Source organism: Poecile atricapillus, chromosome 1 (assembly GCF_030490865.1).
Source record: "Poecile atricapillus isolate bPoeAtr1 chromosome 1, bPoeAtr1.hap1, whole genome shotgun sequence".
Classification (NCBI taxonomy): domain Eukaryota; kingdom Metazoa; phylum Chordata; class Aves; order Passeriformes; family Paridae; genus Poecile; species Poecile atricapillus.
The window spans coordinates 68,601,780-68,673,868 of record NC_081249.1 but is presented as its reverse complement, the minus strand read 5'-3'; the positions used below and the strand labels follow the sequence as shown (position 1 = coordinate 68,673,868).

Sequence of the window (72,089 nt, the reverse complement as noted above, 5' to 3'; positions counted from 1 at the left end):
CAAAACTCAGTTTATAGTCACAGCAATCCCTCCACACACCTTGAGGTGGATAGATACAGCATCACTCACAGCATCCTTGAGAAATCCCTTGGGAAGGCCTAGCAGGGAAAAAAGACAGATAGAGCTGGGACTTTTTCCTTCAGCTTCTTGGCCATAGGGAGTAAACAAACCCAGATTCTGGAGCACCCAAGTAACGTGTGGGCTTTCAGGACCAGCTCTGCCAACTCAGCCAGCTGCCTTCAGTGCCGACCACAGGAGACAATAGCATTGTCACCTGCGTGGTCACACCCAGGCTGGATGCTCTGCTGCCTGCCTGCAGCTGATGCAGTTCTGCAGCACTGAGTCTCCAGACCCCAAAACGCCAACAGTGATGTGGGGGAAGTGCGAAGGAATTCATCACCTCTGCTTTCTCTGGTGCTCACCAGCAATAAAACACTGACCACACCAGCATGACATCCCCAATTCTCCTCTGGGACAAAGGATGAGATTTGCTTTCAAAACTAGGATTTAAATATGCTCTTTAGATTCTGTTTCAGGGACTGTCGGCTTAGATCCGACTAAGCCAGACCCCCTCTGCCGGGAGCAGAAATGGCTGGGGATGACATTGACATAAAAGAAAACCCAGAAGCGTAAGGAGCATCCAGGGACACCGAAGCGTCGGAAAACCAGCACTAAGCACCTCCGTTCTCTCACCCTCTCTGTGCAGTGCAGGCTCTCCAGCACCTATGGCCACAGTTTACCTTTCCCCGCACTACGAGCCGAGCCTGGGGAAAGCCAGGCAGAAACACCAAGCCCGCACACTTCCAGGGTCAAGACGCAGGGGAAGGAGCCCGGCTGGCTCCCGGGAGCTGTGCGGCGGGAGGCCGGCAGAGGGCAGCTGCACCCTGCCCAACGCCGGGAACGCCGCTCCGGGAATGCCGCTCCGGGAATGCCGCCGCTCTCCCGCTGGGCTCGGGGCTGGCGGCTCCGGCTGGCCCCCGCTGCCCACCCTCAGCACCTCTGGGCCGGCCTCTCTGCCCTCAGCCTCGGGGTCTGAGCGGCAGAAATGCTGCAGCCCATCGCATCTGAGCTGCGGCTGCCTGGAGAGGGCTCGGTGTGCTCCTGAGGCGCCCCCGCTGATGCTGCTGCCTTTCTGCAGGGAAGGATGGGCTGGGCAGCTGTCAGCGCCTGTGGGAGCTCCCAGACCTCGGGGTGAGTGACAGGGCGGCAGGGGTGCCGTCCTCATCCTGGCCCCGATGGGTTTCCTGGAAAATGTCCATGCAGCCCATGCCAGAAATGGAGTGAATGCCTTCCAAGGGTGGCGGGCTCACCCTCCGGGCAGGGGAGGCTGCCCCGCTGCTCCCATTTCCAAGCACTCCCTGCCACACGTAAATGAGGGGGTGAGCTGGCGCAGGAACACACCGTGCATCGCAGAGACATAAGGAAGGGCACAGCCTTGTTAGAGATGCATTTTCTGCAAATCATTCCTCAGTAAATAGATCTGAGGAGCCCCAGCTCTTACATAAACGTAATCGAAGAGGGTGAGTGGAAGAAATTTTATCCCAGAAATAATTTATGGCCATTCTTTCCCCAGTAGCTATGGCCCGGGCAATTAGGTGATCCACATCCGTGTGTGGCAAACAAACTTGGACTGGAAATGATTGCTGGCTTCAGCAGTAATTTTGTTATCTTCCCAAAGTGAAGGTGTACTGCTGGGGCCCATCTTCAGTCTCAAGCATTTTCTTTCTCCTCTTTCCTCAAGTCCACTCTGGGATTTATATCCTGGCTTTTGCCACACTTTATCTGCATGCGGGATAAAAACAATCCTACTGCAAACAGCAATCACAGCCACAATGTTTCCATCTGCAACATACGGCACTGCTGAAGGCTGGTGGAGACAGCCCGTATTTCCAAACTGAAAAGTCAGCAGAGAAGAGGAGAGAAAAATAATTAACTATGATAATTAATTAGGAAATCACTGTGGCAATTTTATACCCCCAGGATAGAAAACACACCAGCAGCTCATCTCATTGGTACTTCACCATGTTCCTATGAAAATATGTGGGAAGGACACACCGCTGGTCCCAAAGGTGCTGTGCACAGCAGTGGGACCAGAGATAAGTCACACACATGTTCCTGACCCGAGCTGTGCCAGAGCAGCATGGCCACAAGCAACTCCAGGTGCATCACAGCATGAGGAGCCTGGTGCACTCCTCTCTTCAGCCATGGAGACAGAGACTTTCTAATTTGTACAAGGACACCAACACTGAGTTAAGCAATCAAAAATGACACCATCTCTTGGCACCAACCTACTGGTGTAGTGGCTCTGCCTGAGCTGGCAGCTGCCTGGTGGTGGCCCATGACACCATGGAACGAATGTCTCCTGTGTGCCAGGGAGATGTGGGTCTGACAGCCTGGGCTGGCCAGGTGAGCCAAGGTGGCTGCTTCCTTTGCTTGTCGATATTATCTTGCATTTTGAAGCCACAGGCAGGGATGGGCATGGGCCATGGTGCATTCCTGTGCTCGGCCAGACAGACTGCCTTCTACATGCCTTCTACATTCACTGCCTTCTACATGGACATGGACAGCAAGTTCTGGCATCAAGAGTCTGACAGAGCCCTGGGCAGGGTGGTTGCCCTGTTGTTTGTTCTCCTGCCTTTTACAGCCACAGGCACAGACAGGGACAGGACCAGACCATGATACACACCCATCCCCTCCCTCCACAGCCACTCAGCCAGACATTTCTGCAGCTTTCAACAAAGCCTAAGGGCAGAAAGGTACACAGAGCCCCAGTCTGCGCTGCACCATATTTCCACCAGCAGCTGGAGGCTCCCCACAGCCATAGACAAGGGGAACCAGCCTTTGCAGTGTTCAAAACACGTGTGTCTGTGGCACCTGGGGAAACAGCTTTGTGGTGAAGATGGTAGTGCTGGGTTAATGGGCTCCATGATCTTAGAGGACTTTTCCAACCTTAACAATTCTATGAAGCCATGATTCCAGTCCTCATTTACATGACACTGCTCATTGACTGTGACACAAATTCATATTCAGCTCAGGTTCTCTGAATGATTTTCAACTAATAAACTACGAATAAAATGCAACCTATTGTATATACAATGAATTTTCCTGGCATATACACATGGTTTGTAGTTTTCTCTTCAGCATGCATTTCCTCAAATGAAAACTTGGAATTATGTATAAAAGAATCCAAAATTTTACAATACAAATCACTACTGTTACTGTAAATATTTTCCACCATCATAGTAATGTTGTTAAAACATGAAGCTTTCAGAACAAAGCGATGCCCAACTTAGACTACAGGATGGTCTGGGGCACTTTTAGCAAGGAAAGTATAACAAGTCACTTTCTGATTTCTTTTTCCACTTCAGCTTGTTCTCATTTTCTGTTATAGTATTTAAAACTGTTTAACTTTTTGTGGTTTAAAATGAAATGCAGATATTGTAACATAATATTTTGTAACCTTGCATATTCTGGACTAACTTGAGAAATCAAGGCTCTTCTCCTGTGTAGAGGACTGTAACTAAATCAACTATTTACAAACTAATTCTTATCAGAAATGCAGGTTCTGCAGCTCTCAGCACAACCAATGACAGTGCTTTGTCACCCCCGTAGTGCAAAAGTGTTTCCTGATGTTCACACAGAGCCTCCTGTTTCTGTTTGTGCCGCTTGCCTCAAGTTCTGGGGCAAGGATTCTGGGGATGGTGGCATGGGTTGACTTCTGCCAAGCAATGCTGCCAGGATCTCTCATCCATGGTATCTCACACATGGTAGTTACTCATAAAGTAAACCAGGAAGGGGAGCAGGAGTCTTGCCTGGCAGAACAAGCCCTGGAGGGTGAAATCCCATCCCTGAGGCAAGGGGAGCTCTGCATCCTCTTGAAGACTTGTTGCACATCCTCAGAGCAAAGCCAAGGTAGCCAGTGATGGAACCTTGGCCCTGGCACACCCACTGAGCTCCTTGCCTGAGCACCCGCAGTGCTGGCACCCAGCACACATTTCTGTTTCACTGTCCTTGAGCTTTTCTCTGCATGCACTTGCCACGGGGCCCCAAATCAAAAACCTTTGCGGTTTAAGAGGGATTCTACTCCACAAGAACCAAGCTGCTTCTGCATGGACATCACAGCCCACAGACTGAGCAAAGAGTGAATCTCCATGAGTCATTGAGCTCTTCTCCCACAGAGAAGCAGCTCGCTCTTGGTTACATGCCGGAGGTGCCTGTGTCTTCAGCAGGAGGTGGGAAAAGGAAGTTTTTAGCTCTCAAGTGTAAAACAAATGTTCAATAAATAGAATCACTTTTCAGCCATGAAAAAGCAGTGTTCGAGTCACTTCTGCCCCGGAGCTATTTACTTGGCTACAAAACTGGTGGGTGTAGAACAAAGCAGCTCCTGAGTTTTGTTATGCACACTGCAGGATTTTGTTTGAGCACCTTGGGTGTCTGTCTGGATCGCTTTGAAATAAGTCTGAGGTGAGGTGCAGGCGATGCTGTGGGGACACTGTGACTGGGGCAGCTCAAACTCAGCCCTTCCCAGGCACTCAGAGAAAAAGATCTGCTTGTGGGGTAGGGCAGACAAGTGGGTAAAGTTTGTTGATGGTCACTTGTCCAGTGCTATCTCCCCCATTTCCCTAAATAATTTGCCACAAATTAATTAATACACTTGAAGCCTCAGCCCCTTCCAGTGCCCATCCCCTGCCACCCTCTGGACCAGAGTGCTGCTGAGAAGGCAGGAGTCAGTAGTGGTTTCTGAGATAAAAATTGCAGGTCGAATCATAAGATGACTAGCACTTATTGTGACTTTCACAGGAACAAGTCAAAATGCACCTACACTGGACAGAAATTTGGAATATTCCTTCACATATCCTGTCAGCTGGATACTCTCCAGCTACATCCCTGTTACCATTGTGAGCATGGTAGGCAGCTTTCTGTGGAACTAGACCTCAGTATCCCACCATGCCTCATCCATGCTGAGCATGATTAATCCAAATCCTTCCAGGGGACACCCCAGAGCTTCCTCTGGATGGGGTGGTGCTAGATCCTTGCCCAGAGATGCAGAGATGTGTGTTTGGGTAGTGTTTGCCCACAGGTCACCTCCCATTCCCTCCCAGGGAATTCCCCACTTGCCTTTGGGTCCCTGTAGGGCCTCTGCCCTAAGGCAGCAGAGCATCCACAACCTTTCCCACATCATCATCCCAGCGCAGGAGTTTTGGGAAAAATGCCATGGCTGGGCCCTGGCAGGGACAACTTGGACTTATTCTGGATATAATTCTGGTGCATTTGAGTGGCTGTTTGGCATGCATCTCTCTTCACAGCTGAGCACAGCCAACAGGATACACCTTCTTCCCCCCACCACTCCACTCTGTGCGGGCCTGTCTAGTCTGAAACATCACTAGCTTAATTTAAGAAGTTATTTTGTGAGAAAGACTGACCCATGCCAAAACTAACACAGGAAAAGAACCATCATCTGTTTCCTCTTTAGAATGCTATTGCTATGCCAAAACCATGCCCAAACCCCTAATGTTTGATCCAAGACACCATCCAACAAAAATAAAACCACTTATGGTTGCACTCCTAGCCTAGTCCAGCCAGGAGGTAGGGAGCACCTAGTGCTTGGGAGGCATTTGCTTAGGAGACGCAACTTTGGGACACCCCATGTTTGTGAATAATTTGTTGTGCAAAATCCAAATGTTCCAGAGGAGACCTTTTTGTGGTGCCAGCATCATTATTCAGTAAATTGCACGTGCATCCAGTATCTTCATGGAAAACCAGGCTGAAATAACCACCTCTGAAGAAACCAGTACAGAGCAGTTGGCTGATTAAGTAAAGCAAAAATGGTTTTAGTCCTAAACTTACTTATTCAGAATTAAATCCTTTTGTTTCAGAAGAGAGGTCCATGTGGGAATTGCTTGGGTATATGTATCACCAGCTCCCAGTGGGAGGGTGCCAACAATTTCAACATGAAATTAAAACACAAAATAAACATAAAAACACTAGCACAAAATTAAAAAATTTGGGAAAGCAAAAAAAAGAAAACCAGTGGAAAAAAAATCCCAAAGAACAAATCCTGGAGCAGGTCCAGGAGCTGTGATATTGAACCAGGGTATCACAGCTGAGTCCCAGCACCTAGTGCAGGATGTTGCCCAGTTTGGAGTGAGAAGCCAGGGAAGAGATGGGGCACAAACAGAGGCTACATGGCCTAGGTGCTCGTGGGGTTTGCTGCTTCTGACCGTGCCCTTGCAAGCAGGCAGGGTGGTACCTGCGAGGGAGAAAGATGACACCTACAGTAAATTGTGACTCTGCTAAAGGCAGCCTGTGTCTGTGAACAATTCTGACCTGCCTGAGCTGTGCCACCCAAAACAGCCCCACTCTGGTTTGTGGTCTCTGGCAAAGAGAAGGGATTGGCACACTGTGTTTCCTCTGCCTTGGCAGGAGGAACCCAGCTGAGCAGGTGGGGCAGCTTCTTCAGCCAAACAAATGATATTGCTTCATCAGGAAACAGCCTCTGGATCCAGCCCATGCCTGCCTGGCTGGGATCACTCAGGGCATAGCAGGGCAAACCCAGCAGGGACAAACAGGAGAACTACACGGGCCTAATGAGGATGGCCAGAGTCTCCAGGCTGCTCTGCAGGTTGTCATCAGCATGCTGAGCTGCAGCAGTGCTCAGGGATGCTGCCAGACAGACAGGTTATCCATCCCAGACTCCAAAGGACCACATGTGGCTGAGCCCTGAGCAGTGCCTGCTGCAAAGAGTCATAGTGGAGTAAGAAGAGGCAAAAGGGAAGTGGGCTCTAGTGTCAGCAGGGCACAGTGAGAAGGTTTACTCCTGAAGGCTTTGCTGTAGGCACCAGAGAGTCTTCCCTGGTTATGAGAAAGATGTACTGGGAGCAAAGAGATCAACTCTGAGCAGACTGTGCCACAGGGTTGCAAAAAACATTACTGGAAAGATGTCAAGGCTCATGGCTGATATCTGGATTTTTTAACTTCACGAATAAATACAGAGTTCCTCTAATTTACTACTACATTAAACACATAAACCAACAACTTATTGTTTCATAATCTCTCGGGGGAGGTTCGGCTGTTGCGGGGTGAATGTTGGAAGTTAGTCCAGCAGTTTCACTGTGAGAGCTCTTTGTGAGATGGGACTTCAGCAACAATTGCTGCTCCCCAGGAAATGTAGCTTCACACTGCCATGGCTATCTGAAGAAGAAATGGGGTGCTGGATGTAAAATGCTGTCCAGGAGCAACATAGCCATGAAGCCTGCAGCTCTCCTGGTCCTGCAGTTTGCGGGGTCCCAGCAAAGCTTGGAGCCACTCTTCTGGGTTTCTTCCACATCCATAGTGAACTCCTCTTGGCCAACAATCTCTCCTTGGCCTCTCTGTTCCCTTGATTCCCATTTCAGAGAAACGCCTGTATTTCTCAAAAACTCTCCCTTTGCCCAGCAGCTTTCAAAGTGCCTTTGGAACATTTTTCTTCACTTTTGTTTTTCCATTCAATCCCATTTCTTCAGCAATTGTGTGATACTTAATGCAAATATCTTCATAGGTCAAGTCACTTCAGGTGTTGAGTTGTTGAATGAGATGAGAGAAGTAACAAGTTGAATCTGTTCAGTTTCTATGGCAGCAAGAAGAGAGGAGATTTTATTAGGCTTTGCTTTCAAGACACAGCTTCCAGAGCAGTTCCCAGGTTCTGGTAATCAGCAGTCCCTGTGTGACCTGTGGCTTCAGGACCTGCCAGACCCACAGACATGCTGCTGATGAAGCTGGCTGGCAGCTCCCGCCTCTCAGGAGATCAGTATGGAGCAGAAACCCCAGGGCTGAAGTGCTGCTGAGCAGCAGTTCAGGGGGAAAATAAGAAAACTTGGTGAGGACAGTCTAGTGGCTGAACTAAATTAACTAAAATCTGTCCTCCCTCAAACAACCTCATGGGCAGAGGACACTGCTCCATCCCTAGGATCTAAAGCCAGAAAACTGACTTTTTACACAAATGTGAGATGCTGAACAACAGGTGAAACACTGTAATTCTTCATGACATTACACAGGGCTGAAAGTGCATAATCGTATGTTTAAAATCCGGGAAGAGCTTTGCAATAGTGGAACAATTTCTGTAAGTAACATTTTGTTTAATGTAGCTGTGGAGCAAGCTCAGATCTGCTTTTCCATCAGTGCTGTTTACAATGAATGAAAGTGTGTTGGGTGTCAGGATCACCAGCATTGCTGCTTTGCTAGGAGTCCTGGGGGACACAGAGCCTTCCCTATGAGCTGCCTGCTCCTGCAAAGTGGTTTGTCTGCATACTTGTAGGTATCCTCCAAAATGTTCTTTCAGGATTTCTACAGACACAAAACATACCTTTCACATTTGTAATGAGAAAGCACAACATTTTTAGATGTAATTCAGCATTCTTGGTTTTATTCTCCATCTTACTGCACTGATAGGCCAGATTAGGTTTTTCCTTGACCAAAAAACAGGGTGCTTTTAAGAATCAAATAGCAATGTGCCCTTCTGCCTTTGAATAGCAGGGAAAGCTTTTCTGAAGTCTTGTGAGAGTCTCTGCAGCACATAATGTGGTAGCTGGACCTGCAGGGGGAGGAGGTACTGCTAGCACAAGAGGAAGAGTCAGCAAACAAAATGATGGATACCACTTAGGTGAAATGTGAAGGGCTTTGGGGAGGTGTCTGGAATCAGAGAATGGAAGAAAGAATGGGGAGAGAATGACACACATGGATGCCTTTGGTAGCCCGGCCAGGACAAATCAAGCTGAGGTCTTGCTTTTCCACCAAAGGTGAACACTTTTTTTTTCCACAGGAAGCATAAATCTTCAGCTCCCCAGTATGAAAAAATTGACTCTGAAAGAGCAGAATTTCAGAATAGTGGCACGTGGCATCAGGAATTGGACTTCCCTCTCTAGCTTTAGACATATAAAACTGATTCCTGATCCCATGAAGGCAGTATATAGCCTTGGAGCTAAGCTTGGCACTCACAGGGACTTGGTCCCTTCCCAGATATGTTGAGCCATGTGGAGTCTTAAAGTACACTTGTAATGAAACCCCAAAATGGGTTGTTTCCACTGGCTAAGTCTAAGGTGGTTGTCCCTCTAATCTCCAGATTGGACTCCCACTCTGTAGCCAATAAAGAAAGACAGTAAACTCCAAATACCATCATCAACACTATCAACTCAGCAGTCTTAGACACACACCTCAGGATGAGATCAGTCCTCCAAGGGGAGCACAGCACCTTCCACAGATGAAGGGGACAGCCCAGGAGCCAGCTGGGCTCCAGCCCTGCCTCCAAGACCTGAAGTGAGGTGACATGACTCCCACCTGACACAATCTCTCACATCACCCCCATCTGGCCAAATGATGCTCATCAATCTTCTCTTTTATCACTGCCAACAATCTGAGCATTAATTAGGATCACAGGCCAAGAGGTCACAACTACGGAATTCCCAGGTCTGTCCAGTTCTGTCTCCAGGGTCTTGGTGCAGCTGCTGCCTCTATGAGAGTTCCCAGTAGTGCTTGTAGGGCACCTCTGGTCCAAGAGCCATTACTAGCACAGCTCTCCTTCAACCCTTTTGTGCATTGCCCCGTCCAAAGTGAAATGCTGCTCCATGGACTAGGATTACACTGCTTTCTTTAATAAAAGTTGTGCTGCATGAAGATGAAATTTTATCCTACTCCTATGCCAACAAGCCATCTGCATAGGCTCCATTTCAAGTGATCGTGGCTGTTGTCTCCCTGCTGTCATTGCCCTGCAGGTTACTTCAAGTGTGTCAGAGAATGACAGAATAACTCAGGTTAGAAGGGACCTCTGGAAGTCATCAGGTACCAGCCCAGCTCTAAGTAGGTCCAGTTATAGCAAGCTGATCAGGACCATGACAAATTTTAACACTGTCAAGGACAGAGACACTACCACCTCTCTGGGCAGCCTGTGCCAGTGTCTGACCACTCTCACAGTGCCATACTGATGCCATATATCTACACAGAATTTCCTGTGCTGTCTCTCACACATGTGAGTGCTCTAAGGATCCATATTTTGTATTACCTCCCATAGGGCAGTTGCAGGCATTAACTGGATCTTTCCTTTGCCTTCTCTTCATATGGCTGGATAAGCTCAGCTCTCTCACCATCTCCTGGTACTTAAATGTGCACCAGACATCTTGGCGACCTCCACCAGGCTTTCTCCGGACCATCAATCCCCCAAAAACTGTATCTGTACACCAGTGCTCCTCTCCCTGGCTTTGCTTTGTCCCCTGGGGAAAGGACACCCTCCCACTTGTGTCTAACAAGAAGCACATGCAGCAATCACAGGACCGACAGTGCCTCCCGTGTCCAGGTTCCTGGAGCACCCAAGCACCAGGGGTCAAGACCCCAAACCAGCAGGTGAGCAAGGGAGAAGGATACACCTTGTCACTCTCATTCTGAGGACAGAAAGAGCACAACAGGGTTTGCAGCAGCACAAAAAAAAAAAAACTTAGGATGGGATGTGAGCATCTTATCAGCCCCCAGGATTAAATCTATTTTACAGATATAGAGTTAAATCTATTTCACAGATATAGAAATGATGAAGAAGGAGACTAAGGAACTATACCACAGAAAGCCTTCAAAGACCAGGATGCCTGACCACTGGCACAGGGCATGTTACCCTTGAGATGCTTCAGGGAATCTCTCTAAGATTTTAGACCAGCTAGGGTCAGGTCACTGTCTTTAATACAGGAAGGTGAAACTTATGCTGAGGACGTGTACTCAAAATGTATTTGCAAATGACACAGTGACTCTGCATTCAGCAAGTGTCACCAGCCGTGGGAAATAAGGAAAACCCCTCCTGCCTGTGAAAGATTTTGAATGCAGACGACAGAGAGTACAAAGGGTTGTGGGTGCCTTCCTGTGTGCAGAGCCCTGATGGAATCTCAGTTTGCAGGGCTGCTCTATCCACAGCAAATTGTGGGCTGAGCCTAGAAAAGATTAGAGCTAGCCTCACATCTCAGAGCCTGAGGGCACAATTTAGCAAGCACAGCCCTGTGATCCCAGAGTCACTCACCCTCCCCGGGGCTGCCCTGGCACTTTGTGGCACCCAGAGCACAGCCTGCCCACCACACAGGAGCCTTCACAGCAGCACAGCCTTGCAATTGGCTCTGAAGTGGAAGAAACTGTTTTCTCAGCATTTTATTTCAACTAATGTGTCCAGGCCAGTATCACAGTGTGCTATTAATCCTGCCCTGGTTTGTAATTCTGCTTTCATGTTGGCTCCATTTATCTCTTTTTAATACTGCTATCTGGCCTTCTGGTTCTCAAATATGGGGTCTATTTTTTTTTGTCTGCTGCAGCAGAATGAGCTAATTTGGTCCTTCAGTGCATAAGCAACAGGACTGTGAAGTGGAATAGAAGGTGATTTTATCTCTGTGTACGTCCTTGGTCAGGTTGACACTATAGCACTGCATCCTGCTGAGGTGCCATATTTAAAAGAGTACATCAAAAAATTGTAGCGGGTACAGAAAAGAGACATAAAAAATGCTTTGAGAGCTGGAGAAAACCACTTCCAGGGAGAGACTTCTAGAGGTCAGCCTCTGTAACTTGTCAGAAAGAAAACTGAGAAGTGATCTTATGATGTCTATAAGTACATGTGTGGAGAGAAAATATGGGATGCTAAGAAGGCACAAAAAATTTAAGTCTGAGAAAGGCCCACAGATAGACAATGATGGGCACTGGAGAACATGCCAAGCTGAATTAGAAATCAGGCGCACTTTTTAGCCATAAGGACATTAACCTTCTGGAGAAAATTGCACAGCAAGTGACAGATAGTGCACTTCTTGACGTGTTTGAGACAAGATTGGATGCTAATTCTACATGTCAGGATAGAGGCAGGATTACCTAGTGGATGGAAATTGAGGTGAGTTTGCCCGAATGCAGTGTGGGAGGCAACAGAATCTACCTTCACAAAAACTAGAATCCCACATTTTGTTTTACACGCCTTTTCTTCCTGTTCTCCATCATGCTCTTGGACAAAATCCTTGTGGTGGGGAAGCAGCTCAGTCCCTAAAGCATTAATAAACAGGCCAAGTAGTCACTTTAAAGGCTGGGGGTGATGTAGGGAGGGAGAAGTGGATGTGAGGATGCGTGCTGTGAGGCTGCTGCCGTGCGAACACCTTTAGGACTGTGGAGCACTGGGATGAATGTCAGCATCCCAGCTACCCCAGTATTTCCACACTGGCCAGCATGGAAATACCCATCCAGCTTGGTGTGAAAAAGTGTCATCAGATCCCTGAAACTGAACTTCTCCTTCTGCCTCTGCTGGTGGGTGCCAGAGCATGAAGCAGTGCTCTAAACTCATGTCTTTGGTGTACAGGAGAAGTGGGGGGAAAAGGCTGTAAAGCCCAAATTGTTGCAGAACTCATCAGAACTAGGTCCAGATGATTGCTTAGTCCACTGCCCTGCTCACAGGCAGGATGGCTCCTCCAGTGCTGTTTGTGGGGAACAATTTTTAGTCCAGATACATCTTGCTGGAATCGTGTCTCCACAACACTTTCAATTTTTGCTGTAGGGATGTTTGCTTTTTTTCCCTCGATGTTTAACACAAATATCCCATATGTTAACTTGAGCCTGTTTCCTTCTGCCTTCCCCAGTGTGGACACCAAGAATGGTATATCCTCTCCCTCTTCAAAATTTTTTAGATTTTAAAAGATTTTTTGAAACTTGATTTAAAAACAGACTTTTTTGAAAAATGCCAAGTTAACTTCCCTGGAAGTTTTCTTTTTAAAAATGTAGCAACCCTCATTCTGAGCACCTTCCTCCACTGTGGAGGAAGTCAAACAGACTGTGTTTCTTTCTCTTCTATTCCTTACTGCCTTTCTGTGGAGGCACTCAGTTCCCCCATGTTCTCCTAACCACAGTCCCAGCACTAGGAGCAGAGGCCCATGGGATAAGGACAGGAAACCCTTTCTTCCACCCAGAGGACAGGATGCTGGTCCCTCGTACCCGGCTGGTGATGCCCTGAGACACCCAGACCCTTCCCTGCACTGCTGTGGCTGCTCAGGTGATTTCCCTATCCTGCACATATACAGTTCATAAATATATCCCCAATCATGCAACTCCTCTTTAGTAAACATGGACCTTTTAAAAGACTCCTACACGTCTGCATCAGAAAAACAACACGTCAGAAAGCCGCAAAGAGAAACTTCCAATTAAGCACACTTTGTAAATCATCTGCGGTTTCTAAACAAGCCTGGTGCATCACATTCCTCTTGGTTTTCCTCGTGATGGATGTTTGCAGTCAGCACTTTGTACACAAACCTTTGCAGTGGCTTTAAAGCTGAAGCTGCTCTGAGCAAGAGGCGCGTGCCTGAGCCCAGCCCCAAGGCCAGGAGCTGCATCCAGCCCCCAGCTATGACTGATAGATGCACAAACAGAAAGCTGCTGGGTGTGTAAAGCAACTGCTGAGCTGTTCCAGCCCTTAAAACTTCCTCAAGGGGCTTATGAATCTTGAAAACAGTTTGAACCCTTTCTTTCCCTGACAGTTTCTTACTCTCTTAAAGGACACATTTCTGCAGATGGCTGAATTTGGGAGGCTGCTGTTGGATCAAGGAGTCAAGTGCTCTTCAAGAATTCAGAGCTCAGCAGGACTCTGAATCCCTTCCAGCTGAACCCTTATGCTGTACAGCCTCTCTGCTTCTTAAGAAATTTCAGTATTTATCAATCCAGTGTGGACACCACATCTCAAGAACCCTAAATTAAAGGGGTTATAAACTCCATGTACATGGCATATAAAACATTGTTTGAGGGATTTCTGCTGGCTGAGCAACTGGGTTCTGCACACTCGATACCTGCACATTCCTCTTACATGGAAAACTCCAAGGCTTCAATAAAAAACAAGGCTTAAGTGTAAATTTGCAATGAGTCCTGAGAGACTGGAGGAGATACTGGAACATTTGTTTCAAGGCATGCTAAATCAATTCTTAAGAAAAGAATGAGTTTGTCTCAAGGTTAAAATTGAAGCTGAAGAGCAGAGCTTACTGGAGACACAAATGGTCCAGCTCTGTGCAGTGTAGCAACAACAGCTGGAAAATCCTGGTGGGACCAGAAAACCTTTGGGAAGCTAAGCCAGGATATATTTCACCATCTCTCTTTGGGAGCAGATGGAAATGGTCCCAACCTCATCTTCACAAAGAGCAGACTGTCCGTGCTTCCAGCTGCCCTTGCCCCACAATGACCCAGCTGAGTCTGGGAGCTACCCAGCCAAACTGCAAACCATCCCATGGCTGTGGTCTGGACAGCTTCCTTCAGCAAAGGCTGTGTTTGACCTCAGCCCTTGGAAGACACCATCTCTAGGGCTGCTAACAAGCATCAGGGACAGCAACAAGCTCAGTACATCCTGGCTGCACCCATGATGGGATGGATCTCCTACCGCTGCTCTTGCCTCTTCCTTTGCCCATCTTGGCTTGTCTCACTGGTGTCCCCAGTTTCTTGTTCAGCCTGGGATTATCATTTCTGCTTGCCTGTCTGGCACCTTGCACAGCACAGGTCTCCGAAGAGATGCAGTGTCCACATTCATATCAATGGCCTCAGCAATACCCCTTTCATGGGACCCTCTGTCCCCCTCCCTTGAGAAGAGTGTTAGCAAAACTCAAGCTATGAGAAATCACAATATAACAACCAAAGCCATATAAACTATGAGTCTGTTCCAAACTCATACCTGGAAAGCATCCATGGATCCTCACTTGGGCAGCTCCATCATTGTTCCAGGACTAGCTTCAGCAGCAGGAATTCCTATCACCTATTTCTTCTTCATCCTGTCCCATGGTCCTTCCCTGATCATGTTCAACACCATCTCAAGTAAGTGTGACTCCCATTTGGGGAGCTGTGTGGTGGGTTCAGATACAACCTTGTTCCTGTGTTCCTGTCCTTTATCAAACCTGGCCAGGTGTTTTTTCTAAAGTGTGACAGTTTTTGTCTTCTTAAAACTAGCCTGTACCATTAGAGGAAAAGACTGGCCAGGCAGCCTGCAGGTAACTTCTGTCAAAAGGACAAAATACCTCTTGCTGGAAGAAGTCTTTGAGAAATAGAACTGCTGGGTCTCTAACGGGAGACAAAGCCTTTGTATTCCCAGGGTCACCAGGCAGCAAAGCTGTGGTTGTCTACACAGAGCCACTGCAGGCTGCTGGCACACTCACAGAGCCCCAGCAGAGCAACACAACAGAAAAACCACAAAACAGCCCCGTCACTGAGGAGCAGAAGAGCAATGGTTTTATTCCCACCTTAGCTGTAAGAGCCACCACCAGATACAAAGGGAATCTCTTGAACAGACTCAGTCTAAGTGGGTTCACTTTTTACATAATAGGATTTCTGGTGCCAAATGCTTAACAGCTCTTTGGGAGGCTGCAGTTTGGTTTTGCATCTGGACAGCTCAAAAACAAGGAGCAGGCACTGGAGAATCCTGTACCAGCAGGATCCTGCACAGAATGACTGGGCACTCATGGCAGTGGGGACCTGAGTGTGAGTGCCTAGCCTCCAAGACAAAGGCAGAGGCAGGGAGACTGCAGAAGGTGCTTGCTGTCCATCCTGTTCTTACACACATTCACCCCTGGTTACTGGTGGTCATGGATCCCTGGTGTGTGTTAGCTGGTCCCAAATATTTTCTTCCCCTTTGTCTGGGCAGCATCCAAACATCCACAAAAATGCTGTGGTCTCCAACCATGTGGGTGCATGCAGCTATATCCCCTGCAAAGAGAATATCCACATCTTTTCTATTGCTGCTGTCTGCAGACCTCCTGCATCTTCCACCACTTCCCTGTGCATCCCACTGCCTATGAACACCTCACTTACCTAATGAGGCCTGTATGCTGGGCAATAATAACATACCTAAATCTCCTGCCCTCCTGCAGGTCATAAAACAAAATACTTGGTTTATTTGACTGATTACAGGAATATACCATGACAGCAATTTCTTTTTTTCTTTGCCTTACTGGGTAACTTGTTGTGTGTAGCTTATGGACCCACCACGTACATTCCTGATGATCTGTGTTAAATAAAGAACAGGCTCAGTCAGAAAGGAAGGGTGCTGAGAAGGACCCAGTTTATACAAGAGCCTGAAGGACTTTCTACAGTACAACAAAGCACAAGGTGTTGCTTTATATGGTGAGTCTACAAAAGCATTCAGGGATGTAAATATCAGGGAGTGAGAAATATTTGTTAGACAGCACTATCAGCACAAGATCAGATGGATACAAATCGAGTGAGAACTTAGACTGGAAACAAGTTCCAAATCATCTGTGAGAAAACAAAACATCTGGATATGCCAAAGAGATGTAAAAGGCCTCCTGGGTTACAGGCTCCAGTCCATCTTAAAACAGATTAGTTTGTCATTTGTTCCTTTGTTTTAAAGTAAGTTTCCTATTCTTCTCCCATCCACATCTATATTGCATGCCTGAGGGAATGCTGTTCCCCTCTCCTCACCACTGATTTCCCTTGCCCGGACTGGGGCGGCACACGGGGCTGCAGCCCAGCATCCCATCCTACCCCAACACTGCCTGAGCTCCTCCCCAGCCTTTTGCGCACAGTTTGCTCCCCCAGGCTTCACTCGGGGCTGTTTTGCAAAAGCACAGCTGCCTTGGCCGGGGAAGGAGGGAAGCCTGGATGGGGGGCCAAGCATTTGCTTAAGCTAGGCAGTTCCCAGTTTAAATAAATCTGAATGCCCAGGGTCTAGGGAGGGAGGCTGACCTGGCAGTGGCACTGCTGTGTGGGTGGGAGCCCCACAGGGAAGGGGCCGATTGCCTGCCTCATTCCCCCAGAGCTGAGGCACACAGCTCAGGCAGGGGAGAAGCAGGCTCTTGGCTCCTTGGCAAGAGGGAAGGAGTCTGGTCTCCCAGCACCATGGTAGAAATGTCTAATTAGATACAACAGAGGGACAGATATGCATACTCAGGGACCTTTCTACACAAGCATAATTTAAGGAAAGCCAAATATTTATTTTAAATGGCTGTGCCATATGTTGATGAAATGCTAATCTGCACAGAAGAAAACACACTGTAAATAAACTCCCCAGAAGCACCTCACATTCACTGAGCTTCATCTTTCTAAGCAAACTAACAAGTAGAAAATAAAATCAACACCATCCATTATAGACTCTTTTCCGTAAGAAATTCAGGCAAGTTTAGGATGACATGGGCCAGTGCTTTTCAGAGCATCATCTGTAGCCCACAGGAGCACCTATTAAGGGTCTGCAAAAGGTATTTAAGATAAACAAACTTGCTCTATTTAATTCACAACGCAGAGATCTGCAGCCTCAGTACAAAAAATTCTAGGGGGATGCAAACCTAAAGCAACTGAAAAACACTACTGTCTGCTTTAGGGTTGGGAACTGGGAGCTGGAGGGACAGTTTTGTCCAAGACCTTGCACCTCTCTTCCCATCCTTCTACCATCTCAGCCCCCCACAAGCATTTGGAGCATCTCTTCTTGCACCCCCAAATTGTACCCAGCACAACAAAGCCCCAGGACTCTACAGAAATACACCACTATTAACATTGCCTTATTCTTCTAGCCCTCCAAACACAGCTCCAGTCCTACCACATGCCAGAGTTTGAAGACATTTCAAGACAGGCAGCAAGCTTTTAGAAAGTCCAATTTGATTATCTAAAAGGCAGCTTTTGTAGCAGCAGTAACAGATTGGCCCCTGGACATTGACATGTTTTAAAGCAGCAAGGCTGGGTGATGAAATCTGTTGGCAGTGCCTGCAATTGGTTTCCTTTGAGCTGCTTCCACCCTCTTATGTAGGTTCTCCTCACTGGTGAAGACGCAAAGACCCACACTTTTATCAATATGCATATTGCAGTGTTGTCAGCATTTCCTTGAGGGTATTCCCCTTTTCTTCTTGCTTGTATTTATAAACCCTGGGCAGAGTTGCTATGGTTTCTGCTCCCGCCAGTCCAATTGGTATTCTATGCTGTTCATCTCATAGATGAACACCTTCACCATTTGGGTGACCTTTCCCTCACAAGGAAGATCTCACGCCATCAGCCTGGTCTGTCAGATGTCACACAACACACTGTGCCAGAACACCAACCGCCAAGCAAAAGAGGGCTCTCTTTTGGAACCAAATCATCTGCAAAGGCTGAGAGATGGATAAACAATGGTAATTATTTCAAAACAAATTGGAAACAGAAAACACAGCCCAGCAGTGCAACAGCTAGACAAAAAGGAAAGCCACAAAAAGAAGAAATTTCAGCTCTCTATGTCTTGAGTACTCTTGTATCTTCCTCTAGGCAAGTATTTTTCTACCTTTCTTGCTCTCCAAAGTCAAATTAAAAAAATTCTTAATTCCAAGACATTTTTTTTTACCTCAATTAAACAATGTATACAAGGGGCTGCTTACAAATGAGAGCAATACAGTTGCAAACTGGCAGTAAGAATTTCTCTCTTTGTCAAACAAATAATCTAGATATTATATTTAAGTTCACACAAAGCTACGCTGCTTACTGTACGGCCAGACAGTCAGGCAGGATGCATGATGAGTTTGTCCAAAAATAGGCATCCTGAGAATGAGTTCAGTTGCTTCATGTATCATGTATCAGATCATGGGTTCTCCAAAATCCTAACCCAGACACAGAACAAATACCCAACAGCTTCCCCCTAACTCTGAGAAAAATGTTCCTCATGCAGCAAAGAAATCACAAATACACAAAACCAGGAAACAGAGCATGGACATGATACAACCCTAACTCTGCCTGTGCAGTAGGAGTGGGAACATCCCCACATTTTGACACTTCATAACAAAGTCAGAACTTTCCTTGTGGCACCCACTTGGCTGCTGAGGTAAGTTTTCTTGCATAGGGCAACCAGGCTAGCCAATACATTTCATCCCATCTGCTTTTAATGCTAGCCGGGGCCTTCTAAAGAAGAGGAAAATTGCCTGAATGTTTCCAAGACAACTACATGCAGACGAGTAGAAGCATGGCACTTCAGCTGATGAAAAGATAGCTCTGTACTGCACAAAAGAAACTCCTCTATTAAAGGTACTGAACCACCATGTATGCAGTAAGTGGGTCACAAGAACGGGTCACAATCAGCACACAAAACCAGGCAGGCTCAGAAGGCAGAGAGGATCAAATGTTCCTGTGCTGTGGGATGCAGGAACACCACTTGCTGCTGCAGCTCTGTTAGCTGTGGTGTGTGTGGCAGCTGGGCTCTGAACACAGGCGACTGAGGCGTTCACAGTGACAGCCAAGCTTTCACAGAGCGCTCTAGTGAAACCCTTAACACGTGCAGGGAAATGGCCGCATGAGACATTCTCTGAACTGCACCATCGCCCTACCTTTGCTATCAACAGCGGTCTGCTTTGTTCCATCAGAGCACTACTGAGCCTAGTCTTGTCCATTTTGGCTCCACTCTGCACCACAGTGCTGCCTGGTGGACAGCTCACACAGAGGGGGCTCAGCTGCTGCCCTGCTGCTGACACCCACTTCACACCAGTGCACAGCTCTAGACTCCCAGGCTCCCTGCCTGCTCCCCGGCAGCACAGTGTCACCTGCATGTTCATCACATCTGTCACTACAGCTCTGAAAAAACATCTCAATTTACAATCTGAGGGTGGCTTATTCCCATAACAGATTAAAAAAAAAAAAAAAAAAATAAAAAAAAAAAATCACTATTTCTTTGTCTGCTTATACACCTCTTCATGCCTGGATTGTACCATGAAGTCTTTGCTCATTTGATAGAGGACTTCTTTACGGCACACAAGCTCTTTCATCCTTCCCATGATCAGAACAAGTCAGTGCACCTCTGCTATTTCAGTCTCTTTTAAACTGGGGTGAGCTGAACTTTCTATGCAAAGATTTGACCTCTCCTGAAATCCCCTGATCAGCATTTCCCTTGCTCGCTCTTTCATGTTTGAAGTGTTATGAAGCACTGGAAACTCCATTCTTTCATAAGGAAGTTAGTGAGAAAATTCAAATAATCAACCCAGTCCCAGGAGACATGGGGTCTCTTTCCAAGTTTGAAAGCTCCTTCCTAATACAAGTTTTGCTCTTGAAAATCTCCTGGTTAGCAGGCAGCTGATGATACAGCTTCTCTGGAGCCTGATTATACTTCCAGCCCAGGGGCAAGTAATAAAAAATGCTGTCTGGCTCTGTGAGGTCTGAATCAGGTGCTAACACTGAACATCTGCTGGGGCCTCTGCTCTCCCCTACCCTCCCTTCTATGTGCTGGGCATTGAAGAATTCTCCATTTTATAGCTTGTGGCAACAAAAGGCCAATTTAGAGAGAAAGCATTGCTGACAGCTTTATCCAAAAACCCCAGACTCTTCTTTAACTGCTCTCCATTCAGGACATTGGTGAAAGAGCACCATGACATACTGAAGAGATCCACATTGTATGGCAGCCTTTGGAAGCAGTTAGCAGCAAAGCACTCACAGCCCCACTCCAGCGAGACAGACAGATTCTAGGACACATTTATTACTTCATACAACCAGATCGCGTATTGTACAAAAATTAACAGTGCCACCCAAGAGGGCCTTCACAGATGTTTAGAAAACATGTAAACACAGCTCTAAAACATGTTTTTTATGTAATCTAGGTACAACTACTGAAGCACCACCTATTGTGTGTGCGTATCCCCACGTGTGTGGATGATCTCCATACACCAACAGGCGCAGATTGAACAGTGTCAACACAGCAGGCTGTGACATGCTCGTACATTGCTCTCCAAGGAATCCAGTATCCTTACAAAAGGCTTTCCACCAGTGGGACATGAACTGGTCTTACTTTGAGCCATAAGCTCATCCTTTGGGCCTTGAGCTGCTGCCACTGTTGGCTGCCCTTCCTTCCTGGGTTGCTCCTTGCTGCATCCAATGCTGGCTCCCCTGGAGTTAATAACCCAGTCTCCAAGCACACCAGGTGGGTGTGCCAGCATGACTTGATAAAGATGAAAGGGTCAGCAAGCAAGGACAGCTCCCTTTCTTGAAATGTCACAGCAGGGAAGGGATGGTCTTGGTCTTCTGGGGTGCCTGATCTAGTAGGCCCCAAGTCACAGCAGTAATGCTGGGCACAACCATCAGAAACATCTACTCTCTGAAAACTTCCACTTTTCTGTTCTGCAGCTGTAAAGGATGAATGGACTTGTACAGTAAAAACATTTCTGGGGTAGAAACCATGACCTTTAGAGAAAAAGACTGCAGCACCTGAATAATTCCTACTAAAGGGAATGCCCAGTACAGTGAATTCTGCTAAATAGCCAAGAGGGAAGTTTAATGCCTTAAGGTAGAAGGTTCATCAAAGAGCTAAGGACTGACATTTTCACCAAGTGCTGTGCTTTTATCAGCAGGAAGGTCACTGCTGCTTGCAATGTGAAACTGAGCAAACTGGTACATAGACCCTACTAAGCAGCAACTGCTGAATCTCAGCACCACTCTTGGGCAGCTGAGTAGGGCTGTTACTGACATTCATGTCAACTCCCTTCTACATCTTGGTTGCGTAGATTAAGCTCCTTGGGCAGCAATGGCCTCTTTAGTGAGAGAGCCCATGCTAATCTGGCATTGGCCACAAAAGATTTGTATAGCTTTACTAATTTCTACTGCAGTCAAACAAACAAACAAAGAACAACTGTAGCAGTCTACAGCTTCATATGGAAAAAATGAGTCTATAGCAATATTTTCAGAGCTTTCTCTCTAAAAAGGTCCAGTTATTCCCCAGGAAGAATTATAGAACTATTAAGGTTGGAAAAGACCTCTCAGATCATCAAATCTGACCATTAACCCAGCACTGACATGTTCAATACTAAACCATGTCCCCGAGTGCCATATCTACACATTTTTTAAACACTTCCAGGGATGGTGATTTTTACCACTTCCCTGAGCAAACTGAGTTTGTGATATAAGGTTTTTGCCTTAGTGGTTAACATGTCATGGCCCAAGAGACCAGTGTTCTGAATTACTGACATTATTGGGAACTTCCATGAAGTAACAAAAAGGAGCAAATAAAGATATATTCCCATTCAATAAGAGGTGCTGTGTGTTTCTTACTCCAGTTCATTACATCTGTCTGTGCCACCAGGAGCCTCAGCAGAGAGCTGATGGGTTGAACACCTGCAAAGCTGCGGGGCAATTCACATCAACCAAGATACTTAAGGCCTAGCTCACAACATCACAAAAAACTTGAGAGCTTGCATATTTCTCTGTAAAATTGGTTGTTTGACCACTCCTCCACATTCCTACTGCAGGAAACCTTCATGTGGGCTCACAGGCTGAGTCTGTGAAAAGCTCATATAGTCAGTGTGACAGGTATACTCTAGAGAGGATTTCTCATGTTAGACTTTAGAACCCTTCTCACCACTGCACTTGTATGAGGAAAGGGAAGAAACAGTTAAGAACATAAATGAGATCATACAGATTATTTTCTAAATATTACTAAACCAGTAATATTTATACATTTTTAAGAAATCTTCACCAAAAAAAAATAAAATTAAGCATGAACAGTTCTACAACATAAACAGGTACAAGTCTCATTGCCTAGTAATGCTAGGGAAAAGTTCATATCTAATCAGAAGTGGAAGTTCACAGCCAGTTGTTTTAAGGACAGTCTTGTGTTTTAAATACAGCCTTGATATTAGTGTCTTTACTGTATTAAACTCTTAGGACTAAAATAATAATAATAGTAATAACAATTACATTTAGATAGCACAGACAAAGCACAAGATGATATATAAGCATAAAAGTGCAAGTTATAACCTAAGTCAAAGTGCCTACTGGTCAAACAGGTTCAAACTATGTTCAGAGAACAAGCATAAACCAGACTGAGAACAATCCATGCCTTTTTCTTTCCCTCTCATTTCCATCAGAAGTCATTGCAGGTAACACTGATAACAGTCTAAAGTGACATCAATTCCAAATAGAAGCATACGAGAGGAGAGTCAGGCCCATGTCTTGATGGAAAACTGATCTCATTTCCTCTCTGAAATGCCAACTAATCCACAGGCTTTGCTCTGAATATCTGAGCACAGAGAGAAAGAATAATAACTTGGATGCCACATTCAAGGGAGGCAGAAGCAGCACTTAAGAGCAGGGGGTACAGCAAGCCCTTGTCTGTTCCTCTGGAGTCACACGGCCCAGCTGATTTATTGACTCCAGTCATAAAAAATGACTAGGAGGAAGTTAAGTAACACTGCTCTTCATTTGAAAAATAAAAAGACTACCCTCAGAAGTATGATTTTTCCCTTACCGTTTGTCTTATTTTTCTACTTCAGAGATAAAATATCTTTTACAATATCAGCTCATTATTCTGTTCATTCCCTTTAAAGGCAAATAGCTTAAAAGATCCTGTCACCAGAAAGGGGTGGGATGAGGGCAGAGGCAGACCTTTTATTAAACCTTTAAAAAGATTTCTAACTCATTTTGAAAGTGAGAACAACAAAAACCATAAAACTCCAGCAAAGGAAAGCTGTCACTGAGATTAAGCAGATCCAAACTCCGCCATCCATTTTTCATACTTCTCCAGGTCGGCAGCAGAAACAGATTTGGAGATTTTCTTCAGAGCCAGCTCAAAGTCCCCCTTGGTAACCGGCATCTGAAGCTCTTCTTTAGAAAGTGCACGAATCTCTTCTGGAGTTAAGCCATTAATACGTCTTCTCATTGCCATTAAAGATGCATCCCTGGAAACACAGGACAATGCATGGGAGCTAATTACTAGCAGAATGTGCTGTAAGCCTATGAATTTTGATTGTATATTCTTGCTAGAAACCACTGGCAGGAACACTTAAGAGAGCATTTATTTACCACAGAAGATGCAGTTCACATCTTTCGTAGCTTCCATGTTCCCAGATCACTACATTAATTCAACATAAAGAACGCATTGGCACCAAAACCCATTTAAGCATATGGTAAATGTGCAGAGATAATTAAAACTATAAAACTGAAAACCTTTTACAGTGATTCATGGAGATGAAATTTTACAACTTTGGACAAGAAAAGGGCAGGGTGGGAGATGAACTCAAAGACTTTTTCTTTTAAAAGTAGTCTGTATTTTACACTGCATTCCTTTTAGACTTCAACTTTCTCCCTGCAGCATAGCCCCAAAGGACAGTCAGCAAGGGTTAAGAGTGCAGCCCAGCTTGGCTGCCTGCTTGTCCATAGCACCTGGATGTGTGAAGGGCAGAGAAGGAGGCATCAGGGGCAGCATCACACGGCCCTGCCGTGCTGAGGCCATCGGTGCCTCTGGCTCCTCATGTTCTGCCTGCTCTGTGACTCCTCCCCAGCTCAGATCCTGTCAGCCTGGCCCATCAGCTTGAAGAACACTGCTCATTTTCTCACACCGTGGCCCACAGGCAGTCTGGAATTACATTTTCTCTTTCCCCAGGTTTTTCCCAGCAAGGGATAACACAAGCCTTAGGGAGAGAAGGTAATTTTGCTACTGTGTGACACACACTGAGTTTTCAAATCCATGAAGTGATTTCACATTTTCAGAAAGGCAGCAGGGGAAGGAGAAAAAAGATTCCCACGCCATGTTCTTACAGGATCAGTTTCTCTTGACAGGATTCTTAAGGGACACAGACTTCCTTCAGAAAAGTTTCTTCAAATACCTATCCTTCACCAGAAAAGACTGATTTGTAAAAAATGAAACAAATTGTGGGAACAGGATGCAAATAAATTAAATACTGATATTATAATCTATATCTCCCTTGCACCTAAAAGATTCAGGTAGACACCAAGACTCTGCTGCACTGGAGGCTGTGCAAACATCCAACATATAGAATTCCCAAAGAAGTATTCTGTGAGAGGAATTTTTTGGATTACAGAATTCTAGCTCTTAAACTAATAAGATTTAAAAAAACCAAACCAGTCTGCTTTGCACTGCATTAACAAATGCAGACAGCTACAGTAAATGCAGCCAATTGTAACACAAGATTTGCTCAGATAATTTTTTTTCACTTCAGATCCAAGAAAACCACATCTTATAGAAAGCCTTCATGGTCTTTGGACCATTCCACATGACAGTAATACGTGAATACAGTAAATTCATTTGTGCCTCAAACACAGACACTGTGAATATGGCTTCAGCTGTAGTGGGTATTGCCTTTGATCATATAATGCAAATGATGACTTTCCACAAAGTTCTATTTGCAAATTAAGGGCAATGAGATACCTGCAAACATTAGTGATGTCAGCACCAGAATAGCCTTCAATCTTCTCAGCAATTTCTTCAAGGCTGATATCAGGATCTAGTTCTACTTCCCGAAGATTAATCTTAAGTAGTTCTGCTCTGCCTTTTGCTAGAATGGAAAAATATTTGTTTGAAGACTGGCAAGAGTTACGTTAAAAAAAGATGCAAACACAACTTAGATTTTTCAGTGAAAAGTATGAACAAAAGAGTTCAATATAAGAAAAGAGAGTGAAGTGTGCAATCAAATAAGTAAAGTATTTGGTTAAATGCAGTATATTAAAACAGCATGGTTGAGAGATATTTGTCAAAGTGATCTGTCATTAAAAACGTCTGTTATGTCTCAGGTGATAAAGCATTTGGTCACATATTACCCAAAGGCACAAAGGCACAATCCCATAAATTTCTGTTTCTTCTCACATCCCTTTGGATCCACTCCCTATTCAAGGGTTTGACTGCATATTATTCATAGAGTTTCATTAGAACTACAATAAGGATTCTATTAAAAGAGTTTCAGATGGCACAAACCCCTTAACAACAGGCTGAACTTTAAGCATATGTTTAAGCACTTTACTCAGCTGGGACTCAAGAAATCAGCTGAAGCCTGATAGAAAACAGACACATTAATACAATAAACATATATTAATATATTTTCAATACAAATGTCCAGGTATCCCATTTACCCACCCAGATACAGCATGTGCACAGTAATAAGCAGCTGTGTAAATGAGCACTTACGCAGCCAATTAACCATTTCTCTTGTAGAGGGCATGTGCATCTGTGCATTTGGGTACATATGTTAAGCAGCCTAAGCTTGTAAGAGGGAATTCACATTTGACAGCTTAGGTCTCCATGTTATTCTGCACAACGGTGGGAAAGAAGAGGATGACTGGTTTCCTGGCTTTCACTGTGCAGGAAAAATACACCAGCTCAGCATTTTTGTTCCCCAAGTGATCAATTTTTATGACCTATAAAAAAGGACAACTGCAACAGATGAAGTAGGAAAGGCTAAAAGTCTTCAAGAAATGTCCAGTAAAACACATTATGTTTTATTCATTGATGTCCTTAATTCTTTTTTTTTTTTAACTTTTGGGGAAGGAGAAATACAAAAGAAAATAGAAAGCTTGTCTAGAGCTGCTGGTTTTGTGTGCTTTGCAGAACTGTCAAGAGCACAGTTATCCATCACACACAACTGGCACTAGCTATAAAATGGGGATTTATTATTTAGAGAGCACAATGTACACACAGCATACCTGCAGTGAGTATCCTGCATCAGAGAACATTCTTCTAATTGTTACTGTGGGGCTAAGCAAGTCTGTGCAGCATTTTGAAAATTAAACACTACAGAATATATGCTTGCATCAAATTCCACAATATACAGGTGTATATATGCTACCATACCACTTTTTCAGTTCAAATGCCTGACTACATCAAATCACACATCACAGTTATAAAAGCATCACTCAGACTTGCCCAGAGCAGCACAACATTCTTACTTGTGGAATAGATACAACAGAAACTAAGACTACAAATAAAACCAGATCACATCTCCTATGTTGTCCAGGGTGTAATACACTGTGTTAAAAAACAATCTGGTTTAATTAGAAACAAGAGGAAGAGCTGATAGGATTTTAAACTAATTGGTCATAAAGACAGGCATCCTATTAGGAGCTGTTACTGCCTGTAAGCTGCAAAGACAAGATGTAGAACTATTAAGTGTCCTTAGACCTGCTAAACTCAATCACAACCACTGTCACCACAGACATGCATCTTGTTATCTTGAGTGCTCATGCAGGGAGATGAGGCATCCCCTGTACCAAGAAGAGACAGAGCTATGCAAACTTCAAGTGATAGGAACCTCAAAATTAATAGGACAGGTGAATGACAGCTAGAAAAGACAATACAAGCTGAGATGTCTTAGGGCAGGAAAGCAATCAGCCTGCTGCATTCTGAGTGACTGGAAGCACAGTAATAAAGGCAAGCAAGCAGTGATTTGCAATGAACTAAGCCTGTAAGTGAAAATTCATGGATCCACTTCTTTCCATTTGTCTGCAAGGGCATGGAGTGCATTTGCAATATTTGTGAACATGTCCAAAGGCTGCCTTTGATGATCACTCAAGGACTGACTGTTAAACATTTAAAATAATTCCAGGCTCATTAAAACTAACTCTCTTTCAAAATATAAGAACCCATCAATGGCTTGCAATGAAACACCACAGCTCTTTGTTTTTCAGCCCCCAAGCAAGCAGTATTTTTCTTTTTCTCACTCTCTTTAAAAATAAAGCGATCCAGACAAATGATTAACCCCTGAATTACACTGCTCATCAAAAACCATCAGGGTTTCTCACAGTAATCCTAAACTCATCTTGTAAAGAGAGGAAAGGAAAATGGCCTTATCAAACATACCTGTGGGCAAAGGTATATAAATCCTCTTCTCCAGTCTCCGTCGGAGAGCTTCGTCAATATCCCAGGGAAAATTTGTAGCAGATAATACCATAACCATCTTGGAAGGGTCATCATTTTCCAGTGCACCACCTACCCCTGCAAGCACAACAGTTCAGAGCCATTTTAATCCAGAGCTCTTATTGATTGAGATGCTTGCTGAGAAACACTGCACAAACAAACATAGCCTGGACAAAGCCTGGACTATACAGATCTCTATAGTCCTGTATCCCTTTCCAAACCTTCCATAGCTAGGTGTCACAAGACCATCATTATCAATGAAAGAGGGACAGTTCATTATTTTGCTGAGTCAGGAGAGGGCTTTCTTTGGCAGTGCTAATAAAAGAGCCATATATAAGTGTAGCCCTACCAGTCCCACTCACAGTGCTATCTCTGTCGAGTCTGGTCATAGAAGAAATAGAAGTCACTCAGCTTACCAAGTGAGGACTGCAAAGAGATCAAAAGCTTTCCTATCCTGAGCTTACCACAATGAACCTGCAAATTTGAGAACATTTTAAATAGTAGTTTATATACAGTAGTTTTTGCAGCAGTTTATGACAGCTGCAATGTAAAGGTGGCAATCAAACCTCTACACCATACAATATTCCTCAGATGGTCATGCTTGTTGCGTGCACCTGCACAAAACAGGTACTAGGTCTGACTTAAAAGGGTAATATTAGTTGCCATCATAGACCAGAGCAAAAGCAAATCTCACAATGGTGTTCCACAGTTGGAGACTCCAGCAAAGGGCAGAATTTTGTTTAAACTGAATACAAATTAAATACCTGCATTAAACTGCACAAATGTCCATTATCTGCTTCTCCTGGAGTCTGTGTCTATTTAATATGACCTTTCAAGTCCCCCTAAAAATAGCCATTTTAGAAAAAATAAAGTAGAACATCCTTTTCAGTTATCTGTTGTTCAACACTCCAAAAATACACTCATCTCAAGTTCTGCCTCATTTTTCTCTTATCTCTAAAGCCAGGTTTTCCAGATGGCTCAAGTTCTTACATTCCCACCTGTAAAGAAACAGCATCCCAGCCCCAAAGCCAGATCTAAGCCCTTGTTACCATCCATTTGCACAAGCAGCTCTGACTTGACTCTGCGACTGGCCTCGTGTTCGTCAGACGTGCCTCTGCGGCTGCAGATGGAATCTATCTCATCAATGAAGATTGTTGTTGGTGCATAAAACCGTGCCTTTATTCAAATGAAAACACCACTATTAAGGCTGCTCAGCAAGCACAGGCCCTCATCAGACCACAACCCAGCCCTTCTAGCATACTGCATACATATCTTCCCTGACTGTCACAAGAGAGGAATTCAAGACCTTGATTTACAATCTGTCATATGCTGAGGTTTATACACTTTAAATTGTACTCCTTGGGTCAGTGTTGGTTGGCTTTCCCCAGCAAATGACATTGAAAAGGGGAAGAGAAACACTACCACAACAGGATAGTTATGTTGACACAACACATGCAGTTTTCATGTCCATGTTTTGGGCTGGCGAGGGTTAAGCATAAGCGGGAGTGCAGTGAGGGTCCCACAGGTATAGTCCACAGGGACATGTCCTTCACACACCTTGCATGACAGACTGCACCTACAGCTTCACTGAGAGGCTTGTGACCATCATTCAGAACAAAACCAGCACTAAAGCATGTATTGCTTCTAGAAAAACTGTTCCAAACCCCTTTCAATTTCAATTCTACTTCTTGTGGGATTGCTACCCCATAACCAAACAAGTACTGAGTTTCTGTTGAGGTCATAACTCTCTACTGAGTCTGGAAAATGCTATCCTAAACATGGGTGATGAACCATTTCCTTCTTAATCCTCAATAACATACCATATGTGGAAACCCAGAAATTATGGCTTTTCTAATTGGCTGAGGGGGTGTCAGTTCAGTGAACTCCATGCTTTCAACATGCTGCTGGAAGGGCAGGAAACCAGGAGTGCTGTCCTTTCTCACCTTAATGAGCCCCAGATCACATCATCCAGGACATACCATTTCAAACAAGAGACGAACCAGCTTCTCAGACTCGCCTCTGTATTTAGATGTCAGTGTAGAGGAAGACACGTTGAAGAATGTTGTCCCACATTCTGTAGCAACAGCTTTTGCTAGCATGGTTTTGCCAGTGCCAGGAGGACCAACCATCAGCACACCCTGAAAGGTGAGAACAAAGGTAATGACCAACAAAGTAAGAAAACTTTGCCATTGGTTCTCTGCACAACATCTCAATATGAGTCAAGATCTGGATTTAAATTAATAACATAATTCTCATCAGTGGAAAACAGAAGACAAGTATCCTTCTTTCGAGGACAGTGTGGAAGTATTCTGCCATTTCTTCTTACCACTCCACTAGAGTCAGAACCACAAAATCCAGTAACCTCCTTGCACCTAACATCTAGGAAATGGACAAGAGATTTATTGCCTTGCTCAGAATCAAACAGAGTCTAGACTTGAATTTAGGCCTTTCCCAGCTCACAAGGGGCTGCACAGGCAAATGAAGACAGTAAATTCTGTTTTTGGAACAAAGGCCCCTTCACAAGAAAGTTTCACAGAAACCAAAATGCTTTCACAGTAAGTTGTGTTCCCTCAGTAGAGAAATTTTCTACAGAAAAAACATTTTTCCAAAATATCCTGTCAATATGTATGAATCTGGTTGATGTTTACATTTGCATGAGAGCATTCACTGAATACATCAGTTTGATTTTTGTTTAATCTCCCAATCTCAATGTTCCTATGACCACACTACTGCATCACAAAAATTCCTGGATGAAACACCATCCTCATCATGCTGTTGGATGACTGGACTGCACTGCTATTCCTGTTTTACAAATAAGCAACTGTGGTTCATGTGGACTGCTGCTTAGTCCCACAAAAGCCTAATTTGAACTTCAGTGATTATTCAGAAAGCTTTAAACTAGAAATAATTTTAAGTCCCTGTTTGGTATCCACATCATCAGACTATCTTCCCATCTGTGGCCTCTAAAAGAAAGAAGCACAGGTGTCTGCAGCTCAGCACATTTACCCATCATTACACAAACAGGTTTTTGGCTTTACACACAGTGCTCTCAGAACCCATGTTAAGATCGTATCACTGAGATAGGTTAATCACTCTTGATAATACTACTAAATACAGCCATCTTTATGGGTAGTCTTCCCAACCCTTTAAGCAGCAGCGCTGGAGAAGGACAAAACACTGTTCCATGTTCTGCAGAGTACTAGTATAGGACCCTGTGATTTTAAGTAAATCAGTGAAAATGTAGTGGTCAAGCATCTTGGGGTTTTTTTCCCCTCCCAACTGCAAGATCTTATTACATGCTAACAAGAGTTTCCTAAAACTGTACTGTATTGCAGGGCTAATCAAATTAGCTAGAGTTAAAATTGCACATCATAATGTGCTTTGCAATTAATAACTTACATAAAATGCCATAGCAATAAAATAACAGTTAAATGCAAGCCATATAGCAAATTAGATTTCATCTGTTCCTCACAAAAATTTACTTCAAAAAGCACAACGAATGACATGGAAGAGATCTATAAAAACAAATCAACCGGGAATGCAATTATTCAAAAATGTACCATTCAAAAGCAATAGTCCCTCTGTACTCCATTTTCCATTAACTCTTAATACCTTTATTGCTATTTAATACTTAGCTAATGCAAGCTCAACATACATTCATCGGTAAATTAAGTCAGAAATGTTCACACACCATCTCTACAGCTAACAGTCCAAAGTCACTCCTTAGGCTGCCCAAGGTTTCCTAAGCTCCAGAGCAGCAAGCATAAAACGTAAATGGACTCTACTTTTTCCCCGTGAACACTCAGACATTCCAATCTGAGATGCTGCACAGTTATACTGATATTACAACAATATTGCAAATACAGCCCTGGAGTGACTGTGAAAATTACTCAGCCTGTAATTTGCAGGTCAGAGATGACTTACTGTTCTGTCTGAGCTTCAAATGTGTTCATTTAATATTTTTTAAAAAGCTTCACTTCAATTCAAATCACATTCAAAGCATGTGTTTGATAAACTGTGTTTAGTGCAGGAGCTGGTGATAGAGGGAAGTAATGACATTTTTGGGATATTTGTTGAAGTCTCCATTATTCTGGAAGGTCTAATCTTGGCTTCAGGTACACATGCTGTACACTGCCAAAATTGATGCCAGTCTGCTGCTTTGCACCTCCTGCTAAGTATTACAGGAAGCTTTACCTTGCACGTGAAACTGGTGCCATTATCCATGTGCATAACACAGGTGCAAAGCAGCCACACCAGGTGCAAAGTCAGGGGAAAATCAAGCTCTCTTGGGACAGAGACAATAGAAATATCAGTTAAAAATAAACAAACAAAAAAACCAAAAAAAAAAAGAACTTGAGTTGGCAGCAAAACAAGATGTGCATGGCTGCAAACAGAAACACATAGGATCAAGTTGCTCTTTCTGCAAACTAGGAGGCTGCCACTTACTATTTAAAATCCTTGACAAACACAAAGACTTCTTTATTCTTCCTCTAAGGCTCTATTAATCCAAAGTATTCCAATAAGAAGCTGAAATGCACTGCAGGGAGTAAGTGTTTTGATGAAATCACTGCAGGGTTACTTCTTGTTGTTGTAACAATCACTAGCAGAGCAGTGGGAATCACAGTGAGCAACCAGGCTTTCTTGGCAGAAAACAGTTCAGAGAAACAGAAAGAGAAAACCCATGGACACTCAGAAACCCATGGCTGCAACTACACAGCACCTGTGTTGAATCAGGGAAGACAGCTGGCTCCTTCAAACAAGGCACATTTCTCTGAATACAGGCACAAACTATGAGGGCTGTCCTGGGAATTGTTCTCAGGGGAGTCTGAACATCCAAAACCAGCTTCAGCTGCCTTTTTCCCTGAATTATTGTCCTGAATTCCTAGGCTCAACAAATGCCTGCTGCTACACTGATTACTGCAAGAAACAGCCTTTCCTTCAATACTTCTCATCCTTATAGCACAGTCAGAGGTCAACAGTAGGGAAAATACATGCTGTTCTGTGTGAAAAATAAATTCATGAGAGTTACAGCTTCACAAGTCACCAGGGAAAAGGCTAACAATGAAGACTCTTCATAGCCTTGTCAGAAATCAATTTGCATTTCAGACTGAAGAGAGGAAATAATCTCAGAATCTTTTCCATGTCTACAACCACCTGGTTTTCAGAGTTGACACTGCTCAGTAGGAAAAGGTAGTCTCATGCAAAGAGATGGAGATTGTAACTCTTTAAAGGACCAAGCTGTCGCTTCTTCATCCACTGCCACAACACTTGGAGACAAGGCCAGCGGCATTTTTCACATGTCTTGCAGCCTGCTGAAATACCTGCCTTAAAGACACATGGCCACTACATCCTCTATGCATGCTAAGAGGTGAAAAAAAAGCAGAGCAGATCTTTACTCCATTAGAAGATTTTGAATGCTAGACAGATGGGGCCCCCATAGTCTATAATAAGAGTATGGATCAACTTCCTCTAAGCCAAGAAGAGAAGAAAGAGATTCAGCTGTTCAAAATACACTAAAATCTCACCCTGCACATGTAACCCACAACACCTAGGTTCTGTCTAAGATGACAGCTCAGTTAACCCTAAGGTTAACCACAACATCACTGGCACTAACCACAAGCACTTTAACTCCAAAGGTCTGATAGCCTGGTGCTAGGTTTGCACTGACTACGTGTTTGGGCTCCCTCCCTGCAACTCACGAAAACCTCTGTGAATCCCTCAAGCAGCAATTTCCCAGCTCCTGCTGGGTCTGACCTAAGTTTAAGCTAGGGAAGCACAAAGACCAATCAGGAAAAGACAGTACAAGTGGTAGTAGAGCAAGATCCAATACATGTTGCTGAACCAGCATACAAAACAGGAAACTACTCACATACACAGCATTCCCCTACACATGCCACTGCCTTCCACACTCAGAACAACAGACAATTTGCAACAGTCTCTTTTCCCCAGTAATGCTTCTCAGTAACTTAAAGGACTTTGTGTTGTGACTAGTTATTCCCTAAACAAGTGTCAGTCCAACACACATCAGAAGAAAGATAATTTTGTTTGCTGCTTACAGAAATGCTCGCCAAACTACACCCTCGTCTTCCTTCTTAGCTCTAAGCAAGACCCAGATTGGGCTCACTTCTGGTCAATCAACCTAGTTCAGTCCTGTATCCTTCCTGTTGTCTTGCTTGCAACTCCTTCTCCTACTCTGAATTTCTCATTCCAGCTGCAACTATGCCCAGCTGCAAATGTAACTGCAAAGCTAAGTCACCAGACTGGCCCCTTATTTCCCTGCTTCCTTGTACAATGCAGGCTGCAGTTTGAAGTCTGAGTGAGAGGTAGTTGAAACATTTGGAAAAACACAGTCCAATGACTGCTTTCTTCTGGGAAGTGATGACAACTGGACACCATAAGCCTGTGTAGAGCTGTCTATTAAGTATTTCTGCTTTGGTCGATATAATCCCTGTACTCACATCTACAGGCTGGCCTATAGAAAGTATTACAATAGCAACAAGCTATAAGTGAGTAAATAAACAGAAAATACTGTTTACTCTAAGGGCCAGATACACTTCCAGCTGTTTCTTTCAGTGCCTTTTACATGAATCATTATGACAGGATTTAATAAACGAATGATCATTCCCATTTACCTTTTTAGCCTTTCCTACAGGCATCCAAATGTTACAGCAGGAGACACACAGATACAGCTTGCCATTTACTAAAACACCATATAAATTCTCACCTTCCAAGGTCTTCTGATTCCTTTAAAAAAATCAGGCATCCACATTGGAAGAACAACAGCTTCTCTTAATAATTTCTTGGCTTCTTCCAAATCCGCTATGTCATCCCTGTGCAAGATGAAGAAGCTTGTATAAGATTCTCATACAACTGTATTTCTTCTATTTTTATACAAGAGAAATTGAAAAGCTTTTCACTTAGTACCATTTCTTTTAGCACGCAAGCATATGCCTCATGAGAGCATTCCTATCATACTGTGACCTAAAATTGAATCCACTTTTGGAAGACAGGGAAAAAATTATTTTCAACTCAAGTTACCCAGAGCTTAATTAAAAATTGTTTTGGACAATGTGAACACCAAAGCGGTATCTTTAAAGATCTCTGGAGCATATGTTCATTTCAGCAGTACCTGTTATGGATGTACTGCACATATCAATTAGCAATAAAAGCTTAACTTTAATCAAATTAATAAACTGTTAAAGATCTCATTTTTGCCTATCTGTAGAAGATTATGTTGTCTCCCTATTTTAGGAGTTTAAAGATGGGTAATTTCTCTCCTTTTCCATGCTAGCAAAAACACTTGAATTGAGAAAATTCTCATACCAATGAATGCTTGGATTCCTTGATACAATGTCCCTTTCAAGAGCTTCGATCAGGTCTTTGTCGTAACCTGCTCCATCAAATTTTGGAATTTCCCCATCACCAAATTCCTGGGGTATTTTCTTTCCCTAGAAGTGAAAACCATACAGGCTCATAAGAATTACACAACTGACACACTTCCTCGCCAACCAAAGGCATGAATGCAGGAACAGCCTGACAATGGTGGCTGTATCACAACTTAATGCTACATGAAGTCCTAGCTGAAGACCAGAGCATCCAAAGCATATTTTGAAGATGCTACACTTGCACTCTACCTGTCAGAAATAAACACCTGACACTATCACCACCAACAAGGAACAGGGAAACTGTCACACACAGTCTTTGATGGAGTAAAATAAAGATTCTCTCCCCTCTTTTCATTTAAGCCTTCCTGCCCAGCAATACCTACTTTCCTTGACTAAAAACTATGTCTGCCTCTCATTCACTGGCCAGCTTCATAAACAATTAAAATACTTTTAAAAGGTCATATTTATTTAAGGACTCCACCAAAAGCCCTAAAGAAGCTCCAAAGACACACAGGCTTCTTAGACTACGGTAACTTCAGCAGCACACCAATGCTACATCAGTGACCAGGCTACACCCTACCTCTGCCCCTAATGGCCCAGAGCTCCTGGTTAATACTGCCACAACGCCGTTCAGCTTATGGGGGTGAAGTTACATTTTCCCTTTGAAGCATCAGGGTTCACGCTCCTCCTCTCTCAGTTCTGAAGGAAATCGCTTCCCCTCCCAGCATTCAGGGTGCCTGAAAAGCAGCTGTGCTGGTTTAACGGAGGAGGCTGAGTAGGGAGCTACTTTAGGACTCTTAGCTCAGCTTCTAAACACTATCAGGAGCAAGTTAAGGAATCCCAGCTGGCTGGACAAAAGCATCCTAGACGAAGGCGGGTTGAGAGGCAGCTGGAGACACACAAATAACCTCGCAGTGGAAAAACAAAAATGTAGCGATTACACCCCTCCCAGTTGCCGTTTGCCCACGACGACTTGTGAGGGAGTAGTTTGTCTTCCCACTACTTTTATTTCTTGGTTCCAAGCGAACTCTTATGTTGTTTATTACCCCTAACTCAGCTTTTTGCAAAGGAAACGAAGCTTAGAGTTGTGTTTAAGCAAAAAGCTGGCGTAAAAAATGTAGTGGTCTGGTGTAAAAAGGAAACGGCGAAAGACACCCTGTGGAGTTTTCAAGATTCCAGGAGCGATAAAATGGAATCCAAATGTAACCATTAAAAAAAAAATAAAAAGAAAAGAAAACAAGACAATGAAATGAAAGGTGTTTGCTGTCTGTTACATACTCCTCTTGCTCTGCAATGCACTGGCTTTCCTAGTAGAAAAAAATTTCTGCACATCACAGAACAATTGGTTTATCTTGTTGCGGTTGGGTTTTGTTTTTTGTCCTGAGTGAAACCGCGTTAGGGCAGGACTTGAAGAGCAGGGGCAGGGGCAGGGGCAGGGGCAGGGGCAGGGGCAGGGGCAGGGGCAGGGGCAGGAGCAGGAGCAGGAGCAGGAGCAGGAGCAGGAGCAGGAGCAGGAGCAGGAGGGCGGCTGGCTGCAGCACGCTGGGGCACGGGCAGCCCCGGGGGCCCCGAGCCCGGCGTGCAGACCGCGCTCCGCGGCGCAGCTCAGCCCAGCGGGCCGGAACAGAAATCCAAGGGGAAAGAAAGGCCCGGGGCCGGAGGGTGCCGGCAGCCCCGGCGCGGCCGCGGGGCGGCAGCACGGCCCCGATCCCGGCCTCGATCCCGATCCTGCGGGACGCGCTGTGCCAGGGACCGCTGCTTCTCCTGCCCCTGCAGAACGTCTCGCCAGCAGAACGATGGAGAAGGGCGGCCAGCGGGCAGGCGTGCTGTCAGCATCACATCGGCTGTCATTGTAGCGTTGTAGTGACACTGAATTATTTTTTTTTTCTTTTTTTTCTTTTTTTCCCCCAGTTCCGGAATTAAACCAAGATTTAAAGTAGTTGTAGTTTTCACAAGTAATAAGATTATTAATGCTGGTCCCAAATTGATCCAACCTGCAATTCTCCATCAGCAGATATGTGAGCATACACCAGAAATAATGAGTTTTTAAAAATTTCACCTGAAACTAGGCAGCAGAAATAAGCATAATTTTTCTAGTCATCTCTTCGGGTATTACTTTCACAAAACAGCTTTAAATAAAATTGTTGTGATGGCATCTTTCTAAGAAGGTATGCCTACAGATCATGGTATACTATACTGCAAAAGACTGCTCCCACCCTTGGCAATCCCATCTCATAATTTCAGGCAACCAATATCTGTCTTAAATGTTTAGAAATCAGCTGTCCTTTCCATCAGGAAGAGCTATTAGACCTGCACTAACACACTGGAACAACAAACTTGTTTCCAAAACTGATGTTATTTCTTCTCTTGTGCTAAGATTCTACATTAGTTTCAGCAGTTCACTCCTTGGTGTGTCCATCACACTGATATACTTGCATCAGGCTTGTGTTCTCTCTTCATTTACCAAACCAAGCAAGTCTCCTTTTGGAACATAAGATGAACATAATTACCTATTCACTTTGGCAAGACTTTTTTTTCCTGTCCCTCCTAATGTTAGCGTATCTTTCTTGAGCATGGTTGTACACAAAATACTCCAGATGTTTTCTCACCAGATCTTCCTACAATGGCACAGGTATCTCTCCTCTCTGCTGCTAACACCTCAAGAATCTGGGATTTTGTTTACTGGGATTTTGTTTACATTCACATCCATAGCATTATCATACTGCCTCCTTTAAGGCAACCTCAGCAGATTAATCACATAGAATAACCCTGAGGGCCATAATTGCCAGAACTGGACTCGGAAGACTCCTTGCATTCCTGCAGGTTCTTCCCATTGCATACAAATGCCAAATAACAACTGCCACATGCATTCTTCATCTCTCACTGCCAAAGCCAAAGGTGGCACCTGACTGTGCCTCACCCCAGCAGCCAGCCCTTCCCCACCAGGAAAAGGTAATGTGCCAAATGGAAGTTCAGCCTGATCCAGTTTCTGGATACATCCAAATCCATCTTCTCCTCTACCACTGAGTTCCCAGCTTCTAGCAGAAGTTCTTGTTATAGTTTCCAAGAATACAGCTTGCTGCTCTGTACTGCTGAACATCATCCCATTTCATCAAACTCTACCTGTGCAACAGCCTCATTTGCCTCTTCTGGTAATTGTGCTTCTCAACTTGGTGCCACAAGCAAATTCAGTTAATGCATGCACTTTTTTGTGCCAAGTTCAATTGGCACAAAAATATTAATTTAAATATAAAAGAGCAGTCAAAAATTAATTGCCAGTTGACTGCTACTTCTCCTTTCAATACTGCTTGTTTACTTTCCCCTGGCTGCCTAATCCCACTTTCCAATTCCTCTACATTACACACTAGATTAACAAATTGCTTTCCATGTGGTATCCAGGTAGACAAATTTCTTTCTATAAGACACTAACTAGAACTCTGAAGAAAGCCCTGGCAGAGGCAACACCTTTGCTTAAAGAACCGTATTTCACTCTATTCCACTTTTCAGTTAGTTCCAAGTCTTTAGCTTTTCATCCACTCTAAATTTGTTGTAAAACATATAAAAATTAACAGCTCTGGTTGCCTGGATCACTTTTCCTTTCCCTTTCTCAACAGAGGTATTGTCAACACAACTCACTATTCACATGGGACAGCATCAGACTAAGTAAATTTTACTGTAAAAATGTGCTCCCAGCCCGGCAATTTCACCTACCAGTTCTTTCAATGTTTTCAGATGGAGATTATGCAGCCTTCCAGTCCCAATGAACAGAGATCTGTGCTTTCACCTAAATGCAACTATTTCATATCACAATTGGTGATGCATAGGAGGCATATCAAACAAAAATAATTTAATTTTTTAAGTCATATTTTCATTGATGTTAATATTCACTGATATGGCTGTGCAAACTTTGACTATTTCATATCTATCTTAATATGTACTGTCCTTATCCATTGACAGCCTACTATAATCTAAAGAGTACTCCTAAAAAAGTGTTCCAGTGCTTAGATATGGTATTATGTGATTTCTAAAAGACATACTGATAGCATTCATGCTGCCTCTTTAAGCTGAACTATTAAACAGAAGCTAAAACTCTTGGTAATGATCCAGAAGAAGGTACCCTGAGAACAAGCCTAATGATTTCCAGTGGAACTAAGAAGTAAAAAAACTTGAAAGCAGTATTTTAGGGAAAAAAAAAAAGGACACGTAAGGATTTAGTGAATGGACACAATGTGGTGGGTTTAGTTCAAAATTATTTTATATACCACTAAAAAAGGTAATTTTATTGGCATAGTCAAGTTAAATTACTTATCCCAAGATGGTTACTGTCAGAATGACAAGATGTTATGGTCTAGAGTGGAGAGACAGTGAAAGAAGGCATTTGTTTCAGGTGACACAGAGCATTTCTAAAATCTACGTACTATACTTACATTCACCTTGAAAAAATATATCATTACATTGTGGTTTTATAGCCAGGACAGCATGCAACCTATTACACAGCAATCAACATCTTAGGAAATGGATAGTTTATTGCATGTTCTAAGTAGTCCTATCCTAGCACCCAAACCCAAAAACTACAGAGCTGAAACATTTAGTACGAGAAAAGATACCTGGTTACTTAATTTAAAGCTTCAGGTCTGCCCTATTATTTTTAACTGTACATGATGAGTTACTAAATCTCTTTGATAAGGCTACAGAGGAAAGCTGCTTGATGGTTCAAACTCAGACTTGTAAACTAAGAAAGGGTAAAACTGAAAGGTAAATCTATTTTCATGCCTGTGTGCAAAATATTGGAAGTTGAATTGACTTCTTCCACTTCCCACACATGGCTATTTCTTTTTGCATTCAAAATCTTTCTCAGAGGCCAATCATGGATCCCTTACAAGAACCATTATATAGCACATGAAGATTTGTAACCTGGGGTGTTTTTCAGTCACATACCCCAGACAAAGGAACTAGAATAACCACCAAGGAGCTAGACAAAGGGGAATACAAGAGCACATGTATTGGAATTTTTTGAGGAGTAGACATATTTTCCTTCTGCCACCTAGTGACCAATTTATTCAGATAAGAGCAGTGTTTAAAATGTACCATATTAAATGGAACACCTTCATGACTTTTCCTGCACCTCACAGCAGTAGTATTGCTAATCACATTACTCCCAGAGACAAGCATTATACAAGTCATGTTGTTGTAGGCTCCTTATAGTAAAGCCCTATAATGCTCATCACCGGAAAGCTTGGAGAGCAGAGTTCACCCTCATTAGAGATAAGACTTTGAAGGCTGCCTTACACAAGCACATCTGGTGAACCTGTCACACACCACGACTCCAATTCCCCATATAGCTGGCAAAACTTTCAATAATTTCACAGATCTTCATGAGATTTTTATAGCTTGCAGGAGGCACACTTGTTATTTTAAATCTTACTGATCCAGGGTAGAGAGATTTCTAAAATGCTTGATCTGTACAGTCACTCAGTGGCAGTGCTGAAAATGTGCCTGGCCCTACCTTCTGATGGTAATAAGGGCTAGGATTACTTAATACTTTTCCTGTGTATCAGAAAGCAATTTATGATGAAAAAAGTGTATCATCAATGCATTTATGTAACTGTTCTGAACTCCTAGGCATAAATTATACTATGGCATGGCAGAGGTAATGGTGCTGGGGAACTCCATTCATAATGCATCAAGTCTAGGGAAGGGTACTGGTCTCACTTTTGTACTTTTTACATTAAGATCTTTACAAAAGCCCTGTATTGGATTCCTTTAAGGAAAAAAAAAAACAAAAAACCCACCAAACATGTTGGAAAAGAAGCAGAAGGAACTTTATGCCTGAATGACACTTAAGAGATTACAGACAAGCCCATGGTTTTCACTCAAAGAAACCCTCAGCAACAGGACACTATTCTCTCTCTGTCTTACAACAAGACAGAGCAAACATAACAGAACTTTTCTTAATTTGATGTAATTATTAATAAATATCACCATGATACATGCTTTGTTCATGGGGGAAAAAGAAAGCACTAAGTTTTCCCACATGGGATTGTTGTGATTTTTTATTATCTGTATTGAATGACTAAGAGTGCTTCCCTTTGCCATGAGCAACATGAGAACACCACCCTGCCAAGTTCTTTTCCACTTCTTACCTTGTCATCTCTTCCTCTAGCTCTGGATTCCCTTTCACGGCTGCCTGAAGATTTCTCCCCCTTGGATAGAACATGTGCTCTGCCCGTGGGCCCGCGGGGCTGAAGTCCTGGGGAGTCTTTCTTCAAAGGTTTTCCATCTCGGTTGGGACGTTTTATCGGAGGTGGAGCCCTAACAACAGGAACCACAACAAAAACATGCTAAAAACAGTGAAAAAAAGAGCAACATTAAGAAGGAAGAATTCTAATTTACCTTAGTACTTTATTACTAAAGCTGCCAAGACCCTAAGCCTTATTTTCCTATATCTGCAAATCCAAAACCATGTTTCTGGTTCTGTCTGATAACCCAAGTAAGAAGAAAAAACACAAAAGAAAAAATTAACAACATTATCATATCAGTACTTCTAATCAGTCTTACAACAAACTAACACCCATGTAACAAAAGAGGAAACAATTTAGTAAAAGTCTTCAAATTGGATATTCCTCTGACTCCAAACCAGGAGATTATATTAGGCTACATTCACATGCACATTGACATTCCTGGTAAAATAAAAATTTTAAAAATAGAGAAATAAAAAAAAAAAGGTGGCTAAAAGCTTTGACAGGCCCCAAAACAAAAGAGGGAGGATTTTAAACAATCCGCCTACTTCTGACTTCATTCGCCTGTGTGAAAATGTCAAAACATAAAAATTGCCTTGAAAGCAAAAGCAAACAGAGCCAAACTGCAACCACCTATATTTGTGTACATCACCCACAAAATCAAAGAGTACTCAGCAGTAGAATGAGGAGAAATAATTTGTTTTTAAGACAAAGTGTCGTCATTTTTCTCTAGGGATTGAATTTGAAATACAGAACTAAAATAAACAGCCAGGAATATCACCCAGATTTAATAAGTGTCCACCATTGAATTTTGTACAGATTCTTGTTTTGAGTAACTCAGAATTTTTTAACCCCAAAAACATTTTTCTGGAATATGCTTTAAAATTAGTACATTCTTAAACACAGTGCTGGATAAAATGGCACTATTTTGCTTTTCATGCATTTTCTTCAAACTTAACTGCATAGAACAGTGTCTATGTTTCCATAATTATTTGCACAAGATTTAAATTTCAGCTTAAAATAAGCAGATGAACTATTGGGGCTTTACCAATAAGGAAAATACAAGAATAAACACATCTTGAACTTTACATAACATTATCATAGAAAACTTGAGTTATTTCTACCACTCACAAAAGTGAGTGGTATTAATATAATATTAATATAATTTTAATCAACATTAATATAATTTTACACTTATATTCTTAGGGGTTGTTTGTTGTTTGTTTTTTTTTTGAAAAGCAAAGATCTTTTTGATAATCATAAAGCACAGAAAGTTATAAATAAACTTGGCATTTCTTTCCATTAACCAAGACCTCTCATTTTACTTTGCTCCTTTTGCTTATATGAGCATAAACACGTTAAAATTCTCTGCTCTTATGTTAGAAAAATATTGGCATGATAAATGCTATTTTTGTCTGTAAACTGAATCTGTTTCCAACCAGCTCTGTTAAGTTGAAAATAGGTATTTCAGAAAATGCACAAGTATCTTAAGAAATCTATTAGCTTACTGAAGTTACCTTAAATATGGTTACAGAAGAGATACACCATGTGTAACAGAACATGTTTGGCAATTAAACTAAACTCAGGTTGAATTATCTGTAGCTACGGAGCAATTTCTAACCACCATGTCCTTCAAGATTCTTCAGTTCCAGCTCCTTACAGACTCTTCAGTCATCTATTAATTCTTTTGCTCAAATAAACTGAAATTGAAAAGTTTTCTCATTGTACATGAGAACATCAGCTCTGGGTCACCAAAAGCCCATTTACCTCTGCAGCAGACTCTAGTTCCAGGCACTTAGTTACTCCTACCAGAATAAAGGAGTGACTCTCTTGAGAATGTAAGAAATAAATCTGACTGTAGTTTATGTACTTTTTTCTCAATTAATTAGATTTACTCTTTATTACAAGTGACTAAATTAAATGTAATAAATGTGTAATTTAAATGTGATTTTCATGTTACAAAAGCATTCAAAAACAAATACAAAATTATAGTGACCCACCTTTATTCCACCCACTCTGCTTGAGCCTCTCCTTACCTGTGTTCTGCTGGAACAGGAGGAGGCCAAACAGCTGGATCTCTGAAAGGCTCATCTTGATAGGATACAGAGATATCTGGAGGTCTGTCCATTTTAAAACTCTCTAAAGTGTTGACAATGCTCTTAACTTGTTCATATTCTTCAACTAATTCTTGTCGGACCTTGAGAAATACGTATGTTATTTAAAAATGGTTACAATTCAAACTTTAAGAAGAACCAAACAAACATAGAAAGTACCTCAAGAACATAAGCTAACCTCAAAGGCAGGGACTCCCAAGTCTTCCTATTCACAAACCCCAGACCTATCAGGCTGATAATAGACCTTTAACAGCAACATAAACAATTGAATCTGTTGAGTTCATTTTCCTGCTTGTTAATGTCCCAACCGGACGTGATTGCTAACACAGGGATCACTCTTCCATAACATGTGCTGATGCTTGGATTTATGTGTGTATGTTGACGTGTGCACACATAATCTCATACTAGTAAGGGTGTTGTTGGCAAATCTATAGTAATTTGCTACTATTCTGGCATAAAAGATCTCTGATTACAGTCTCTGATGTGCTAGTTATAAAACCTACCAAATCATTAAAATATAATATTACAAAATGAACTCTGTGAGGAGCACAACATTAGAATGTGTCCAAAGGAGAGCAGCTGAGATGGTGAAAGGACAAGGGCAAGACTTATGAGGAGCAGCTGAGGTCACTTGGCCTGTTCAGCTTGGAGAAGGCTGAAGAGTGGCCTCACAGTTGGCTACACCTCCCTCAAGGTGGGCATCAGAGAGGGAGCTGCTGATCTCCTCTCCCTGGGGACCAAAAATAGAACACAAGAGATGGAACAAAGCTGCATCAGGGCAAATTCAGATTGGACACTAGGTTCTTCACTGAGAGAGTGGTCAGTCACTGCAACAGGCTGGCCAGTAAAGTAGTCATGGAACCAAGTCTGCCAGAGTTCAAGGAGTGTCTAGACAATGCTCTTAAGTCATGTGCCTTAATTTTAGGTAGGAGCAGGGAGTTGGACTCAATGATTTTTATGAGTTCCTTCCATGATTTTATTATATATGTGACTGTCATCAGCAAGATACTAGTATGGAAGAGGGAAAGAGAAGGGTAAATCCCTAATGCCCTGCACAGACCTTGAAACACTGCGATTGCTTTACAAGAAGCTTTATGAACACCTGTACAAGAAGAGCCTTAAGTACAGGAATATCTTGATGATTTCACAGGGAAAAGCAGCCTTCTTGCTCATTCCAGATGGGGTAACTGTATCTTCCCAGACACAAGACATCCAGCTCAGGCAGGATTATTCCTGCCCTATTTTGCTCTCTTTGCTTTCTCATCACACAATCAGTGGACACATTCCCCAATGTGACAGCTTCCAGCTGAGTTACAAATGTGATTGATTACTAACTTGGTTCCTTCAAACTGTCTTCACACACATCCCTCCTGTCCAAAAATAAATCCAGCCAAGCAGCTGCTGTGAGGTACAAAGGAATGATACAGCATAAATCCTCCAGGGCACCACTCCACAAGAGACAGCCACTTCCTATCCAGTGCTTCAAGAGTACTGACAGGATTCCTTATATCAGCCTTCCAACACATGCAGAGAAAATGGTGAAAAACAGCTTTCTAGCACTATCAGCCAGCGTGCTGTCATTCACCTCACTGGACCAGAAAGAGGATGGTATCTAAAAACTGAGGGAAAGTGACCACTTGATGCTTTGGAAGATGAAAACAGACTAACATCTGCCAGCCATCTCTTAGCCAGACCTGAGCAGACCAAACTCTGAAATACACACTCTATTTCTTAGTCAATACCTGGCAAATTGACCAACAAGGAATCCTCAGCATGTGGACCTCAAAGGAAAACCAGTCATAAACTCCTAGAGACCTTAAAGAAACAGATACGGATGAAACACGTGCAGAAACACTTCCCTGCAGTTGAGAAACCCAGACATGGGGCAAAAAAGGCTGTGCCACAATTATGAATTTGACTGAGCAGTGTCTTTCTGTGATCACTCTGAAGCAACCTAGGATGGCTGCAAATGGAAAAATCTCTGGTTTGGACTCACCCAGTCTCCTTGTCTCTCATCATACACACCCTTATGTGCCAGAACCCTCAGGAGGCTCCAGTTCAGGTTTTAGGAAGCCTGAAGAAATCTTTTAAGTTATTTATATTTAAGCAGTTTCAAGAGATAGTGTGCCAAGTTAGCAGCTTACCACTGTCAAACAGAAAAAACTCCCTTCACTTCCCCCATACCACGCTGTGCCCCTGCTCTCCTGGATTCAATTCTGGCATCTCAATACAGTAAGACAGGTTTCTAAAGTGGCAAAAAAACTTGGCCTAGGAGGGTAAAAAGAAAATAAAGAACACTTCTGTTAGGTTAGCAAGCTGGACATGTACACCATCCAGTGATCAGGTAAATCCCAGAAAAAAAGAAATGACAAGGGCAGAGAGAGAGAGAAGCTGGCAAAGACGGAGAGAAGACAAGGTAGGGAAGAGCTTGGCTTCTCTAGGCATGGCAGGATGTTAGCTGGATTCAGCTACCACATGAAGCTGCCTGGTCCCCAGAGCCAGGCTCTGGTACTGCAGCCTCCTCTAGCAGCCACATCACCTCCTCCACAGAAACAGCATCATGGGCACTGGGTGATGTTGGAAGGCCCAATAAAAAGCCTTTTAGCCCGCAGGATGGCCCCACAGCTTTGTTTTGACATGTCAATCCCAAGAATTTACAGTAACCAAGCAGAAAACACATCGTATGGGTATAAAACACAGTGAACAAGAATTGAGTTCACTTGTTCTCAGTGGCAGTTACAAAACCCATTTCAAGGAGTACCTCTGTATTTCATATTCATATATCTTTTCCAACACCAGCTTTTATTTGCTATGCTAGAGCTTGTACTTCTATACCCATTGCAGTAAGTGTGGGTATTTGTACCTTGGTAAATACAAGTAATGTGTAGGATTATTTTTTTTTTGCTGAAGATAAACTGATCAAGTTTATCTCTATGTGTTTTCCAAACCTGAAATTACTACCTGCAATTAGTGTTAGTTATTCAACAAGCTCGATCTTTTAGAAAGTGAAAAATAAAAAGTCCCTGAACCATATCCAAAACAGATACCCTGCAACCCTGTCTGATCCCATGCAGTGAAGGTATGGCTCCTATAATGACATCGATTCATGAGTTACCCAGAGAATGTTTCTTAATTAATCACAATATAACCTACTAAATGTTAATGAAACAGGCATGAAGCAAAAAGCAACAAAACCCTAGACTGACCAAAATGTGTTTGAAATAATTAAAAGAAGAATTCACTCTTTATTCTTTAAGCAGGAATGCAATGCACCTAATCACCTGCACCAGTGACCATAGGCAGTCAGGGTGCCTTGCTGGCTGCTCCAAGTGCTCAGGGAATCATTGAACTCCTGCCTGAGCTCCAATGGAGGTCCCTGTGCTCCCAGCTCTTGTGCAGTGCAGAGCACATGGTTTTAACACGCAGCAGGTTTTGCTTGACAGCCGCTGGCCTTGTTGTAAGCCAGTACTATCTCCCGGGGGCACACTCTGCTGTCATTCTGCAGCTGCTGAACTGCCACTGAAGCAGCTCATTCCTACAAGCCAGCTGTCTAGTAAAAACACTGCAACAGCCAAGAAGCTCTCTCAGAATAAACAGGGAGAATGTCAATACAAGTAAAGTTCAGAGTAGCGGTCATGAGCCTAAACCTATCTTTAAGTTTTGGTAAGGATGAGTTGCTTCTGATTTTGAATATTTCCAGTCCCAGCCTGCATTTACATGAATTAATATGCCTACCTGTCAGCCAAATCTCAAAGCACAACAAAGTAACTTTTTCTTTTTTAAATGAGCTCAGGAAGCCTAGGAGTGAAGATGCAAATGGAGCTACATTCAGCCAGCCCACTGCAAGCTGGGAACTCCCTGGATGCAAAACAAGGACAGGTCTTGAGAGTAGGTCACCCTGATATCCCCAAGACAAACCAGTCAAGAGATGATCAATGGCTGTGAATTTTCCATGAAGTCAGAGGAATTATTATGCTGTCATGTCTCTGCTTTGGTGGGTCCTCAGCATGCATCTTTTGCCCTGTTTAAGTTCTGCAGGGTGTGCCAGATCACAATAATAATAATAATAATAATAATAATAATAATAATAATAATAATAATAATAATAATAATAATAATAATAATAATAATAATAAAATCCCTCTTCCCTGTTTAGCACTGATTTTGACTTCCCAGAAGCAGTATTGCATCAACTGCAACTGAGCCAGGCAGTTGTTCCCAGTGGAGAAGATGTTAAAATGTTCATATTCCTCCTCATCTTAACCATCAGCTCCAAGCAAGAGGAATCTTCATAATCAAGATGTCCAGTTGCAAAGCTGAAGCTGTCTCTCTGTGACATGAAATACAGCCTAACAAGTACTTGCACAGAACATCACTCTGTTCAGACCAACCTGTAGAAATTTGAAAACAATGACATCTTCATGAAGAGAGGAAGATCAAGTGCACTTGGGAATCTGACCCAAAATCCCAACTACTTCTGGTTCATCTGGGCTTTGAGATTGCCCAGTAAATTACTGGGAAAACCCTCTGTCATACACAAGGCAACAAAACAGATCCACCAGGTATGAGGTACCTATTCAGGATGGAGCACCCACTGTTGAGAAGAGACCAAACAGGAAAAACAATGTAAGAGATGTAACTTGGTCAGCTGCACAGCAACAGCTGGAACCATGCTTTGACATGTTCCTCAAATGAACATTTTTATTTTACAAGGCAACATGTCCAAAAACACACAAGACTTCACTGCCTCTGAAGTACCAGTAAGACAAACACCCTGTTAGTGAGCTGCTCACAAACATACAGAAAGGAAAGGAAGGGAATGCTTCATACTGACACTCAGCATCCCAGGGATCCTTCAGAAGATTCAAGATTGTGAATGTGTATGCAGACAGTACATCCCAGAGAAGAACTGGTTTAAGTAACAACCTTCTCCTCTGAGCACTTACCGACATGGACATTCAAGACTAAAAGCTGTACCCACACAGTGTTAGTAATTGGTAAACTCCACCTCCAAAAGGTACCAGTGGTATTATACTCTCCAGATTCCTCAGATGATGGAGAAGCTGAAGAACCTGAAGAACAGACTAGTTCCATATGCTTGAGGAGACAGAATTTTAGGTAAAAAAATCAACTTCATTAATCCCCTTAACCATGACCTAAGGGCTGCTTTGCTTCTCAAGCCACACTGGTGCGGGAATCTTTCGCTTCTGCACAGTACTGGTACCAAGTGGGTTAGACTTGAAATTTGCTAAACTTACATAATGTGTATGCCATAACTCTTTAATGAGAAAGATCTAAAATTAATATCTAGATATTGCTTTAATACTGTGAATGAATGTTACTTATAATCCAACTTCTCAGTCAAATTTTCTTCAGAACAAGTTGTCAGTCAAGACAGCTTCTTGACTGTGACTGACAGTTTGGATGTAGCTGCTGTTGGAGCTAGAAAGTAGTGTTAACATCCACATCATCAGACTCCCTCTTAGTCTGTCTCAAGGAGTGAGAAAGCACAATTATTTATAAAGAGTGGGTAAAGAAAGCAGGCCATCTCTACAGGTCTCACCAAAACATGCAAGTTCTGGTCTGGATAAGCTAGTAGTTCAGGGGTTCATCATTTTTTTCCTATAAACAAATGAGAAGGCAAATAAGACCTTCATTATTTTTTTTTTTCAGTCACACTTCTTACTTTTTGCTGTTTGTCTCCGAGCCTGGCATCAGTAACAGCAAAGGAATATTCTGACAAAGCTCATCTGCCACTACTATGTTGGAAAGTTTCAGAATTAACATGAGTACACAGCATGACAGACGCTACCCCACCTGCTGCAGATATTATTTGGGACACATCTCTAAAGCATTTATATGATATGGTCAGGGGCCATTCTTCTCTTGCCTAAAGGGGATAATTTCTGAGAAGGTGCCAACTTCAGATCCTCTGCTAGAGAGCCAGCTGTCTTCCCCAGGAAATAAATCCTGGAAACTGTGTTAATGGTCCTTTCGTACTTGATGTTTGTCTCCAATGTGCAGCACACATTCCATCTAGCACGGGCTTCTCTGAAGTAGTTCAAACAACACACAATAACACGAGACTTGAGTGACCTTCACAACACAAGAGCTGTTGAAAGTTTATTGGAAGAATCATTGTCATCAGAGGAATGTTAGATGTGAAGACAATGAAGTGGCTCAGCTGCAGGATGAGGAAATGCTCATTCTCTACCTCCACATCAGTTACAAGTTCGGCAGGAACCAAGGACATGTATTGGGCATAAACACATTGTATCAGCATGGCCTGGAGTGGGAAAAGGCTTGAATACAAGTACTTGAATGTGAGTATCTCCTATACAACATCCCACTTACTACATTACCAGGAAAACTATCTCTTCTGGATGTACATGCTTTGCAGACAAGCTCTACATAAACAGACTTCTACAGTTCTATGATAAACACCTACAAAGCGATTCTTAACCGTGTTATATTTATCAGTAGACAAAATACTCTATATTAGTGTCAAATACTCTATATTAGGTTTCAAACACAAACCCATAAACAAATCATCTGCTGAAATAAAAAGGAAAATTTGCTTCTGTTTTTAAGCAATATCATTTAAACATATGGTATTTATAAAAACTCTTACTGAAATAATCTTTTTAGCTACCTACTGCAAAATTGTCTCTTTTATAGGAACTATATTATTCTTTCAAAACATAGTATTTAAGAAACACATTTTGTACCATGGAAAATGGGACCAAAAAATCTAAAGAATATTTAAATACTGAAAGTAATAACTAGATGTCCTTGAGAGTTGTTACATTTCATCTGCAGATTACTTCCATGTCTGAACAGTGCTCTGTTTAGCAGAGAGATGGATGTGTGTAGGACTTGAGCTAAGAGTATGAGTTGCAGTTTTAGAAACCTGATCCAAATTTGTACACGATAGGCTTATAGTTAGCTACTACTGCGACAGCCACTCTAGGGATGCTAACCCACCCACTCACAGTTTAATTTACTGGACATTAGATGGCCAAAAGATATAAGGGGGAAAGGAAGACCTCAGTTTTTCAGAAGTATGCAATCACAGACAGTATGTACACACAAACAGACCAGGAATTAGACAGACATCCTAAGTGAAAACAATAAAAAACTTGATTCAGTTAGAACAATAGAATTCCTTCTGAATGCACCACGAAAATTATTTTCCCATAATATCAACAAAATATTGTACAAAAAATGTTGCCAACATCACTGAAATGTAAGTCCTCTACATCTTATAAGGTTTGGGGGGTATAGCATGGTTTTCAAATATCAAGTAATAGAATATGGGCAATGTTATTTCACCCTACCTGTTGCCATTTGCCCTTAATTGCTGGATCTCTGATCGACTGGCAATGTCTCTGGATTTGCTGGATGACACCCTGGTAATACACCATAGAAGAGTCATAATTCCCAAGGAGTGCATATTCTCTTCCTTTTTTGGCATTATCACAAATCTCTGCTAAATTCATCTTCACTCAGAAATCTAAAAGAGAACATAATTACCAGAAAAATGAATTTTATGTGCTGTAGAATAATTCAGACAGTGACACTTTGGTTTTGTTACTTCTCTCATAGCTGAATTGTGTCTTTCCAACACTGTTCCCATCTAGTCCTGCTTTTCTACAACCATTTATGTCTGGAGTATCTCTTTACTAGCTTAAGATTTCAGATCATGAATTGTAAGTCTTTTATAGTGATAAAAAACACAACTTCTTTGCTGCCTTTGGCCCCAATCCTATTAAATTATGCAAGAAAATTAAATGCCCTGCCCACACTGAACCTAACAAACTGAACTTTAATTTGTAGATCACCACAATGTATTAGCAGCCATCAGCCATGAATCACAAATCACACGAGGCATTAAATTGCTTTTTATACTGTTGTATTACATACATGCCTAAATGTGCCAACCAGCATCAGGGATGTGTGCACTTCACACTTTCAAGAGCCCTCACCCTAATGAGATTATGATATGGTTGAATGGTTGCTCTACTATAGACGAAGTTGAGAGTCTCATTCTGTTTAAATATTCTTTCAAAGCACTCCAACATTCATATGCTGACTTGCATTTTTTCATTAAATTTAACATGTCACTTTGGGATTTATGGCAGAGATAGCAATCTAAATTTAACATTCCTTAGAATAGTGATTCCCAAAGTACAACCTTCCCCTAGTCCTCAAATTGCATCATGCCTTTAACGCAAACCCATAGCCCAGCTTTTCCCAGTAACCATTCAAGAAAGCAACAACCCAGACAATCAGAATTAAGCTGTGTTGTACAGCTAGGTTTGTATTTAAGGTTCAAGATTGAAGCAGTGCCCGCCCTTTTATCTGAATCTCATGTGACCCAAAGTTTAGGTCCTCACCACACAAAACCAACATCAGTTCCTTACTGATTCAGTATGTGTGGGGTCCCTGACATTCACCCAGATATAAACCTCTGGAAATGAAAATTTTAAAATTGCAATTCCTAGCTATGCAATGAAGAGTTGCATAGAGCAAGAGGGAGGAGGTCAGCCCTGGAGGGTGGTCCACTCGTTGCATCAAGGGTTTGGCAAGACCAAGGAGGTGAAGAAGAAACCAGGAGGGAGGGGTAGAAACACAGTTCAGGTTACACAGCTGAGAACAGTCTGTGCTACAGGAGCACATACAGAAGGAACAGGTGGTAGCAGACAGAAGCCAGAACAGGGAGAAGCAACCTTTTACATCCTAGTGGGTTATAAAAATATTAGTAGGTTTTACAAATAGACAAGAGCAAGATAGCATAAAGGAGGATGTGTCTTATGCCTCTGTATTCCCTTGTGCTTAGCAAAATTCAAACCCTCAATAATTTAAACAGACATCCACACGGCATTCATTCTGCCCTGAGCAAGCACACGCTGCACCTCCCAAAGGTGCCACGTTGACAGTCCCAACTGCTGCCTACAGCTGCACACCAGGTCTGCTCCACCACCTCATCATTCCTGCTCCCTGCAACAAAGCCATAGAAACCTGCCACTGTCACTTAAACCCACAGGTCACACAGCTTGCATGTGGCTGATGACTTTGATAGCAAGAACATGCTGCTACCCTGCAGCTGACACTCCACCAAGCACAGCAGGACATACTGGGGTTTTACTTGTCCTCATGCTGTGCTGCACATTTCAGCTTGCATAGCATTCCCGCTGGCTGTTGTAAACTACTGGGCAGGAGAAAAATCTATGGTGGAAAGGGTGACAACGCTAATTTTGTTTCCTGACATAGGCAGGATACATTGTTACCGAGAGCTAGACTGGTAGCAACTAAGACCATTTAATTTTTTGAATACAGAAGATCGTAGCTAATAGGGAAAAAAAAGTGATGTCACTCATATTGCACTGGAAATAGACAAAATTATAGGAACTGAAGATAGGTAATGACCCATTCAGATCTCATGAGTCAACTTAAAAATGAACAGAACACCATCTGAGGCAGAATCCATTGACCTGTCTTCAAACATACCCAAGTTAGGATCTGCTTCACAACCAGACTGTCGCCGTTAAGAAAAACATTCCTCAAATCTCTGGAGGCTTTCCCCATATGTAGTGAAAGAGAGCAAGTAAATAAAACATTTTTAAGGAGCTGCTGAATTCAGTTCCTAGAAATCCATTAAAGAGAACACGTACTTGCTTTACAAGCTCTCGTGCCTCCTTATTACAGTTAATTCCCACCCGCTGGGCATATTTAACTCCCTTTGGCCTTAAGAGGGCTGATACTCACATCCAACTCCCCTTAATTCCAGAAGAGCCCCCTGCTCACCAAAGGAGACAACCTCCTCATCTCTGTCTGTGGTGGAAGCTGGGTCAATCCACAGGCAGGAGGCAAGACACAGGAGCCATGCAAACATGTGCCCCCTTCAGGACAGTGGCTAGACAAGGGAGTGAAGAAGCAGGACACAGAAAAAATGTACGTGGTTTTAAAATCGCAGGAGCAAACCAAACAAGACTCTTCCACTTCCTCTAGCTACTGAGAGTTTGGGGGCTTCTAGCCTTATGCTGGTGATGCCAAAGCTTATGCATGAGCTTGATGCCTGGTGTGTCACACTGGAGACGGCACTGAAACTTGGAGCATGGAAGGAGGCTGGTGGATGTACACCCACGTACCTACTGAGCCAATAGCTCCAGAGTTAAGCTGACAAAAGCCCCTGGATCTTTCCTGCGGATTCAGGAACTTCTGTTTTTCCTTATCACCTACACTAGTCCCCAAAGCAGGTCATATAGCTTGAAAAGATTAATATAATGTCACCCATTTACGTGAGCCATATTTGAAACAGCAGCTGTAGGCCTAAATCAGTGCTTTCCTGGAATCCCAGGCAGTTCTCTGAGATTCTATTGCTATTTAAAACTAATGCTAAAAATGCTTTAAACAAACTACGCCTCCTATGCACACCAGTGAAGGTAATGTTAGTTCAGAATTAACAAACCAAATCCAAACAAGTCCAAAATCAAGGAAAAAATATTTTTAGGAAGCAATTATTTCCTGTGTTGTTTTCTGGACATCCCATTCTTCAATGTCAGGGATGGGGAGGGAGGAAGTAACTAGAACTAGGTGAGGACCTTTTCATGTCACGTACTCACTGTTCTATATTGTATTATAGAGTTCATACAACACCAGGGAAGTCCAAGGAACCAGATATACAAAAATCATAAATAGAGCATTTTGTTGTTTGCTATCTGGAGCTTTGTTTAGATACTTAATTTTCCTACCATACCACAGCCACATCTTTCAAGTAAATATACAGCCAGGGACAACTGTTGTCAAGTACATTTAGAACAACTTACACACTACTTGTGACACCAGCTTTTCATTCTATCATTGCGTGGTTCTCTCCGGCACTAGACCGTAACAGCTCCACTGCACGTCAAGATATCCTTGGAGATTCCTTAGTTCACGGATCATTGACAAGAACAGACATTACAGACATTCATGTAGGCATAGATGCCACACATGGGGTCTTAAACCCACTTGTTAAAAACCCTGCAGCAGCCAGGCTAAAAGGTCACAGGGGATATTAATCTCTATTCTTTGGAGCATAAGCTGAGCTGATCCCTATCTGGGGTCAGAAAAGAATTTTTCTCCCAGAACTAAAGCAATGCACAATTGAGCAACAGCCAAAAGACAGTCTCTACTTTAACATTAAAGCATTATACACACAAAACATATCCATGGGCAGATACAGTAACTGTGTAAACAGCAGACAAAGGGGGACAGCTTGCTTAGCACACTATTCCAAACTTGCGTGCAATACCAGTGGGAATGGATACAGGATTGGATATATTGAAGATTCATCTCTCTCACCATTACCTCACTGCAGCATTACCAGAGGCAGCAAGTGCCCTCCCCTGTAGAGGGGTTCTGGAGCAGGGCTTTTCCTCTTGCTTGATCCCGAACATTCACTCTGCAAGTGCCAAAATGGAAGGCATCTGCTATCTTTACATGTCTCTTTTATGCAAGTATTTTGACATTTTGACAGTGACACCACTGCATCCCATTTTCTCCATAAGCACTTGACTCTTGCGCAGGATGGAGGACTCTCATTAAATGAGCTGTTAGACACTTTTGCTTTATTCTCATTGTTTCAATAGTCACATCAAGCCTTATTTAATACCTATCAATCAGACTTTTCTCCAAATCAGATGTTAATTCCTCACTGAGAGGGCTATACCATACCAGGGTTTTGCTGGACATGTGTCTTTCTCTGACCAAAATTTTACCCAGGCAAAACAAAAACATTCCACAGCTCCCTGAGATTGCTGGACATATGCTCTCACATCATGGCAGCCCTGCAGTACTGCTGACTGGACAGATGAACATCTGGAAAGGCCTGGACATACAGTGATGAGGATTGGTTACTAATCCTGTTTCTCATTTTCTGTAAGTCAGCCATGCATGGTGTCAGGCATCCTGAAAAGCAATGTAAGAGTTACAACTAATGTCACAAGACAGAGAGTCACACTGTTAGGCACCATCTTCTGAATACAGTGCTGATGATTGAGGTATGACTGTACATTTTCCACTTCTACAAGGCAGAGCCAGGATGACTCTTTGCCACTGCACAATCCCAGAACAGATCAATTGCCACAGAAAGCAAAGCAAGAAAGAGAATTTCAGTGTTAAGAGGTTTTGATTTTTGGATTTATACACTTTTTATGTGCGTCCATTTCCATTATCAGAGTCTAAGTCATAAATTGAAGTTGTTTTTTCCTCAAATTCCTCTTACTGCTTGGAAGCTTTTCGTTAGAGTTAATTGAAACCTGCCCTTCTTAGGTTAAGGCCATATTGGTTTTGTAAGCCAGCTTTGACCAGTTCCAAACAGCTCTCTGTCCCTCAATTACATCTTCACTTAAAATAGCACAATGATCCGATTTTCAGTCTTCTCTTCAAACTTAAAATTTGTTAAAGTAGAGATGTGTAACAATATGACAATGCTTTACCTGAGAAAGCATAAACAGCAACACTAACTGGAACATTGTGAGAGGAACAAAGAAAGTGTTTTTCTCCGCATGACATGTGACTTCTACTAGAAGCCTACAGAATTGTATTCCTGACTGAAATATAGACTATATTTTTTAATGTGCTTGATAAATTTTATTTTATTTTTAAGAAAAATATATTAAAAAATGCAATAATTAAAAGAAATTAAATAAGTCTTTCCTGCTTTATTATTAGAATTTAAAGGTTATCTCTTTTGTTTTGGTGTTGGGTGCAAAACAACTGATCTTCATTTCCAATAATTAACTGTCCCTTTCAGAAGCAATTGCTGATGCTGCAGACATTACGTTTGCATGACAAAAACAACATTTTAACTGATCATTGTCAGATAAAATACAAACAAACAAAAGGCTTGCCAAGTACCATAGCAAAATCCATCTTTTCCCTGTTAACATGGCTTTGTTTGAACACGCAGCTGTGGTCCCATGGACTGGTGTGAAAACTAACAATCATGACCTCACAGGATCACAACCCCTGTTAAAAACATATCTGTAAGTAAGGACATGGCTCAGTTCAAGCAGATTTGAATTTAAACTACATGCAAATGAATTAAAGATGAGAAATGTGTTATGCCAGTGCTGTTTTTTACTTTTGCTGTGTGCACTAGCAGTGACAAGGCTGGCTACAATGGCAGCAGCAGCATTAGGGTTACAGCAGATTATGTTATTTTTCAAAGCAGTACAGACACCAGATAAAACACACACACACCGTAGTCCAGGAAACCCAGCACCAAGGGATCTTTTAATTCAGTCAACTGCTTTCTGCTAACTGGTTTTTGGCTTCTTTGCACTGAAACTCTGTTTTGCAATAGCAGACATGGAGTTAATGGGGAAATGTGTATGGAAGTGGGAAGGAGAAGAAGCATGCATGCAGGCCTCAAACTATTTTTGTGTGCATTCTTAACTTGAAACAGAGAGTTACTCTGAGTGCAAGTGAAAAAAAAAAAAAATCTTCAAATGAAGTAAAGACATTCACCACAAGTTAAAAGTAAACACATAAGGTGGTCAGAGTTTTAATTAAAGATTAATTTAGAGATTTAAATTACAGATTTCATTAGTTTGGTGAACCAAACACAAAGCATCCTGAAGAATGAAATAGCCGTTTGCAGAGCCTTTGAAGTACAGTTCTCTGAAGAAGTAGAAAGGAGAATCAGAGACGGATGTGCTATTCCTAAGACTGAGCGTGAACAACATCCTTCTCCAAGCACCTCATACACCACTTTCAGCTACATCCATATGGTCACAGCACCATTATTTGGGGTAATGAGGTGTTCATTAGCAAGGCTGGATATCAAAAAGAGTTAAAACAAATGCTGTGGGGCACTCTGGGGAGCGTAACTCCATACACACACAGGTCAAGCAGTGACAGGCTTGCCAGCTTCTGTTCCATCTTAGTCCTGCTGGACCCAGGCTGGCTCAACACATTTCTCTCCTCGCCAGCACAGCCTCCAGGGCTTCTGACATTAGTATCAAACCCAGGTCCATGTTTGGGTGGGACCAGCCCTGAAGTGGATCAGTCAACCCCTCCTCTGACAGGATGCAGGGCCCAGATATCTGAAGGATTCTGCAGAGCCTGTCGGCAGCTCAACAAAGTGGAACTTGGCCCAAGTCAATAATCCTTCTGGTCCTTTGTGGAGCCACTTGCTTCTCTGCTTATCATGTGTCTAAGTACTTCTGGTGGAGCAAACATGCCACCAAAGGCTCCCAAGATGGGTCTGCACAGAGCCAGCTTGGGTTCACAGCATTTCTTACGTCAGGCTCTGTGCCAAGAAAAGCAGTGAAACCACTCCAACACCTGGCCCTGGATACAGCACACCGGTGTTCCCCCTGCCCTGCAGCCCATGAGCCCTATCAGACCACAGCCAGCTCCACAAAGACTCAGTGCTGCTGCTGCTCCATTCCTAGCTCAGCCAATCTGCATCCCAGATAAGCCTTCCATGAATAATTGCAGGTTTAATACACTCACACAGGTGTTTATAACCCTGACTCATACAGTCAGAATTTTGGGCTGAATACTTTTCCACCTTTTGAACCCCACTCTGAATTTGAAAGAACTGGCTCTTTAGGACTAAGAATATGTGTTACTCAAATAGAATAGCATATGTTTTTTTTTTAAATATACATTTATATGCATATTGCTGTTAGTGCACTACAGATTTCTCAGCTCATCCACAGAAGAATAATTTTTATTTTTTTTTTTAATTAATTACACAGAAAACCAGATAAAGGCCTATCATTGTTTTCTTGTATTCCATTTACTTTTCTCTCCTTTGATTTGGATTAGGTCAGGGCAGGATCTATTTCTCCCCATTACCTACACAAAAGTCCAGATCTCCATGAGCCAAGCATCCTGGAAGCACACTGCAGCTGCAATGTTCACTTCTGCAGTGTGGCAAGTACCAGGAGCTGCAAGGAGGTGAAGCCTATCTAGGATATACCTGACATAGGGGTGGGGGGAAAAGGAAGAAAAAAAAACCTGCTCGACAATCTGCAATTGCAATTAAGCATTCATTGGAAAGAAACTAATCTCTGAAATGTGAAACTGTAGTAGGACTAGACATTCAATATTCATATAAAAGGGAGTACTAATGCACTGATGCTTTTAAGATACAGATTTTCAGGAAGAAAAAATGACGCTCCCTTATATACCAATCATAAACACGTGTATTTTAAGTATGATATGTACAGAAACTGTAATTTCATTCCCCCTCATGGCTGTTAGAGAATACAAGATAAACACTAGAACTGTCAGGAGAGAAAATGGAGAGACGAAAGGGACAAATGCCAATACTGACATCATGACAGAAATTTTTTGGGAAAAAATAGAAATGTAGCAGAATAATTTTTTAAAAAGTAACACTGTGTCCAGATCACCTAGTGCAACAAGCTCAACAGAGCCTAAGCGTGGTAGGAGACGTGAAACTGGAAACCATAAACGCAAACTGGTTGGGGACACTTTCCAGGGCTCCCTCTGACCATTGCCTCCTTCGTACCCATTCCCAGCCTCCGGTCAGCTCTGCCTTCTGCACAGCTCTCTCAGTCCATCTGATCCACCACTCCTCCAGCACATCTCTCCCCTTCCATCCATCCACCTATGTTCCCATGTGCCCCTTTCCTTGAATTCTTTCTCTCCCCCACCGGCATCCAGATGCGCCCAAACCCATCCTCCCCTCACCGCAGGCACCCACCCCCCCTTTCACTCCCCTGCCCTGCGCCTCCCCTCTGCAGCCGCACCGCCCCTGCGCCCACCCCCCCCAGCCGGCCCTGCCGCACCGCCCCTCCCTGCAGCCCCTCCCGCCCCGGCAGCGGCACAGGGGCTTCTCTCCCTCGCTGTTCCGGAGGGATGAGCCGCCTCGGTGCTCTCGTTCAGAGGGAGCCTCCCGTCCCCTCAGGGGTCCCTTTCGCAGCACCCATCTCCCCCCTCCGCCCAGAGTGCTGGGGGCTGTAGTTCCCTTCCGCCGCCTCTCCCGGCAGCCCCCAGTGCCCGGCGGGGGGGCGCGGACTACACTTCCCGGCACGCTCCGCGGGAGATGGGGGGGCGCCCCCGCCCTGCTCCAGCCTCTATCGCTGGTTTCCCCCCCATCCCCGCCGCCTCTGTCAGCGTGGCGGGGTCCGAGCCGCCGCCTGCCGCGGGCAGCAGCGCCGTGAGGGGCTGCCCCGTTCCCGGGCCCTGCCGTTACCTGGGAGAGCCGGGGGTGCGTGTCCGCGGGCGGGAGCGGCGCGGGGAGGGGGCGCAGCGCTGCTGCTCTGTCAGACCGGGGCCGGGGGGGGGAGAGGCGCGGGGGGGCGGGCGGGGAAGGGGGTGCGCGCGCGCGGCGACGGGCGGTTGCCATGGCGGCGGCGGCGGGTCCGGGGAGGGGACGGCACCGCCGCTCCGGCCTCCGGAGCGCCTCCGCCTCGTCCTGGCGGCGGGGGAAAGGGATTTTCCTAAAGGAAAACCCCGCGGCACCGCCGGCGATGGCCGCGGGCGCGGCCGCCCGCGTTTGGCAGCCTTCGGCGGGGCTCCGCGCCGAGCATCCCGGGCGGAGGCGGGCTGAGAGCGTCCTGCTCGCTGCGGGAGCTGGAGCGGCGCGGGGCCCGGCCGGGCAGGAGGCAGAGAGTGCCGGAGCCAAGCGCCCGGGCTGGCTGCTGAGCGCCTGCCCTGTTCTGCGCTGTGACGCGCCAGGGCTCGGCTCGGGGAGGCTGAAAACATAGTCACAGGATGCGTCAGGCTGGAAGGGAACACCGGGGGTCATCTGGTCCAAAATCCCTGCTCAAGCAGGGCCATCCCAGAGCACACGGCACAGAACTGTGTCCAAGACAGTTCTTGAATATCTCCAGTGAGAGAGGCTCCACAACCTCTCTGGGCAATCTGTTCCATTGCATGGTCATTGCACAGTAAAGAAGTCCTTCCTCATGTTCAGCTGGAACTTCCTGTGCATCACTTTCTGCCCTTGCGTCGTGTCCTTGTAGCTGGAACCACCGAGAAGAGCTCTGAATACATATCATAGCTCATTCACAGTCTGAATGCAAACCTCATGTGCCTCCACCTCATCTGTGGGAGTGTCTAGGAAATGCAGAGCATACGTATGTCCTGCGTGGGCACGCAGAAGGGCACTGGACCATCTTTGCTTTAGCAGTTTAATATGCTTTTATAGTACTGTAAAGGAACAGATTTATGGATTTGCCCTGTTCCTGACTAAAGTGGTATTTGGCGATCAGAGGCAGCCTCACAGGGTGGCACCACCCAGTTTGTATCATCTCCTGAGGGTGAGTGTTGCCTAGCGTTTTGAAACGTGCAGCTCGCAGTTAATACTAGCAGCCTGGTGTCCTGCAAGGGGAGCCATGCAGTTATAAACCTTTCTAAGGATGTAATTTCACAGTTAATGCAAGACAGCCTGTGTCTTTATTGCCACCAAAAGGGGCAGTCCTACATTCCTCTCTGATCATGGCTATGCCTTCCTGTTTGTTATTTACACTGCAGTAACAGTGATGATGCCATCTGGCAAGGCAAGCCTGGGGTCTGATCTGGTGGAGAGCCAGTTTTGCTCCTCCAAAAAATTAACTGAGTTCAGCTGGACAAAGTTCTCGAATTAGCTGAGTCTGTAGAGCTGCTGCAGGCACCAGGAAGGCAGAGGAGATGTGGAGGCAGGAACAGCCCATCGAAATCCCAGTGGATCCGAGCTGTGTTTCTGTGTGCAGCTGCAGAACTGCAGTGAGCCCTTACTGCTGAAACTGCCTTGTGACAGCCCTGAGACTGTCCCAGTGATGATGATCTTGTGATCACATCTGATACTAGTACATTATTTCACTGGAAAATTTCTGCTGTAGTTACTTTAAGGCAGCAGCATGAGGTTGCATCTCACATTAAGGTTCTCAGAAATGCTAACTGACACAAGTGAAAGAGCAGGGATTGAAACGAAAAGCTCAGTATGCCTCTTAAACAATACAGCATGCGTGAATGTGTCACTCATATATTTACAGATCTTGCTTCCCTCAAAATCATGTGGAGATTCTTATATGTCTTTTTGAGAATTTTGGAACTGGGGCCAAAATCGTGATGAATTCATAACAGCTGCAACTCTGGCTTCCCCCTTTTCCAGATTTCTTCGAACTTTCCTGCCCATGACATCAATTCCTGCTGGTTTTTCACATACACAAAAGCATAGATGCTGTGCAGACCTTACAGAGTTCAGCATTTCTAGGGGAGCGCAGATGATAAGCAGCCTCATCCCAGCACTTCCATAATATCCCTTCCTGTGAGACTATGTACCTCTTACCACATTAGACAACACATTAAGTGCTTTGTCTGAGGATTTTATCCCCCAGCTAGGAAATCGTGACCCAGAGAAGGTTGGTTATTTGGGCGTAATCTCTATTTGTCTGGTTGGGTTTTTTTATGCCCATCCCTTTTTCTAGTAACAATTAAGTCGAGCAGGGCTGCTTCCTAGTGGCAGAGGGTCCCCATGCTACAGCTGACCTCACTTTTGGAAAGCAGTTGTTCAACACCAGAACAATACCAGTGTCAATCTATTTTGACCACTCTGAGGGAGAGTTTGGTAAGCATGGATCTCCACAGTTTGCCAAGATATATTGTGACTGTGTCAGCAGGAAGAATAGTGTCTTCAGGTTCCTGGCCAGGCACACTAGGTATGTAGGGAAATTCGTGTTGGAGGGGACCTCAGAAGGTCATCTAGTACAGCTAGACAATCAGAAGTTCATAAACCTGTTAGTAAACCATAAGAATGATAACTGTAAGTGTGAAATTTCTTAGTCTTTCCTATTGCTGGTCAAATTTGAGCAAATCTGGCTGGACTGCTGCAAAAAACACTGCTTCCCTGACCTCCTTACTGAAAGTTCCTGACTCCACAGCAGTCCCTGGATTGGAGAACACTAATGTTTCTAAGCCATTTTAATGCAAAATATGATGTTAAAGTCATCTTACAAGCAGTTTAGGCTAAACTTGCTGGACCTTGTGTTGGAGCAGCTGAGACTAGTGTGTGTGTCTTATTCCACTGACTGCTGCAGTAATTTCAGGCAAAGAGGAGGTAGGAAATTGCTGGGAGGGGAGGTGACTCCTTAAGCCGCTGAAGCTCGTTCTACTTTGAGCATATTCTCATGGCTTACAACTTCTTTATTTTTTTTGATAGAAGCTATAAACCTAGCAGCTCTGGATAAGACATGATCTTGGTGGGTGTCAGCGAGTGTGGTTAGGCAGGATCCAGCTGTGTTGGTGGAGAGCATTACTCACAGCCAGACTCCAGAGACTTATCATGGCTCTTTCCAGCAATCTGCAAATCTGCCAGCAGAGCTGATTGTGTGCCCACTCACTCTGATTTATTCTAGTCAGTTCAATCAGAAGCTGATATAAATTAATGTAACTCTTTTGCCATGAACATTAGATTTGGTTCAGAAGCATTTCTTCAGCTAGAGTAATTGCAGACACTGTCAGAAAAGTTTAAAGCTGTGCACTCTTAGAGTCTCTGACAGATTAACAAAACTGGTTTCTGAATTGATTTGGTTATCATTACATAAATTCCATTGACTAGAGGGCTGGCACAGGCTTTTAGCACAAAGTAGCAGAGAGCTTAATTTGTAACCTCCTCCCACCCACAAAGTTCTGCAAGGAGAAGGTTGAAATCATGTGAGAAGTCTATGAATTATGAACTGCCCTCTGTTTCTGTCTCCTGTTCCCCTTGCAATTATATTTAACTAGACTACAGGAATTATTGTGCCTTCATAATAAGTTTTAATGCTCAGATGCAAACATAACTCTTTACCAAAGGTCTTACAGGCTGTATGGAGAAATGCTGTAATAATGAAAAGAGAAAAACAATAGGGAAGCAATAGGGAGAAGAAAGTGCATGTTACATATTCATGGACATTAACCTTCCAAGGGAAGTTATGCACAAATCAGTAAAGGCATCACTAGACTGTTAATTTTCATACACATATAGTAATTGTTCTTCTGCATAGATATTTTTATGGAATGATATTTACCAGTGTGACACATCCACCAATTTTTCTCCTAGGAAAGAACCTCAGAGTCTGAACCCTGAGAAAGATTTAGTCAAAATCCTTCCCACAAGGCACACATCTCAAAGTGCTGTGAATTGTTAATAGAAAACAGTGTTAGGGAAAGCAGTTGATTTTCAAATGGGATTTCAATTAAGCCAGAATGTGAGAGGTGGAATAGACAAGGATGTTTTTATTTATCTGGTCAGTGTAGACATCTGTCTTGTAGACTTTTGCCTCTGAATTAAGACTTTAGGGATACAATTCCTGCTTCAACCAAGGTGGATTGTGCCCTGAATGTGCTTAATTTTTTTCCAGTGCTTATAGCAGACTCATCTGATTAACAAAAATGTAAGTGTTTGCACAGTAGATGTCTAAAGGTAGGTGACAGGAGTCCCACCCAATATGTTGCATTGTTAGAGCCCTAGAGAAGGAAAGCTGTCATGGCAGTTCTGAGTAGGTTGATTAAAATGACGAAGAACAGGCCAGTGTCACATTAATGGAAAGCACAGATGGAAGAGAAGACAGATCTTTGAGATGAGTTGAAACAAGCCCACAGTACACTGGAAAAACACCCCACCTGTTCTGCTTTGAGTCTGTGGACAGAAATTAGAAAAATAAACAGGAACTGGGATATTGTGTTTCTTTTATGTGTATGCTTAACATGCAGAAGCATTTTGCTTATGTTGGAGTATTTCCTTTTGGGGAAGGAATAATAAAGGAGCTTATATCAGTCAAAGAGAGAGGAAACTTGGACAGAAACCTCAAAGAAAGTAGAGTCATGCCCAAGGACCTGAATGCCAGCAACTGTTAAGTGAAAACCTGGACCAGGAAAGAAAATTTATTCACACCATCTCAACTTTGTGGCAGACCACTAGATAGTAACAAGTGGCAAAGTTCCCTTAATCTGTCTGCTGGGGTTGACAGAGAAAATCTCTCATGATGTGCTTTTGTTTGGTGGTACAACTCTTTTATAGTAAAGTGTGAAGTTTAAGTTTTTTTAAAGATGTGACATTCTGGAGTTGCACTGTCTGTCCCACTACAGTGAGTTCGAGCCTCACTGCTCATTGTCTACCACATTTGCAGAAGGATGGAGGTCTAACCGAGTTCCTTTTAGTTTTGTAGCAAGTAGCACAATAGAAAGGATACACTCAGCTGGTGCTTCCGCTGAGCACAAGGCAGGCAGAACTCAGCTGCTCTAGATTTCGTCTGGCAGCAAGCTGCCCAGTGTGCCCATGTAAAATGACTATCAGCTCCCCACTTAACAATACCTCCAGCACCTGCTTCTGTGCACAAGTTGCAATACCATGTATGATCCATTGTTTCTTGAATTTCTTGAAGGGATGAGAGCTAAGTGGAAATGGATACAACACCATAGGGTAGTAAGCTTTGATATTTGAACCAATTACATCAGTTGAGCCCATTAACTCAGGCACAGCCATTTTAAGTCATGCTGGTATATATTATTCTCATTCCCCATATGTTTTTCTGACTTAGCAGTGGTGAATTCAAATCAGGGAGCTGGTGGGCAGCTTTTTGCACACACTGTGTAGATGCTCAAACCACTAGAATAAACAAAGCACAGTCTAATACATATTAATGGCTTGCCCAGCATGTTTGATTTCTTAGGCATGTTAGTTGCAGTTCTTCAGTGTGAGACACTAGAAAATGAATTGGTTTTAACAATCCACTCCTGTAAGTGTATTCATCCTGGAGAGAAGATAGCTGCATTTAAAGAGCATTCCTTCCGCAACTGTCTCAAATAGTCCTTTGAATAGTGCTGTGATCAATGGCAACAAGGGTGTTTACACTGGAGAAAGACACACTGAAAATTGGTGTTATGGTGTGTGCCTTAGTATCACGATTTTGCAGGGCAGGAGGTAAGCCATGCATCTGCATTGAAAGAACAACTTTACCACTTCTGTCGTTTATTGATAACTTCTGAAACCCCCATCACTGAATATGTAAAAAAGTTCTGAGTGGATAAGAGCAATGTAGACAAGATATAATTACAGATCAAAGTTCCTAATTGAAAAATTTAAAAGAAATGTTTGAAGAGAGCAATAAAGTTAAATATATACTGGTGATCATTGTGAAGAATCTCTTTTCCCTTTCTGGTCCCCTAAAATGATTACTACTGGGAATTTGCAGTGGTTTCCATGCAAACAACTTAATCTGGTTCATATTTTGAGAGTAAAATTTGGAATCTTTTTTTAACTTCAGAATTTGGACCATCACTGAGCAATGTGCATTCTGTTAATGTTGTTCATTTATCCAATAAATGAGAAACATGGTTGTGTCAGTAGATGATCGGTGGCACAAAGAACAGTATCTCATAAAAGAGCAGACATTGGTATCACAGCTTCAGTGAAACATGTCTTAAACTATTATAACATCCCATTCACATTCTCGGGGGGAATATTTACTGCCTACATTTAAACATCTAACTTAGATGCCTAAATTAGGAGGCTTGTCTCCCTAGATGCCTTGCATAGTTGAAGGAGTGAGAGAGGCTCCTCCAGAGAGCAGTTCAGACTGTTAGTTAGGCTTCTGCTCTAAATTATCATCTAGAGGAGCCTCTTCAACTTTGAATGCCTTTCTGTGTTATTCTTTGCATATTTTCCTTGGCAACTAAACTGACTTACCTGGTCTCTATCCCTTGTTCTTGCCTTCTACTTTTCATAACACTCTGTCTCTTGGGCTAGTACAGGGGTTGATGTGGTAGTACTGCCAGCTAGGTTGGTGAAATCATATGAGTTGAAAGGAACCCTGCAAAAGAAGGTGTAACTTTTAACCTTGGTTGTGTCTCTGGTTTTCTGAATTGCATGACCTTGTAAATAGGTCTGAGGAAGGGATGAGCTTTAGCAAGGGACAGAAATGTACTCTTGACCCCTTTGCCAAGTGTGCCACCAAGAAAAAGATATGTTTAACTTTAAGTTAAGGAGACTGAGTCATGTATCTAAGCATCATTCTGTTCAAGTACATTATTTTTATACCATTACAGTTTCAAAAATGTCATGGAAGTTTATTATGGTTTGCATCACTGTAAGAAATATATAATCTAGACACGTATCTCTGTTATCCTTGTAAAAAAGTGGCCATAATTTAAACAGAATTATTTATAGTATTTATAAATGTACCATGAAAAGGTGTGCCAAATTTTATAAGTACGCCTAGAAGCATGGTGTTGCCACTAGCATAGGGCAGCTGCAGTCAAGTTGGAGTAGCTTAAGAAGTTCCCCACCCATCAGCCAAGGGCTGCTGATGTTTCATCAGGCATGCTGGATGCAGTGTCCCTACCTTTAGTGGTTTACAGTGCAGGCAGCTGCTTGTGAACTAGTTGTCTTAAATTATTTTCGAAATCAATGGAAAAGCCAGTCTTTTAGATTATGCTTTATATGACCGGTAAGAGATGCTCAGATGTGAAATATCTACATTTGGGCAGCTGAATCCCACCTCCAGGCTGAGCAGCTGCTCCTTGTACGTGGAGAACTGCTGACTACAAAAAGTGAGGTCTGACTGCCCTGTGTGCTGACCTCTAAAACCACCCAGGCTCAGCTGCTAGTATGTCACTACAGCTTCATTTTCTGATTATTAAAACTCATTCCAGTTCAGACAGACTTGATGCTGCTGGTGTCTACCACCAGGACACTTTTGCAGTCTCTGGTAGTTACGGTATTTCATGTTGTTAAAGAATTAACCATCCTGTTACAAAACAGTATTATTTTAAAACAAGCATGCATTAGGAATGCAAGCCACAAACCCAATGAGGTGAGAGTATTATTAGTAGTTTTTAACAGTTTTGCATGGCATCTTTTGCTGCTTTTTAAAGTTCAGTAGTCATCAGGTGGGCATCTTAATAACCTATGAAGAGATTGTTTAATTTTATTTATCTGTGACCTATAGCTTGACCTACCAAGTGCTAAAAGAAAAGTGCTTCTTTAGCTGAAGTACTCACCTCTTTCTGGTCCTTCTCCATGCAAGTAAGAATAAAAACATTCCTAAAGATTGAAATAAGGAAGAAGCTAAAATCCACAAGGAAGCACAGCTCTAACTAAACTATATGCTAAGCTGGAGTTAAACCTATATATGCTGTTGTATTCCTGTATGCATTTTCTCATTCAAATAATTTTTCATGTCACTTTAAAAGAAGAAAAAAAAAAAGAGGGGAAGTGTTGCATTTAATTTTCATATTTGATGCAATTTTTAATGTAATGAAGCTACAAAATGAGCCTGTTGTGACTTTACCCCAGTAGGTAGCTCAGCCCCACATAGCTGCTCACTTATTCTCTGGCCAGTGGGATGGGAGAATCAGAAAGGTAAAAGTGTGAAAACCCATGGGCTGAGATAAAGTCAGTTTAATAGGTAATACACAAGTCCCACAAGCAAGCAAAGAAAATTAAGGAATTAATTCATAACTTCCCAGAATCAGGCAGGTGTTCAGCCATCTCCCATAAAGCCAGGCTCCATCATGCTTAATGATTACTTGGGAAGATCAACATCATCACTGAATATCTCCCCTCCTTCCTTCTTCCTCCAGGTTTGTATGCTGAGCATGGCACCACACAGTCTGGGATATCCCTTTGGTCAGCTGGGGTCAGCTGTCCTGGCTGTGTCCCCACCCAACTCCACTTGCTGGTGGGGTAGGGTGAGAGGCAGAAAAGGCCTTGATGCTGTGTAAGCCCTGCTCAGCAGTAACCAAAACATCCCCATGTTATTACTGTTTCCAGCACAAATCCAAAACACAGCCCCACACCAGCTACTGTGAAGAAAATTACCTCTATCCCAGCCAAAATCAATACAGGAGCCTTAAGTCTTCACATCCTTTTACAGTGTAGAAATACATGTATGATGAGGGTACTTGTGCATAAGATATAAGATTGAGGTTTCCACAATTACAGGTCACAAAAGAACAAAGGTTATTAAAAGGAGTTGTTCCAAGTGCACAGGAGAATAATATTCTACATATTTCTCAGGATGGGGAAGACGATCCTTTTGTCACCTTTTATCGTTTTTATTCTGGGTTTTTGTTTTGCTCAGATACCAAAAAATTCCCCCTTCTATTGAGACCTTTCTTAGGTGTGTCCCCTCCTTGGGACCTTTCTACCTGATGAAAGCAGTCTCCAGGGGCACTGTTCAGTGCAGTGCTGGCCAATATGGGCAGACAACCTATGCCATTGTTTGCAAGTGTCTGCAAAGTCTGCATCCACACAAGAAAGGGATCAGTTTTCCATCCCAAGGCTCAGTGGTGCGTGCTGATGCACACCCAGGATGCTTAGAGCTACTCCAGAGTGCTTTGTCCACACCAAACAGCCCTGTAGCCTGGATCTCATATGTATGTAGCCTGTGGTGTCCATCTCTGCCCAGTGCAGAAGCTGCAGGAATAGTGTTGGAAGACAAACATAATGGGAGAGCCAAATATAATGTTCTTGGCCTTATTGCCATTTGTGGGGAATCTCGAGAGTGAATACATGGGATGTATCTGAAGAGGTCCCCAAGGAGAAAGCTGCAATTCAGCAGAGGGGACAGTTGGGTGCTCAGGCTTCCTCCCATGACCTCAGTGTGGGACATAGTGGTGACATTTCCTAAGTACCCAGTTTTAGTCCTGTGGTGGGATGAGGCCAATATAAACACACACATTCATATAGATTAGCTGAGCATCTGTGTTATTGTATGCAGATTTTGGAAACACAAGTGGTTAATACCAAATAACAGAGGCTCCTTACTCTTTCGTACATACTGCTGAAATAAAAACACATTCTTACTTAGTAGCTCTACCTGCAAATTGGCAGAGCTTTGGCTGGGTCTTAGATCTAAACATAACATTTTCCTTCCTGAGATAGCCTATACTTCAGTGATATTCTTAGTAGAAATGAAGTGCAAAAGTGAAATAGATTATATTAATTGTTGTCTAGGAGCTTTCTATCCACAGCATAGGAAGCCCTTATTACATTTTTCCTCAGGCCATATGGCATCTAAATATAATGTGCTAAATTACTAATGCACAACAATAAATAACATTATGATTATGTGTTATGGGTGCCACCTCATACGTGCACAACAAGTAATTATAGTTGGAATGAGTAATGGAGATTTGAGTGTTATATTTAGGAATATATTAGAAAGGACACAATTTGTCATTAAGGATGGTAATTGTCTCATCTCACTTTGCAGATTCAATAAGTAGGTGTCCATACTAAGCCAGTCATCTGTGACTGCATCTGTGATCATTGGAGAGGAACAGGGACTTCAAAAGATAAATGGTTCCTCCTCTCTTAGACAAATATTTTCAGAGGACTGCGTCTCAGAATCTCACACAAACAGAAAATCTTCAACAACATCTTTCTGGGGAATAAAAGAACATCCAGGAAGACCTGGTCACACATTATAACCTTTCTAAGATGAATCTCCAAGTCTTCTCTGTTTCAGTGAATGATCATCCATAGTGAAACTTTTGATGGTGTTTATTTAAGCCTTTTTTTTATGTTCCAGTGATGAAAGTTTCACCATTTCTCTAGGCAGTCTATACCAATGCTTAATTTTCCTTAATCCTGGACTACTGTCTAGTGGTTTGATGTAAATATCCTTTACTGCTATACCTATTGCTTCTTGTTCTAATAGACATAAACAAGTCTATTTCATCCTTTTTCACAAGTATTTTTCACATATTTAAAGATTCCCCTGCCCCCAGTTTTCTTTCTTCTTGACATCATTTGTGTCTTGACAATTAACTAAAGTACTAGTAAAGTGATATTAGTAGGATTTATTAATTATTTTATTATTATTTAAGCCTTCCCTCCCCTATCCCTTCACAGCCCCCAATAACCTGAGTGTTGCACAGACTCTGTGATAGCACTGATCTATCTTGCTGCATTCATGGCTATGACACCCTGATGTTGTTGGTCTCTCAGTCCTGGCTAATACCAAGTGAGCACTCCCAGCTCCTTCCTGGTAAATTGGGGAGAGGAGAGGGTTAAGTGTTTGGTTGTTTGACACTTTTTATAGACACTAGCTGGTTCACAGCTTTCCGAGGCATGATGTCCACACTCAAGAGTGACAGTTTGGGGGCTTTTTAAGCCAGTGTTTACAAGCGTAATGAAGTTTTGACTCATATCTGCCTTTTTCATTTTCACGTGTCATTTTCACTGACCTCCCATGCTTTCTAATTTCTTTACAGTGATACCTTCATAATTTCCACAAACTGTTCATCAGGAATCCAGCCATTTTGTTTGAGTGTACTGAAATATGCTTAAGGATCTTGTGAGTTATGCTTCACGCAGAACATTTCAGAGAACTGTACATTATACCACAAAACTGTTCTTAACATGCTAATTTAAAACATATTTTTCTTTAGATTAGTTCATAAAGAGAGAGGAAGGAAGATATTTAGCTCCAGACAGCACTTGCAATAGAAATCAGTTATTTCTGTACAGCATCTTTCCTTTGAAATATCACTAAATGATTTCCAGAGAGAGGAAGAATGTAATTTAATGATCCCTTGCACAGCTCAAACACCTTTCATCAGAGCATCTCAAAGCATTTCAGACAAGCCTCAAAGCTTGTCTGTTTTTCCCCAACTATTTCAGTTGGCCTAATAAAAGATACTGTCTTCCTACACACATTGTATTGTTTAGCACTCAAAGCATTATCATACTTGTTTTACAGATAACTAAAAGAGGCACAAAGAATCCACATAGTTTTATTTGAGACAGTGAATCTAAGGTGAACTCTGTGGGGTCTGGTTTTCACTGAGTCTCCAGGATGTGCAGAATACATGTTCTCAGATTACAGGCAGACATGTAGAGCGGAGTTTTCATTCCACTTACATCAGTGGCAAAGTTCCCATTGATCTGAGTAAGACTGAAGTTGCATCCTAACTAGAGAGTCTAACCATTTTTAGAAAATCTAGCAATCTCTTTCAGCTTCATTTTTGCTTAATTAAGACTGTGTATTTGTATTTGGACCAAATGCATCCAAATAAACTGTTGTCTTAAGGAATTAAAGTCTCAAAACAATGATCATTAAGACTTTTCATATACTGTCTGTGGAGTATGCACTTTCATCAGAAGCCATATTGTACAACAGAAATACAAACACTTTAAAATACAGATTACAAAAAGGAGCACAAAGAGAGAAAATGCCGTATACAGATGTCTTCTGCTATTAAGGGTAGATGAATATGGTCCTGATGAGAAAGAGAGTATGTTCATTCTCAGTCCCTGTACTGTCCATTTGTCCCTTGCTACAGGGGCCTTCTCAAGCTTGATGGGGGTGCAGCCTGGGTGTCTGGTCTTAGTATATTCTTGTTTATTTTCAAGCAAAATGATCACTAAATCCTCTTGCTGTGGTGCTAGACTGAGAACAGAAAGCTCTTTCCCATCTGGCATTTGTTATCTTCAGCTGCCTTTCCTCTTTCATAGGTATTTCAGGTCATGGATAAGCTAGAGGAAAAAAGAAAGTTTTCATACCACTATTTCAATTTGAAGGTAAAGAACACCAAGCAGACAAGGTCTGAGAGCAACTTCTGGGTTCACAGAAACATTTTCATGTCTTTTTGGCAAAATCAAATGCTGGTGTTTCTACACACATCTTGTAGTACAAGCCACTTGCAAATCTTTATATCTGATCATTCTCTCATTGTGTTGGAAAACAATATGTGGGAGTTTCTTTCCATACTAGATCTTCATGGGTAACTTGCTAGTAAACTAATTTTACATGACTCAGATTTA

General features: G+C 43.0%; 1 protein-coding gene across 2 annotated transcripts; it reads right to left on the bottom strand.

The window, feature by feature from the left end:
* Positions 1 to 23,228: 23,228 nt before the first annotated feature.
* On the bottom strand, positions 23,229 to 59,626 carry KATNAL1 (katanin catalytic subunit A1 like 1). Of its 2 annotated transcripts, XM_058829049.1 has the most exons (12): positions 59,547 to 59,618; positions 53,096 to 53,243; positions 50,665 to 50,840; positions 43,250 to 43,410; positions 41,118 to 41,286; positions 34,913 to 35,037; positions 34,314 to 34,419; positions 29,569 to 29,727; positions 28,639 to 28,765; positions 27,533 to 27,667; positions 25,112 to 25,238; positions 23,229 to 23,621 (listed from the first exon to the last, which is right to left on the bottom strand). In XM_058829049.1, the coding sequence occupies exons 3-12, from the start codon at positions 50,824 to 50,826 to the stop codon at positions 23,423 to 23,425; spliced, it is 1,470 nt and encodes a 489-aa protein (XP_058685032.1). In that variant the 5' UTR covers positions 50,827 to 50,840; positions 53,096 to 53,243; positions 59,547 to 59,618; the 3' UTR covers positions 23,229 to 23,422. The 2 variants fall into 2 exon arrangements, with proteins under 2 accessions (XP_058685032.1, XP_058685033.1); XM_058829050.1 differs by lacking the exon at positions 53,096 to 53,243 and having other exon boundaries at positions 59,547 to 59,626.
* Positions 59,627 to 72,089: the final 12,463 nt, after the last annotated feature.

Excerpts from the sequence above, each read along its gene's own strand:
- KATNAL1 (XM_058829050.1), bottom strand. The coding sequence starts at position 50,826 with ATGAATTTAGCAGAGATTTGTGATAATGCCAAAAAAGGAAGAGAATAT. Across the intron at positions 43,411-50,664 it reads TTAAGGGCAAATGGCAACAG|GTCCGACAAGAATTAGTTGA; the intron begins GTAGGGTGAAAT and ends GTATTTCTCAAG. Across the intron at positions 35,038-41,117 it reads CTAGAGGAAGAGATGACAAG|GGAAAGAAAATACCCCAGGA; the intron begins GTAAGAAGTGGA and ends TTTCACTTCTAG.